The sequence below is a fragment of the Hypomesus transpacificus genome, chromosome 10, assembly GCF_021917145.1.
Source record: "Hypomesus transpacificus isolate Combined female chromosome 10, fHypTra1, whole genome shotgun sequence".
NCBI lineage: Eukaryota > Metazoa > Chordata > Actinopteri > Osmeriformes > Osmeridae > Hypomesus > Hypomesus transpacificus.
In genome coordinates, this window is record NC_061069.1 from 12,244,751 (window position 1) to 12,316,839 (window position 72,089).

Genomic DNA, 72,089 nt, shown 5'->3' on the forward strand with positions numbered 1-72,089 from the left:
TATCACTCTTGAAAAAGGTGTTTGAGAAGTTGAAGCATAGTGGGAGGAAGTAACTTTGTGTAAAACAGTCAAACACCCCTATATTGCTTTCAGTATATTAAATAAACCGTTATTTTCGTACTTGTGGTTTTATTGTTCTGCTTTTTGTTTGTTTTGTAGTACTTGAGCTGAAAAAATGATTGAAATCTACAGTTTCTGTCCTCTCGTCAGTGTTCTAAATATGACTTGACATCAGAATGACAACGAGTTTGATGTGTGGATGGGCAAGTGAGCTTTCAGTCCCAAGACTGCTTGCATAAAGAACACTTGAGAACGGGGTAATCAATGAATCAGGAATCATACAGAACTTTCTCTACATCTTTTGACAACTTAACTTTTTCAATCTCTCAAGTTCAACAACTTGCTTTCTCTCTGTAGGATTTTCTGCATTTCCACATTTGGTCAAAACTGATAGTATATTTCATATCAAGTATGCTACTATAGCTCGAAGGTTAAGTCATGTCTGTCAAAACTTTAACAGTCTCCAAAATTACGCAATTCAGCATTTCCCGAAGAAGGCCTTCTCATTTTCCGAACATCAAGCTGACAGCTTCATTGGGTCCTGCACGACAGCTCATCAATTCCTCAGCTTGATAATTTGAGGTTTCAATGAGGAGATGACAGCAAATGTGGAGCTCACTTCCCATCTGAAAGCCAAGGTGCTTGTGAGGAAAACGTGGCAGTATAGAACGTGTCTTCTTTCGGGCCCTCAATGTAACTGAGGGGTCAGGACCGCAGTCCTCTGATTGGCTCTGCCCCGCAGCTATCTCTGGACAGAAATAGCAGTTACCTTGCATAATGGAGAATGACATGGACAGTCCCTGGTCTGTCCGTCCATAACCTTCTTGTTCTTTGTGATATACTGTGGATGTTGCCCGAAGGTTCAACAGTGGAACATAAAATAAAGAAACTTTCTTTTTTATATACAATTTTTTTCTAATATTACTAACCAAATGGGGAATTTGAATTTAAGCTGTGTGTCTTTGTATTAAATCAAATGTTAGCATATGTAGAGGTTTTTATAAATGTAAAATTGTGCCATGCAATAATCATAATCCCCATCTCAGAGGCACGCGAGGATGGTATTTCTGTCATGGACATCGTCATAATTTTCTTCTACAAAGCGGGCTAAAAACCTTTCTCATTTAGCCCAATATGGCGCACGTTACACGTTTCTTTGTGTACAAGTGATACGTGTCAAATAGGTTGCCTTTATTTGCCATAACGCTCATTACAGTTAGATCATCTAACGGTCTTGTTTGCTATTGACAAAAGAATGGGAAGAGTAGAACATTAAAGAAATTCGTTTATTAACGCATACTACCCATAGGCTTAATGGCTGTAGGTTTTACTTTATAAGCCTATAACCTATTCAAACGCACCGAGGACATGTAACACAAACTGTCTGTCTTCACATGACAGGGGCTCATTAAATTATATGCCCAGTTGTTATTGTTCATGCGTTGTCTACAGAATCTTTATTGGAAAATTAATAGATCTTAATAGAGGGTAATTGCTGAGAATTATGAGTGACAGCAAGGGCCGCTGTAGGGTACCCTGTTTGACATTTTATGATTCCTTGTTGTCATCACACTGGGGCAAATCAATGCCAACGGGAAAAACCAGAGTGGATTATAATTCCTGCTCGTGCAAACCACTGATGTTTTTGGTTTTTTTCCCCTCTGTTTTGCTACTTCCAGAATTCTTTCCGCTTCACTCCGCTCGCCTCGCCTCTCTTTGCCTTACGAGGTCTGCTGCCTCCAGAAGAGAGACAAAAGGAACACGCCAGTGAAAGACAGAACAGGAGGGAGAGAGAGAACAGGAGGGAGAGAAAGAGAGAGAGGTCTGACGTCACTTAGACCCATCTGACTTGCTCGCCCTACCTCCACTGACCAGCACTGCGTTCTGCAAATCTATTCCATACTCAGCGCGAGCAGGCTCAATACTAAATCAAGAACGGGAGGAAGATAGACGAGACGACAAAACGGGACTTTAGACTTTACAGTGGCTAAAGCCCAATTTGGAAAACGCAACGGCTACCATAGCCAATAGTCAGTGTTCGTTGTGAGATTAATTAATAACTGTTGATTTTAAATTGGACACACCAAAGAACTACACAGGTGGACCGAAGGTGACCGTTACCGCTGTATGGGTCCATGTCCTGTTTGGGTGTATTGTCTCTAGTTCTCCCGCCAACCGACGCCTCCAGGTGTTGCATCAATCCACCAACCCGAGGATGAGGAGGGGGCGCGGGCGCGTTGTGCTGATGGCTTCCAGCTCTCGACATTGATCCATTCTCCTCACAGCCGTTCAATGGGATGTCAAAACGCAACGAACGGAAGTCATCCGGTCAAGTTGAAAATTCTTCCTCTCAACCAGGGGGAAGACTCAACGAGAAAGACTAATCTATTGGAGTCGAAATTCACATTTGACGGGTAACGAAGGAACACTACTTATAGGCTACGATATGAAAGCGACCAACCTTTGAAATGTTTGTTTTTCTCGATCGATGGAACGTCGTTATATGAATGGCAAGACAAGGAGGACCTGCTGCGTTAGCGACGCATGACACAATCATAGCTGAAATTCACCATCATTCACATTCACTGTCTTCTTGAATGCGAAGATGAATACTTGGATGTGTTAAAATTAATATATCTTTGAACCTGTGTGTCTTACAGGAACACATTTCCAGTATGCACTGACAACGGCACCGTTGTAGGCGGACGGTGGGCACATGGTGGCAGTGGCTGTAGTTTTTTAAGACATCAAGCGTCATGATTTACGGGGATGCAATTGAACTGTCACGGCAGTGGGAGTGAACATCACAAATCTGCAATGATCTTTAGACGATTGGTATTCGTGAATTTATGCGCGTTTGTGTGCGTTATAATGACCAACAGCCGCACTTTTTCAACTCAGCTCGACACACCCCAAGAGAGCCATGGCAGCTCGATTCGATGTGCACATAACGTATTCACAGAATCGCTGAGCACGTTTGGCTAACTATTAAAAACAGGTAAATCACCAACAAAGCTACAAACAAACAAACAATGGAATTGTCGGAAGTTCGATGCTCCAGTGCAAGCGAAGAATTGTACACCATAAACAAAACCCCAACCAGTAACAGCAGCACGAGACCCAAACGGTTGCTGTGGCAGAACGCGGTTCGACACATCACCGAGCAGCGGTTTATCCACGAGCAAAGCGAAGCAAAAGGCATCACCCAAGACGAACCCTATGACCAGAGCATTAGGAAGCAATCAGCGGGTAAGACATCGGTTGGAGACAGACACAACAACGGGGGAACCAAAGTCTTCCCCGAGCGCGCGAGCAGCGACCTGGGTTTTCTCCAAATCGATTGCGCCCCGAGCAACTCGGACTTTTTCCTTAACTGGGGTTACACATACAGAGGCGTTATTTTTCCCACTCTTCGGAATTCGTTCAAATCTAGAGATCTTGAGCGTTTATACCAACGTTACTTTTTGGGGCAAAGGCGCAAGTCTGTGGTTGTGATGAACATTTTGGACGTGGTGACCAAACTGACTTTGCTGGTTTTACATTTGACTTTAGCCTCTTCACCAATGGACCCCATCAAAGGGATGCTTTTGGGCTTTTTCACCGGCATCGAAGTGGTCATTTGTGCCTTAGTAGTGGTTCGGAAAGACACGACTTCCCACAGCTATCTGCAATATAGCGGCGTGGTGACGTGGGTGGCTATGGCCACGCAGATTTTGGCAGCTGGATTGGGCTATGGACTTCTGGGCGACGGAGTCGGATATGTGCTTTTCACACTCTTCGCCACTTACAGTATGCTTCCCTTGCCTCTAACTTGGGCTATTCTGGCTGGGTTGGCCACCTCGGCTCTCCATATTGTAGTGCAACTAGTCATCTCCCCAAACGCACAGATTTCCACAAATCAGGTATGTATTATGCCCCTGCCGTCTACACCCTCACACCTCGCTTCCTTCAATTTCCCTAACAATGGCAGAACAACAGCTTCTTCTTTGTGTTCTATGGTCATTTGATTAATGTGATGCTTAGCCGTCCACACTGTACATTGTCAACAACATAAACTGTCCTGGGCAAAGTTGGCCAAATGCATTGATAAGGATATTATTCGATTTTCTTTAATGATTGTTAATGGATCATCGTAATTTTCACATACATCCCGCACCGGTTTGTTCAATAGGCCACGTTAGTTTATTTTATGTCCGATTATTTTGTAGCCTGATTTTGCAACTGCCAAAGGCTGTCTCTGGTTTCAGCACCAGTCGCTATCCACACCTTAGGTGCTGAAATTGTTTCAGGCTTATTTAGAGGTGGTTTACTGTAATAGTAAGACTGTGCTCCCCCTACTGGTATATTGGGTAAAAATACACCCATAACACAATCTCCCTAGGCTGATTGCGTCAATATCAGCGCTTTAGAGGTCAATAAAGGTCATGTTTATTCAACAGTTTCAAGACTATGCGACCGCGATGGTAACCAGTTATAAAGAGCTTGCAGTTGTTTTATGTTACCTAACACTAGATTTTCTGGCACTTATTTTAATATAAACGTGATGATTAAACTTGCCGTTGTTTGGCGGTTGGCTGTTTGTGAGAATTGTTTCTGCCGATTTCAAATAGGCTAAGTAATTTTAAGGCTTTTCGAGAACAACAAAGCCATAATCTATTCCCCTCAGAAAATAATGTTCTAGCAATCGGGCGTTTCACTCAGAACGTCAAGAGTGGCTATCAGCTCTTTAGATTTTAACTCAAAGCACATTATATGATCTCATCATGTTAAATGGGGCCTGTCAGGACAGTGTAAACAATCAGAGACAGAGGGAAAGATGGAAGAGGAGGAGGAGGGAAGGCGGTCAGGATCCATTAATAGTCTACAGGAGCCGTTTTGTATGAATTGGTTGAACAAACTGGTAAAAAAAAGAAGCAAATTGCATTAAAGATTTGCATTTAAATTGCATATTACATTGAATAAATGCACCTCTCCCAGTACAGCTACTGTAAAGCCTTTGGTGTGTGAGTTATACACAGCAGCTCTGCTGCACCAAGATCCAAACGCAAACACTGGGCAGATCCAAGGACTGCTCTGTTGGAAGTAATGCTATAATGTGTCTGCCGTACAATGTGAGTGGTGCACTGGAAATCTGCTGTTGGGTTAGTCTGATGTGACTGCATCACATGACAGCGTGTTTTCTGGGCATTCGCTTTAGGTTTTTCAGGGAGATCTTATTTATTCTGTAAACTATGCAGAAATAATTGCTTTTGAGAAATGTACAATACATCATTTTCTCTTTTTTTTTAAGGTAAGACTGTGCTGGATTATCCTTGCCTCAGTAGTCCTGTTTTATCATTGACTGTTGGTAAATTCTCTTTGAAGGTTTTCCAGGTTAAGGCTTAAATCTACATAAACTGGGTGATGGAATATCGTAAAATGATCTAATTCATTTCTGTTGCCATGTAATTCCCACATATCCTCTCCCTGTCCTGAAAAACTCTGCATCATAATCATGAGACCCAGCACTGTACAAATGAGACTTTTAAGGCACATGCTGAATATGTAAGAGGGAGATTTTTCTCTTCTTCTGTGGTTACAGATTCGTTTTTTTCTCTAATGCGTTGGCTATAAGGTTGTTCTGGGCCTTGTAAGAAAAGCTTGTGAAGTATGGAGCAAAGCCCAGCTGCAAATGTCGCAGCACATCCAATCAGGCCATGAGATACTCTGAAGACTCAGCTGATGTTGGTCAACCCAGTGCACCCTGCCCTGAAATACTTGCTAGTTGTGTTACACAATACAGTGCCTTTTTTGTTGTCAGCTGGACTCATGCTCGTGGGAGTGTCGGGTTCTGTTGGTTGTGGGCCAAAAGCCCCCAAGTCATGGCCTAGTGTTGCTAAGTTCGACAGATGCACTCTGCTGTGTTCCTCTAGCTGTGTGATCTTATGGTTTGTCTGGTCCTTTGTTGCTGCGTTGGTCGAGCCTGGGGCTTGCAACGTGGAGAAAGTCACGACTTTACACATGATACTGCATGTCTTCTCCCAGGGACACGTTACGGCGAAGGAACAGTTGGGTAAACATTGTGGGAAATCTGCTTTGAGAGAGAAGATGAATCCACTGTTTTTGTGTTTATCGTCGTGTGGTTTGAGCCTGCGTCGACCTCTCTTGAGCAGTCGGAGAGTGCAGGTTTGGCTCTTTTTTCTTGCTGCTGTTTGCTCATTAGTGTGTCTCAGCCATTTCATCTGCAAGGCAATTTAAAGATACGTATCTTCACACCTCTGTTGTGCACATATCCTGTGCAACTCTTCAGTGCTCTTCTGTCTCTATCAGACTCGCAGCTGTTCATTGATTTGTTAACCGTGCATTAACCCACCCTCATCCTTTCACACCTGTGTGCCAAGGTCTATATTGTATCTCCCTCGCCTTTTGACCACTAAGAACGCCCTTTATTGACACAGTCTTACCCCCAGGTCTGCTCCACCCCTTGAGAGCCTTGAGACCAGGCTCTAATTTACAAACCTCCATCGTATTGACTACATCCTTTTGTTTAGACTGTATTAGACTCACTTATTTGCTGTTAAGTAAATGGTTAATTACTAAAGTGAATTACAGTGATTACACACTGAATTTATTATCACCAAAAGCCAGAAGACAGTTTCACTGGTACCAGATTATATTCAAATGTATCTACTCTGACTATCCTCTTTACCTGAAGGAATATTTAATTCCATATAGACCTATCTACAGATTGAGACACACCGAATACCCCTTCTTTACTGTACCAAACATCTCAAAAGAGAGTGGCAGGCGTGCCTTTAAATTTAAAGCCCCCTCAGACTGGAATAGCCTACCAGGGTCTCTAAGATCTATCACTTCTTTGCACTCCTTCAAAATATCCCTTTATAATCACTTACAAGCAAATTATCGCTGTAAATGTTTTGCTCATGTTTGACTGGACTTTTCTTTCTTTTTTTATTTTTTATTTTTTATTTTTATGTATAAATATTGTACGTGTGTACGGGTGAAGGTTTGTGTATATGTGTGCATATATATGTATGTATATGTGTATGTATGTATATGTGTATATATACCTCTCAATATTACAATATGTATTCAATAAAGAGTCGGTGGGGTGGGTGAGGTCTGGAAGTGGGGGAACTTGAGCGAGTTTGAATGTGCATGTATTTGTCTTTGTCTTGTGTCTTGAGGACCCCCTCGAAAACGAGATGCTGCATCTCAAGGGGTTATCCTCCAAACAATAAATTTCAAATAAAGTAGGTTTTCTGTGTGGGATGGATAAGGGGGCGGGGGGGGGGGCAGGCAGGCTGCAGGCTTTTACAGCATTAGAGATAGGCAATAATGTTGCATCCTTAACTCCCTCACCTCCGCTCCACCCCGCCCCATCATCTCCCACCCTCCCTGCCTTTCTGTAAAACACATCAATACTGTGCTCAACGCCGTGGTTTCAAGCTCAGCTGGATCGCCTCACGCCTTTAACCTGCAATTAACTTATTATTTCTTCTCAGTGTGTTTTCCCCCCCGTATAAAAGGTCAGCAGAGCTTACCTGGAGTAGAGACTAAAACACCTTACGTTGGTGGTTTGTTTATTTAATTCAAATTTCAATACAAATATTTGTTAAAATGTAATATTTGAAATATTCCAAGAATTCCGGGCAATCAAACTTAAGTGAGAACAGGAAGGGAGAGAAGGTAGAGGTGGTATTCCAACCCAGTCAAACAGTGAGGTTGACGGTACAATTTCACAGCACCACTTCATAATCTGGCCTGACATGCTGTCACCCAAGGAGCAGGAACCTTCCGGTACATCACAAAGGCTTCAAAGAGGCACGGTAGAACACAACAAAGGGTTAAAGACAATGGTTGCTGGATGGAATCGGGAAATCAGAATATCAAAACCACTGACCCGTCTCACGCTTTGCGACTCGGCAATGTTGGAACGTCCCGTCGGGTAACTCAGCTGTCTCGAGTCATCATAACCTTTAGTGCTCAGTGCCCATTGAGACAGTGGCTTGGGGGGAATAGGGTTACATCAGCTAGTCGTGATGCTTGTCGTCAACTCAGCCAATCAAATCGAATGATGCTGCAAGATAACAGGATAATTAGGCCTGGGTATTTCCAGAGTGCGTGTCCATAGTACACCCACTGTATCTTTTCCCCACCCTCCTCGCTTTTTTTCTCTCTTTCTTTTTCCTTTGTCTCCCTTGCACCTCTCTCTCTCTTTGTCAATGCATAACTATGTAGAGTGGATGCAGCCAAGCTGAGCTAGCAAGTTGCGCGTGCCCAAAACATCAGAACCACTCAGTTCTGCGACCAGCAAGCCCATGGCGTGGGAGGTCTTGCGAACGCGAGGCGAGATGGGGACGGGGGGGGGGTGGATGTACGAGCCAAAAGAATGTCTTCTGAGTCACTCCTCTGAGGGCACTCTCTTCTTTCACCCTCTATGTCGTTGATCTGTCTTCTTCTTCTTTTCATTTATTCTATCTTTCCTTCTGTCCTCTCAGCTTACCTCCCTTCCTCCTCCTCCTCCTCTTTGTCTGCTGTTCTCCCTTTCCCTGCCTGCAGACCATGGGCGTGAACACTGGAATGGTTTTTCCTCTGTAGTGTTGTGACCAGACCTTGCTCTTAGTGTCGCTAAATATTTGATACAGAGAGGCTTGAGCCTGTCCACGGTCGACACAGGTTTTTCCGGGAGCGTTTTGGTGCCAAAAAATCGGAATGCCCGCGACCCTGGAAGAAGGATTCCCCGTTCCCTTTAGATGGAGAACTTCCTCCAGTCGTTTTGACTGTAATCCCACCATTTCAACACCATTTCAAAGGGTAAAAAGGAAATTCTGCATAGCCCCAATTTAAAAGGCTAAGTTTGTGTTTTGACTGAAACTTTACATGCTTGTCTCGTGGTCCTCCTTCAGTGTTTTTCACAGGGTTTTATAGGAAATCTAAAAGGGACATTCAGTTAATGGATTTAATGGTGACATAACTCAATTAAAATGGAGTTTTCTGGGCTTTGGGGTTCCATCTATGGGGGTGGTTGCCAGAGCAGAGAACTCAAGGTTGAGTTTTCCGCTGGCTGTAGTTTGTCAGAAGGTTTATATTGCTACCTTTGGCGCCATCATTCTAATAAAACGACTTGTCAGATAGTATTAGAAAAGATCTAGGATGGACTTGGTCAATAAAGAACACAGACTTACAGTCATTTCCTTACTGTTCTTGGCAGTATTAACGGTTTTACGGGCACAAAATCGATGCCAGAAAGATATCACACCTTGCTAATATTGACAGTGTGTGTGTGTGTGTGTGTGTGTTTACTGACCTTCAAAGTTGCCTGGGAGTCATGTTGTTCTTATGCTGACTCAGCAGCACCTGTTACTGTTTGATTGTGGCTAAACCGTGCAGTGGTCTTATCTATAGATGTCCTCTCTGCTCGGCTGAGCCAAGCCACATTTGGGAGTGTTCTCTGAATGTGATGAAACGATTCAGTTGGATTGACGAAAGGTGATTTTTAGACCACATACATTAAATGTAGCATGTTAAGTAGTCGGAGAGAGTAAGGTGAGGTCAAATATTGAATATATTGAATGTTTGATGCATTTCTTTAATGGGGTGATTCGGTGGCACCTTGTAGGCAGTTCTAGCGTAACGACAGCTTCGGACAACGTCAGATGTTTTCTTTAACCTTCATCGATTCCTTCACCACAACAAGGACATGGCATGCCGTGGCATGGACAGTCTGTATGGATTATGACCACGTTCTGTCTTGGGAAAGAACCTTTAACTAGGCTATGTGCCAAATATGGATGCCCCAGAGTGACCCGCCTCCCCACCCATACTGTCAGATGAACACAAAATCCTCCAGCATTAGACTCTCAACCAGGGGAAGGTCATATACAGTCAGGCATGGTATCGCCTTATATGAATTCAAGAGATATTTTACAGTTGTAAATACATTTTGTAATAAATATACTAGGCATATGCGTACACTTGCTCGCTGTCAGGTTTTTAGCATTTTAAATACCATTTAAAGCTTAAAGCCCGGGATTTTTTGTTTCCCCCCCCCCCCCCCACCCAACCTCTACAGTTGATTACTGTGCTGAAGACACTAATATTTTAGCCGTCTCAAACTGAGAGCAGTTTCAGGCTTATATGGGTGATTTTAGAGTTATTTTATGTTGAGGGTGATTTCCAGCAGGATTACCCGGGAGCAATCTATTCACAGCCCGGCACCCACGTAAGTCGACGTGCTCCTCGGGGTCAGCATTTAATGAGATTACTTTTGGGTTAGAGGGACCGTTCCCACGAGTCACCGACTCACATGATTAAGCCCGGAGCATCCCTCACCTCTGAGGTCAGCTGCTCTTGAGATCGAGCCTTGAGAGGGTGATGAAAACAGGCTTCCCCCAGGTCAGCTAGGCCCATCGCCTGTTGTGTTCTGGCAGAGTAGAAAAGGAAAGGCTTCATTGGATAGCTCTGCTTCTCCCCTTTCACTGTGGTCAAATAGGATCAAATGATGTTGTGTCGTGAAGGGAGGGTTTCCCTGTGAATTCCTCCCTCGAGAATGAGACGGTGAAAAAACGGGGTCCTACGGAGACATAACAGAATGATCTAGAGTTTCACTGTCAAGTCAACGAGACACACAGCTTGTGAGGGTGTGTGTGTGTGTGTGGGGGGGGAATACGACACAAGTGAGTTGGAAAAAAACACCCCTCCCCTGATATTATCCACCCTACGATTTGATCAGAAACACTGCATAGCAAAACACTGCATAGCAGAAACACTGCATAGCAGAAACACTGCATAACCTCTTAGACAGCCTCTTCACCAGGAGATCCATGAGTTATTTAAGGTGGGATGTAAAGGATGTATCATACAGCAGGTGATCGTGATCGATTTTTTGGAAAAATAATTGTTGTGTTAGGGTAGGGGGGTGAAGGCTTCTCTCTCTGGTTATATTTCTTTATGTTTAGGGTGGAGTGTGGTTGTGTGAGAGGGACATTGAGTTCATGACATCTCATCCAATCCAACGCAATCAATAAAACACATCGAACGGGCCACAAGATGCACAAATGAGATGCACTTGAACAACAAATATGCTGTATTTACACCAAAAGCAGAGCGAATTAAGCAAATTATTTTACATTTGGGGGGGGCTGTGTGTGTGTGTGGGGGGGGCTGTGTGTGTGTGGGGGGGTCTGTGTGTTGTTGGGGGGGGCTGTGTGTGTGTGGGGGGGGGGGGGGGCTGTGGGGCTGTGTGTGTGTGTGGGGGGGGGGGCTGTGGGGCTGTGTGTGTGTGTGGGGCGGGGGCTGTGGGGCTGTGTGTGTGTGTGGGGGGGGGGGGGGGCTGTGGGGCTGTGTGTGTGGGGGGGGGGCTGTGTGTGTGTGTGGGGGGGGGGGGGCTGTGTGTGTGTGTGGGGGGGGGGCTGTGTGTGTGTGTGTGGGGGGGGCTGTGGGGCTGTGTGTGTGGGGGGGGGGGGGGGGCTGTAAACTTTGCCTGGGGCGCCAAATGTGCTGGGTTTGCCACTAGATTTCAGAAATATAATTTTTTCCACAGAAGGGATGCGAATGACTATCACTAGATAACCATTCTGTTTAGACACAGCTTTCTCTCTCTCAACATTAAAATTCCATACAGTGTATGTCAATTTCTCATATACCATATTATGTTTCACAAACCATTTGTCGTGTTTTGTTTGAATGATGGTTCTGTCTATAGACGAAATGATAGGTTCATTAATAGTTTCAGGCTGTTTGGCATTGCTCATTTTGTACATATTTTTGGGGGCTCTTGGTGATTAAACACCATTTCGCGTGCTCCATTAGAAGTCTATTTTAACTGTATGCTAGCAGGTGTGTAGCCTGGCTGCCAGCCCAACTTCTCCCCGCCCAAAAAGAAATTTGGTCGGGAAGTTGGGTCTGGAGGGTCTCGTATTGGGGACCAACTACAGAAAACCAGAATCTGGGCGAACCAATGAAATTGCCAGGGCGGGCTTTATACGATGATGGACAAATGATCAACAGTAACGTAATCACCCACGACACAAAAGAGCGCTTAAGTTGAATTTGTTTTGAACAAACATGGCTACCGCTGGATATCTGGGATGTTATGATTCTGCCATCGAGTCTGTTTTAGAAGACATCGACAGCGCATTAATTTTGAAAGAGGAACAGAGAGACGCAATCAAGGCATTTGTCGATGGAAAATATGTTTTTGCCGTCCTTCCTACGGGATTCGCTAAAAGTTTAATTTATCAGCTGGCCCCGATGGTTGCGAAGAAGATGGGACACAATGAAAACCCAGTGGCCATTGTGGTTTCTCCTTTTCTTTTGTGGAGTTGTAATCCTAAACGGAGAACTTATATGTATATATAAGTTAAATATATATACGAATATGCATTGCCCTTTATTGTTTCGCTCAAAAAGGTTGACCGTGTGAACAAGTACTCCCCCTACCCTTAAATGAATTTTACAACACAGGCAAAAATCGTTTGTATTCATTCTTCAAGCATACTTCAAGTCTGCTTGCAGTTTAGTCAGTAAAGATTTAGCTGCCTCTCAGTTTAGTTCTGTTGACAACAACTATGCGGCGCTTAACATACGTCACATACTCTGTTGCTCTGATTGGTTGTAAATCTATCCTATTGAGCGAAGAGGCATTTGTTTTCCAGGCTCGTTTGAAACACGCCTCGTAGTCAAAGCCCAACGGAGAGTTCTCAGTCTCATATTCTGACTAGAATTATATAGAATTATATTAACGTCAGGCTAGCAGGTGTGTGGCCTTGCATACAAAATGTTTTACATTTACATTTAGTAGGCGCTCTTATCAGAGCGACTTACAGTAAGGGACAAGGGACATTCCCCGAGGCAAGTAGGGTGAAGTGCCTTGCCCAAGGACACAATGTTATTTGGCACGGCGGGAATCGACCCGGCAACCTTCTGATTACAAGCCCGACTCCCTCACCGCTCAGCCACCTGACTCCTCCATGTTTTGCCTGCGTTGCCTTTCGACTGTCATTTCTGAGTTTCTCACCATGACTACACCAAAATCACTCTACATATTCCAGGCATATTTCCCCTAGAATCAACCAGTCACAGCACACACACCAAAACATATCCACTATAACTGCCTAGCATGAGTCTGTGTAGTAACTGTAGCTTTCTCCCTCTCGGGAGAGCAAAGCAATGATGTCTGCCAAGTCAAAGTGCATTTCTATACAGCCAGTCCCTGGTGGCACCCCATTAGAGACACTAGCTTCCCCCTAGGAAGATAGTACCCCTCTGGGCAAAGAATGAAAGGAACCTCATCTCGCAACAGTAAATGTTACTGCCCCAGCAGGTCCTGGGGGGGAACGCAGGATCACTGGCACACAGGAAACCTATCTGCCACAGGGAAACAAACAGTTCATTTCCCCCCTCTGCTTAAAATCACCACTCGTATTTACCAGCTTGGGAAAATGTGCATCTGAGATCTACGCGTAGTTAGAATTGCCCTCAGGGAGGAAGGTCAAGCATCTGGTATGGACCATGCATCAGATATACAGTACTGTTATGAAATGTCATATACAACAGGCATCTCTCACTGGATGGGATTGTAAGTGCAGTGCTCAAGGTGTGGAGTGGCCTCCGACCCAGTATGATGGATTACAATAGGAAAAAAAGGACCAGAAAGCAGAATTCAGTTCTTTCTGACTGCCACGTAGGCTGGCCGCACAGCCTCCCCCAAATAAATCTCTAGATTTGTCCCAATGCCTTGTCAAACTGCGTGTGATGGTAATGCTGAGCATATTGTGGTGGCGTCGCAGTTTTCGTAGCTGCTCATATGAAATTAAGTGGCATTTGCATCCTTCTGGATTCTTTTGCGTGTCATTTTAGCTGTTAATCCAATTTTCAGGCAGGCAGAGAGCAGCTCAAGTGTGATACAGGAAGTGGCAGGAAGCAGTTTGGCAGCGAGCTCCAACGCTGATTTTAACAGAATGGCCTGTGTCATTTTGGCTCCGGTACAAGACGGTTATCTACATAGCCTACATTAGCCCACATTGTGTAAACAGCATATCCATAGCTCTTGCGTTGAAGCTCCAATCGGTTGTGTGTTGCCTGCACAATGTGCTACGAGGGATGTTGCAATGACACATTGCATGTTTATATTCGGGTAGTTAATAGCTCTAGCTTGTATTCGTTATAATTATACACGAAGACAACTCTAGGCTAGGCTCTGTAGGCTAGGTGAATCCAATGCAAACCTACCTGTGCGAAGAGGACTATTCATGTATGTAGAATTTTGTCCAATCAATTCAATGGCATGAACACAACCGTGTCAGTATATCATACTAGCTGCAATGTTCATTGACACCACTTAAATATTGATGGAGAGTGTCTAGATTTCCTGTTCTAACTGGCAGTTTGCCAGTCCAGAATCATTTTGTTATCTCAATTTGCCAATTAGCCCGACTGCTTGGCACACCAACAATCTAAATCCTGCGAGTTCCACACCGCTTCTCTATACCGTAGGTGACATGAAAACTACCCGACATGTCTAGACAATAGTTACATACCACAAAAATAATGCCAACCTCGGATTTCTATATCATCCTGTTGTTAGCGGCACTTTGATTATGCGCGTTGTTCCAGCACGCATTGCCCACAGTCTGTTCTAATGTATACTGTTATGCTCTCTAGTTGGCAAGCTAACAAGGCCTCGTTAAAAACCTACAGATCACTGGCATTCTCGTTAATGAGCATTGAGGAGGTCTCAGTGCTGTTGCCCTTTGCAGAGAGCCACGTTGCTCTTTCCAAAACAACATGGCTGGCGATGTAATTACCGTGACTTGGATGTTTTAATTTTCTCCTCTCTGGGGGACAGCTATCACGAGGGGATTTAGGACCAAATTAAATGTATGATGATGCCGTCCTCCGAGAGAGGAAGGTGGGCGTACTAAATGCATCTGTCTCTATTGAGTATAGTATGATGAACTTATGTGGAGCCTTCAGCTCCAAAGAAAGGGATTCTGTGTGTTAATGGGGCGGTTTGTCGACAGGGATTACTGTGAAGGCCTGTAGAGAATGCTTCTTAGACAAGGTCAGAGGATCCCTGGGAAATACCAGGGACAATCCAACTCAACTCTGTCACACTTTCCACATGCTCAATGGTCTTCAGCAGTAATTGATTAATGACCTTGAATCCAATTTTTTTTTAAGTGAAGCGTTTGCTTCAGTTTGCTAATGGATTAACTAATAAAGGATGTCTCCCAGCACTTTTGAAGTATATCCTCTTGAGGGGCCGCTCCTTGGTTACTCTGCTCAGGTTTGCTGACCTTCTCAACTGTCCATGGAGACGGTTACAGGAGCTTGTTTACACACAGGGAGAAGTATGCCAGGCTTTTTCTGTGTTGTTTTTAAACATTCGAAATCAGATAGGGCAAGATTGCTGCTTGGTTTTCCGATTAAAGATTGTAGTGAGTGTACGCTCACGTCTCTATTACCTTTGAACTTAACCTTTGATACCGGTTGCTGTAAGATGACTCACTGCACAACCCGCAGAATACATAGGCCTATAAACACACTATGCACACACAAGTGAGCTTACACACACTTTCAAATGTTCTTGACAATCCGTCTCTGACCACACACTCAAACTGAAACACAAACATACTTTGCACAACATGTTGTGAGCTTTCTTTAGACGCTGCTCTCGGGGAAATGTTGTTCTGAATCTCTCCTGGACCAGAGAGAGGAGCAGTGGTAGCAGGTGTTGGGCCCAGGGCCAGGGCCCGGGGCCTGGGGGAGACTTGTTCGGGCATGTCCCTCTCTGCCCCTGAGGACATCAACCCAGCTCCGCTTGGGAGTTCCTCCGTTTGTAAGATATAAAACCAGCCATTGTAACAATATGCCAGCGATTACAGGCGCTTTCATCAGCTTTGCCCCAGGCGTTGATATAAGGTGCTCAGGCATCAGTTGTTTATTGCCAACTAACTCTCATATATCCCCACATATTGTACTTGTGTGAATGAAATGTACATATCATCTATCTTGCTAACACTTAAAGCTAAATCAACAGCAGATGTTGTGGAACAATAAAATATCACTGGGTTAAATCAATGTGAAAAGCAGGAATGTATTTAACTCTGCGTTGATCTTAGTCTCCAGCAATACAGCTCACACACCGTTCCCCCCCCCCCCCCAACCCCCAACTGTAACTAAAGCACCACCATAATAATTCTCTCACCAATTGATTTTTGTTGGTCATTGACTTAGGGAAAGAATGGCCTGCCAGTGACATCAAAGTAACCTTGCTGATTAATTTTTTACCTTCCTTTCACACGCAAGCAGACTGTCAAGTCAATACTCTCTGCCTGAGATGCCACCTAACACCACCTGTGTTCACGTACTGTGAAGGCTTGAGTCATATCTTGTAGGATTAGGTCCCCTGTTGTCTCCTCTTCACGATACTTACGATGGCTGCCATAGATGATTGTGTTGTTGTCGTTTTGTTACTTAGATGTGTTTTTAATGTTTGTCTATTTGTTTGTTCTGTGCTTTCACAACAAATTGCCTCTCGGAAAACACTGATGTTTTCCAAGTCTAAGTCGTCTTGTCTCTAGTGGTAAGTCGGCTAATCTTTCCAATCAAATGATGTAACTACAACAACAAAAAAGACTATCCGTCAGTAAACGACAGAGATCACATTGGTTTGGATGCCCGACCTAATAAAGGATGCTGAGAATGCAGTGTCACCGTGGCTCTGTGTCTGAGAGATGACTCGGGGACTGTGTAGCCGTTAGACTGCTTATGTCACTTCGCATGTCGGGATGTGATCCTGGAATACGTTCTGTGGAGCGTGTGGAGTTTTTAGGTGTAAAACGTTGAGGGGTAATGGTAGTAGTTAGTTTTTTTCTTTTTCAGCCAAGCATGACATCACAAGCTGTGCTAATAAGTCTCCTTTTATAGCCCCTCTTCACCCTACAGGTTGGCCTTTGATGTGCTCATGAATAGTTACATTCGTCAGCTGGTTTGTCGGCCGGTCGGTGAACCCCCTAACGTTGAAAACTGTTTCAAACCATCCTCTGCCTTTTCACCCTGCAGGTGGTGGCGCAGGCGGTGTTGTTTCTGTGTATGAACACCGCCGGAATATTCATAAGCTACCTGTCTGACCGTGCCCAGCGCCAGGCCTTCCTGGAGACCAGGAGGTGCATAGAAGCCAGACTCCGGCTGGAGACGGAGAACCAGAGACAGGTGAGACCAGCAGGGGAAGGGAGGTGGGGGATGGGACAGGTGAGACCAGCAGGGGACAGGGAGGTGGGGGATGGGACAGGTGAGACCAGCAGGGGAGGGGACAGGGACAGGTGAGACCAGCAGGGGAGGGGACAGGGACAGGTGAGACAAGCAGGGGGGGGACAGGGACAGGTGAGACAAGCAGGGGAGGGGACAGGGACAGGTGAGACAAGCAGGGGAGGGGACAGGGACAGGTGAGACAAGCAGGGGAGGGGACAGGGACAGGTGAGACAAGCAGGGGAGGGGACAGGTGAGACAAGCAGGGGAGGGGACAGGGACAGGTGAGACAAGCAGGGGAGGGGACAGGGACAGGTGAGACAAGCAGGGGAGGGGACATGGACAGGTGAGACCAGCAGGGGAGGGGACAGGGACAGGTGAGACCAGCAGGAGAGGGGACAGGGACAGGTGAGACAAGCAGGGGAGGGGACAGGGACAGGTAAGACAAGCAGTGGAGGGGACAGGTGAGACCAGCAGGGGAGGGGACAGGGACAGGTGAGACCAGCAGGGGAGGGGACAGGGACAGGTGAGACAAGCAGGGGAGGGGACAGGTGAGACCAGCAGGGGAAGGGACAGGTGAGACCAGCAGGGGAGGGGACAGGGACAGGTGAGACCAGCAGGGGAGGGGACAGGGACAGGTGAGACAAGCAGGGGAGGGGACAGGGACAGGTGAGACAAGCAGGGGGGGGACAGGGACAGGTGAGACCAGCAGGGGAGGGGATAGGGACAGGTGAGACCAGCAGGGGAGGGGACAGGGACAGGTGAGACAAGCAGGGGAGGGGACAGGGACAGGTGAGACAAGCAGGGGAGGGGACAGGTGAGACCAGCAGGGGAGGGGACAGGGACAGGTGAGACAAGCAGGGGAGGGGACAGGGACAGGTGAGACAAGCAGGGGAGGGGACAGGTGAGACCAGCAGGGGAGGGGACAGGGACAGGTGAGACAAGCAGGGGAGGGGACAGGGACAGGTGAGACAAGCAGGGGAGGGGACAGGTGAGACCAGCAGGGGAGGGGACAGGGACAGGTGAGACAAGCAGGGGAGGGGAGGTGGGGGATGGGGGTCTGGAGCATGCACAACTGCGTTCAAGATGCTTTATTGCAGAGAAATCACAGAGATCCCCTCAGCAGACCGAGGCTAAGACATGCAGCTGGATAAGAGAACTAGGCTAAAAACTTAAAACAAAACTGTATTGTGTTCGCAAAACCGCAAAAAAACTCACCACACGGGCCAGGGTTCAAATATGACCCACAGCATTTTCTGCTTGTCCTCCCCTACATTTCCGGTCATTCTTCACCGTCCATCACAAGACATGCCCTAAAAACCATCTTGAATGAAAAAGGCTATGCTAGACACCAAACCATGACCATGCAACCAGGGACAGATAAGACATGAAGGGGAATAGATGAGAGGCCTAATGAGTGTGTTGAACAGTCATACTGGGAGAGACAGAGCAGAAAACAAGTAAAGGAGGACTACTAAGAGGCTCTCTATCGATCTGTATGAGTCAAACACACTTTGTAAGAAGATATTGAACCAATACACCCACACCCCACCCCCACACAAACACACACCCACATACCGGCACATGCACACACACACACACACACACCCACACCCTGGCACATGCACACACACCCATACATACACACACACTTCAGCCCCCACCCCCCATCCACACACACATAATCATAAGCACACGCACATATATTCAGCTCATTGTTTACCCTGCGCAGAGTGGATCCATCATTGTGTGGTCAGAGAGAGGCCCAGAAAGCTTTTAAGGCATAGTATTTCCTGGAACTGCACTCCCCAAGATAAACCTTAGGATCTTTTTTAATGGAGATGGGTTCTGTTCCCCCCCCGGAAGCAACCAAAGCTAATGTGAACAAATGACCTCTGTGTTACCTAATGTCCAGCCACAAAAATAACACAATCCCCCCCCCCCCCCCCCCCCCCCCCCCCCCCCCAAGTACGAAACCCTTGGGAACAACAGGTCTCTTTTTCAGAGAAGAAGAAGACATAAGCAGTCAGTCACCTGGTTCCATATCACATTCGGACTCAGACAAAAGATGAAATAAGTGAATTTGCAGATGTTATTTTAATCCTAATCTTGTGGTCATTCCCAGCATTATTTATGTCGGGGGCATTGACAGGGGCAGTAAAAGGCAGGAATAATGTCCTACAAACAAAGTCATACTGTATGTCATCAACTACTGGATGCCATCGGTGTCATCTATTAACTTATAGTATCACCAACACTCACCAAACCAAACTTAAATGAAATTTGGTCAGACTTCTAAAAACGACTATCAAGTCAATCTCAACATTAGGATCGCTGTCATACACCCCAGGCTGAAACTGTAATCAAAGCTGCTGGCACATCATTGCATTACACTAACGACTGTAAAAGTGAAATTGACATTTAGTTCTTTTGCATTCAGCTGTGAAATGAGATACAGTGTCCGCTGAAGCACACGCTAAACTGACCACCCCTGCCCTCCTCCCACATGCACCGAAAAAGTGCCCAGAGTAACAGTTGCAACCAAGTGGACCAGGCATTAGCATGGTACGATGCAAAAATATTTTCCTGTCTAGACATATTCAGGGATTCGACTGCGGAACTGCTCCACTTTCTAGGAGTGAGATCATACCAGCCCACAATCTGAGGGACCCATTTTCCTAGCGGTGATTATTTTGTATTCCGTTGCATGGTTTAGGCTTAATGTGTTTTACAAATGAAGTTAATGTACAGTCAGAAATGTAATAGAACATATATGTAAAGCAAAACATAGGCCTAATTTACGTTTTTGTGGTGAAAAGTGAAGCTAACGGCAGTCACAAATGTCACTGTCATGACAAACAGCGCACATTTACCTAGAAGAACATCAGTTTAGTAGTTTGTTAGCTTCTGGCAGATAGCTAGCTAGCTAAAACTGTTAAAGGTCCCATGACATGAAATGTTCACTTTAGGAGGTTATTTAACATTACTGATAGATTATTAAAGCAATTCATCACAAGGCATCAAATGATGATCATAAATCCTGTAGAGCAACGGATGCCATCAAAAATAGGATTTGGATTGGATTGTGTTGGCTAACACTAGAAGACTGACCTTAAGGGTTTAGGTTGGTTGAGGGGCAGTTCTATGGGCGTATATGAAGCCCTCTGTGACATGCTTGCGTGTAAAAAGGGCTATACTAATACATTTTGATTTGATTGCGTTGTCCCCAGTCAAAAGTATAAACACACAGGGACATCATAAACATTCAATGGTCTAATTAGATATCCTGGTAAAACATGGAAAGTTCTTAATTTATTGTTATCACACGGTCCACGTTAGCCTGGTCCTAACCAGACCCTCGTACATTTCATTTGTACAGAGGGTCTGGGATCTCTCCATTGACAAACGTTAACTTCCTTGAAGGCGGGTCCTCTGTTGAAGTTTAAAACTATTGGATCCGCCCAGAGCCACTCTGATTTGCCATAACCAATCGCAAGCGTTCGCCTTAGCCAACTCCTTCACCACTACTGTAACGGAGCTAGCTGCCGTAGCTGGAAAATCAAACTTTTCCCGAACCCCGTGGGGAGGAGGGCCACAACATCATGACCGAAACTCAGCAAGGAATGTTCTTGCTCCGTCTTTAACCTATATTCGGCAGCGTTGCCACAACCGCAGAATAGTTTTGCTCGCATCTTTCTCCGCCGCCATAACTGAACTACTCAAACAATTGCACAACATTAACGTCATCGTTCTCAGCCACTCCCTCTGTTCGCTGATTGGACCTACAATTTTTTTTTTCTGGAAACCGACTTCAGAGCCGAGCTCCCAGACCTAGTACAGAAGCAAAATCCTTGTAAAAATGAGAGCCAAGTGTAATTATTTTGGAAATGTCGACCTAGGCTATACTGTATAATATAGTGAATCAATGGATTTGGTCGTAACATTTCCTTCAATGTCTACCATCCTTAAAAAAATATTGTCAATGGTTTGATATTAGTTTAACCCTTTAATTAGTAGCGTCACATATATGTGATCGTTCGAAAGCGGGCCCCACATAGTACCGTCACACACACATGTGATTCTGAACATTCCAACTGAGTATTTTCCGATAAACAAAAACTATATGACAAACGCTATAGTATGGCTTCAAAATGTACAGTTAGGAGGCTTACAAGTAACACTAGCAGGTAGTAGCATTGCTACGAGTATTATGCTAGGTTGCTAGGTAACGGATCTAAAGCTAGCTAGCTTTCGTTTTGAAAAAATAACTCACTCTGGTGGCAGCGTCGGTAATATTTAGAACTCACTCCTAAACAAAAGGTTTCGATGTGATCATGAAATCAAATAAAAACGGACCCAGCTGCAATGGACAAATTGGAAGAATTTTGTGAGTCTGTGCTGTCACATTGAGTGCTCCTTACTCCCCTCCTCTGTTATGGATTTTCCTCTGCAGGTTCCATCTCCTTACTCCTGTTTATTCCTGTACTTCTTTGTCACCCTCTCACCCAATGCAAATCAATGCGTGCTGCCTCTCTCTGATTCCTCTTACAGTATCCTTGTCGTCCACTCCTTTCAGCTCACAACATTCGTGCTCTCTCTCCGTTTCTCGCTTTCTCTCTCTAGGTTTCTTTCACTGCCTCTTGTTTTCTCTTCAAATTTTGTATTTTTCTGTCACATTTTCTCTATTTTCCCCCTCTCTCCTCTCGTGTAGGGACTGGCAATTGTTGTATCGAGAGGCTCTTAGGAAACACTCAGACTGCTATGCAGACCACAATTTATAAACAATTAAAGTGCATCACGCGAATCTATTTTTGCTCAAAAATTGTAGCCTTATAATTATTTGGCATTGCCTATTAAGAGCTCGAACTGTGCCCTGGAATAATGTGAATTTGCTTTTTTCACAACACTTGAGTTTAAACTGTTTGGTGAGCACATCGTTTGCCACCTTCAACATTGGAGTCTTCCATTGAAATATTTCTCACAACCATTTGGCCTTTTATAATATAATAATAAAATACTAATTTAATCCAAAACAAGCCCAGAGGGGGATTTGAACCTGAGATCTCTTACAGTAAAACCTATGCCCTTTACCTTTTATTTTACAACACAGAATACAGCAGCATAATGAAACCAGGATGTACTATTTTTCCCCTGACAGGAAAGACTGGTCTTATCTGTTCTACCCCGGTTTGTGGTACTGGAGATGATCAATGACATGACCAATGTGGAGGACGAACACCTCCAGCATCAGTTTCACAGAATCTATATCCACCGATATGAGAATGTCAGGTAAGGTGGCCATTTTGGCTCTAGTAGTTGCTTACAAATAGTGTTTTTCATGGGAACTAAAATCACAACTGTATGACCAGGTTTAGGACAGCTAATAGTGCTTGTGACCATAGTTCATCTGTGCAATATTGGACTGTTAAAAACATTAATTCATATTCTAAATCATAAATACATATTTCATATTTTCCGGGCAGATACAAAATATTAATATTAGAGTGTAAGGTCACAATGTTACGAGTATTTCATCTACAAATTGTAACAACTAACCACCATAATAAGCAAGTTGTCATGTTACAATATGGCAAATAATGCACAATGCAAAGCAAAAAACTTAACTGATAATGTCGCCCACTTTTCTTGCATGAACATGTCTGGAACCTTGTACTTTGTTTGATGTGGTGATGTCTGTTTTCAGAAATGACCTGTAGCTGTTGAAGTGTGATGAGGCATTAATGTGACATCTCCATATTTTATTCAGCATTCTTTTCGCAGACGTTAAAGGCTTCACAAACCTCTCTACCACGTTGTCGGCACAGGAACTGGTGCGGATGTTGAACGAGCTCTTTGCACGTTTCGACCGCCTGGCTCATGTAAGTTTCCTGCTCGCGAGCAGAGAGAAACAGCATCGCCTTCCGTTTACATTACTTTCAGAAGGTTAAACTGTGGCCTTGAATGGGTTTACGTTTGGTCAAGCTTGAATGAATTGTGCAGGTATAACGTGGGAATGCGACTGAGAAAAGCCATGCAGAAGGACACGTTCTTGCGTTCCTAGGTTGTCTGTGTTTGTGAGGTCACAGTGGAATGCACAAAGGCCTCTCTTCTGCGTTGTGTCAGTGACAACCTTGCATCTTGTTCCAGACAAATGCTGTTTAAATATGCTATAGACTCAACTACAGTCCATTTTCATGCCTCAAGGAAATATTTCCGAGGACAAAATATACAGCTTATTGTGTGGTGTGTGTGAGAGAGAGAGGGAGGAAGGGACACCGATCAGGCTTGTTCCAGTCTCATGACCCGTGTCTCTTCCGTAGGAGAACCACTGTCTCAGGATAAAGATCTTGGGGGACTGCTACTACTGCGTCTCGGGTCTTCCTGAGCCCAGACAGGACCACGCTCACTGCTGTGTGGAGATGGGCCTCAGCATGATCAAGACCATCAGGTAAAACGCCTCGCACCAGGCCTCCCTCTCCGCCTTCCACAGGCCCCGTCTGTCTGAACCTGCTGAACCTGCTGAAAGGCAGGCCAAAACCCCCAGAGGCTCTTACGTAACCGTAGCGATGGGTCATTCCCTTCCCCCCCTCCCCCTAACTTCACGAGTGTCCCCCAGTTTGGATAACGTTCTGCAATCGGCGAGGCATCCGTTCGCACTGCGTGTTTGCCTACTGCCTGTGTGCTGCAAGACTGAAGGGGGTAAAGATAACATAAAACGGTGATAGAGTGGTTGAGAGAGAGAAAGACAGAGACGCATAAAGAGAGAGAGAGAGAGAGAGAGAGAGAGAGAGAGAGAGAGAGAGAGAGAGAGAGAGAGAGAGAGAGAGAGAGAGAGAGAGAGGCACAGAAAGACAAAGACAGACAGAGAGAGAGAGAGATGGAGAGAGAGACACATAAAGACAGAGAGAGAGAGATGGGGAGAGAGCTAGCTTGCAGGACCATTAGAATGAATCAGCCAGCCGTCCTTTAGGGCAATAAGAGGCCAGTGGTTTGCTAAGAGCCTCATGGTTGATGGCCGCTTCACACTGCTTCAGTGCCATTGCGGTGACAGTCTGAAGAGGGAAAGTGCCCCTACTGTTAGCCAAAGCCTCTTGTCACATACTGCAATCCTTCCCCATCCAGTCAGCTCCCGGCTGCGTGATCACGGGCGATATCTATGGCAGGTGACTTGCGAAAGCCCTTTTAGATCAAAGCTGCTTCTGCCGTATCTCCTTGAACGCCTGTCGACTCACATTCGTCATTGTTGTTGGGAGGCATGAAATGACACTGGCAGACGGGAATCGGCATGATAACGCTGCAGTTGACCTCTATCACGCTAGCTTTATGGACGTATGATTCAAATCGCTGCACTGTGATGTTCACGTATAATGTATGAAATAAGGAATGGTTTTGTTTAGGTGTGACAATGCTGTTTAGAAATTTAAATTGATTGTTTTTATTTGACAGGTCAACATGTGCAATCAGACTTCTCTTGGATTTAAGGATAACTAATCATCTGGTGTATAATGTTGATACACTACAAGTTAATTGCTAAATTATATCTCATATCGCAGGGTTGATCAAATGATTGTCTTCATGACAGACAGATCCACCAGAACAAATCAAACATTAATAAATTGAAACGAAAACAATTGCTTGTTTTTCCTCCTCCCTAGATACGTGAGGTCTCGTACGAAGCATGACATCGACATGCGTATCGGGATCCACTCAGGCTCTGTGCTGTGTGGGGTGCTGGGGCTGAGGAAGTGGCAGTTCGACGTGTGGTCCTGGGACGTGGACATCGCCAACAAGTTGGAGTCAGGAGGCATCCCTGGGTGAGGTTCTAGGTTCTAAAAGGTTCCAAGTTCCAGCAGGTTGTAAGTTCCAGCAGGTTGTAAGTTCCAGCAGGTTCTACGTTCCAGCAGGTCCTAAGTTCTAGCAGGTTCTACGTTCTGGCAGAGAACACTAAACCTCTTTGTTATGAAGGTGAAGGTGGCCTGGGCTAACTCTTAGAACGTTGAATCAACAACGTTAGTGTTTTTATTTTGGCGTGTGTTATTTCAAATATAGATATATTGTGGATGTATGATTGCAGTTGCCCTTGCTACAGGGCCCAGCTTGAAACTACTGCTTTCAAAGACCTGCCACTGAGTCAAATTTGCAGTAACTCCCTACAGAATACCCATTTAGATTTACAAAATAGATATCACAGCAGTGACTAAACAATACAATACCGCAAGAAACCCCAGTGGACAATTTGTGAGTAATGTTGTTTGAGTCCATGCTGGCAACCTGGGAATAGCCCACTGTGTCTGATTATCCCAACCTCGAAAATCCATCACTAAATGAGCCCTTCTGAGAATAGAATGGGTAAATCATCCCTTAAAAAAAACACTTTTAGCCAGATTGGTTCTCAAATAAAGCGACAATGGTTGTCCCTTTGTGACCGAAGATGAGAGCAAATTGACTTTTAAAGGGGGGTGTATTTAATCATATATGATTATTATTTTATTTTTTTATCCTTTGCTTTTTTTACAAAGCATGTGGGAATTATTTGGGTTTCACTTAAATGTTGACTCAAGTCCTTGAAGCAATGTCTGCCGCAGAGTTGACTAAGTGGAACAGTTATTTCCCTGTCCATTTCCCTTAATTGAATTGTGCAGGTCATAACAGGAGATTTCCTTCTAACAATTTTAATTAAAACACTATATTAGTTTGAACAGTAATGTTCATTACAAAAACAAGGCGCCCAGCTCCCGAAAATGGCAACAGTCTCTCTTCCTGATAGTCAATACATAATTACAATCCTGACAGACCGAAAACTTTGCAATAAACTTGAAAAAACACTTGAAAATCTGCCGTGCTGAGGTGAGTCGGCCTCCTCTCCTGACCCCTGTGTCTGTTCCCCAGGCGTATCCACATCTCCAAGGCCTCCTTGGACTGTCTGAACGGAGCCTACGAAGTGGAGGAGGGTCATGGGAAGGACCGCAACGACTTCCTACGCCGGCACAACATCGAGACGTACCTGATCAAACAGCCGGAGGAGTCTCTTCTCACGCTGCCCGAGGACATCATGAAAGAGTCGGTCAGCTCGGCCGATCGCCATGCCAGCAGCACCACCTTCAACGAGGGCTCCTGGAGTCCCGAGCTCCCCTTCGACAATATTGTGGGCAAGCAGAACGTAAGTGCGCCCCCCGCAAGTCGGAACGTTGTCTCGCGTCCCGGGGATGTGCTCGTGGTTCACTGTCGGCGCGTGAGTGGATTTGTGTTCGATAGCCCGGGATTGTGGCCGCTGGGTTTCGCGCTGTTAAGACTCCTCTCTGGTGTTGTCTGTCCTGTCCTGTTGGAGAGAATGAGCTACACTACCCCGGCAGAGAGCCCTGGACCTTGTGGCATTGTTGGCGACATCTTTGGCGGTTGTCGTTTGTCTGTGTGCCTCATCAGAGTGTGTGAGAGCACAAGTTGGCCGTGTGGCTTTGTGTCGTCATGGAGACTTAAAGATAACAACATTTACCGTGTGTCTTTATCGTTACTAAGCAGGGTGAGTTAGGGAATCAGTGAGTTGACAAGTCTTTGAAGCCATAATTTCACGGGTGTGCTAATGACACAATGTTTTTTCTTCTGTCGTTAAGTTCACACACGCTGTCTTTAAAAAGAAATGTTCTATTCGATGGAAAGACATTATGTTCTTCCCATTTCACTATTAGAAGATCCAAACAAAGGCTTCTTTCACACGGGGTCAAAGGTTAATTTAGTAAGTTCTGTTGTATGACTTAGTGTGGAGCGTAGGATCCTTAAGGGAATGTTTAGCCGGCCATGTGATGATATAGGTGTGGTCTCTTTAGGATTTTATTTAGAGCTTGCTGTTAGGCCTTCATTCTTGAGGCAGATGTACACCATCCACACTCGCACACATAAGACACTCTTCTTCACATAAATGTTGTTTTTGATGTTTATTTTACATGCAGACATCTACTTTCTTATTATGTTTGCATCCGAATATTTACATTAGAAATTATCGTGTGGCAGCATTCCATAGGGTCGGATGAGAGTTCCCTTCTTGTTTTTCTCAAACTGAGAAAAACAAGTTTTCGGTAGCCGCATCAAAACTGTACACACATTCCTGCCATCTCAAACGCTCGGAAGCGTGTGCGCACACACACACACACCCTCACAGAAAGATGACGTGTTGCCATGCAAAATACGACGGGCCATTAACATTCAGACAACGTCGGCATCCATGGATTAGATTGAGGCGACGTGCTTTGAAGTTGTGTGCTGCTGGCTGTCCAGTTCTGGAACACAGATTGATATGGCTGGTTTCTCTGTTCCTATGCCAGATCTCTACTGACTCTGGTCTACAGAGGAGATAGCCCGCTTTACACTTTTAATAACATCACACGCTTTAAGTTTTGGGATTTCATTCTCAGATTTAGCATGTAGTATTTCTGTAGAATTTATTTCTGCAATATACAGTATATTTCTACATTAATCAGTATATTTCTTAAGTATACAGTAAATTTCTGCTGTATACGGTATTTCAAAATTACAAAGTATACTTTTAAATTATACTGTATATTTTTATACAACGTACAGTACCTATATTCCAGCAGTTTTCCTCCATCTCCATCCTGTCGTCAAAGATGTCAGACCCACACAATGAAGGACTCTTTGGTGACACAACAGGAAAGGGAAAGGCACGTCTTTAAAATATATCTATGTATCAACAAAAAAAGTCTGAACTTAAGGTCGCCTAGCATAGAGGCTGTAGACCCACAGCTCTAATGCCACTGCTCCTTGAAGGCGTAGTCAAGACGTAGTCAAGGCGTAGTCAAGGCGTAGTCGAGGCGTAGTCAAGGCACAGCGTGTGATGTAACCGTGGATGCATTCGAATTCAGTGGAATGTTCCAGATAAGTGCGGTTGCCTTTGTTTTTGGCACAATGAACGCCTGTCATGTGACTATCGTATGAAAAGGCTCAGTTTTTTGCATTTCAAAAGACGCTCCGCAACATTTTGACGTGTCTTTTTTGTTGTCACTTCTGCTGCTTCACCCCGCTATCCTGTCTGTTTTTCTGATTCACTGTTCAGCAGCATGATGGAGTGAGTCAGAGCTGGTTATCTTGGAGGGGAGTGTATGTGGGTGTGAGTGTGAGAAAATGAGTGTGTGTTTGTGAGAAAGTGAGTGTGTGTGTGTGTGTGTGTGTGAGAGAGGGACTGTGTGTGTGTGTGAGAAAGTAAGTGTGTTTGTGAGAGAAAGTGAGTGCGTGTGTGTGTGTTAGTGTGAGAAAGTGAGTGCGTGTGTGTGTGTGAGAAAGTAAGTGTGTTTGTGAGAGAAAGTGAGTGCGTGTGTGTGTGTGAGGGTCCGGGACTGTGAAGTTACTTCTCTTTCGTTTCTTTAAGAGAACAGTCTTTCACATCCTATCGAGGGATTCCCAAAACAGAAAAGCTTGTTTGTATCTAACTTGGGTCATCATCACACCACGAGAGAGGGCATAAACAGTTATCTTTAAACCGGCCATGTTCCTAAACCGAAATGTCACCAAAAGACCACTGCTTCCAGGATGTCCTGGAGTCGTGAAAGTCGATTCCTCTTCCTGGTCTCCTGATGTCCTCCGTCTGCCTCCGTCTCCACCCCCGACTCTCACGCATCACTTCCTCCCCGTCGGCATGACGTGACGCATGCCACTGTCAAAACGCTTTCACCTCAAAGTCTGTCTCCCTGTGACGCCACGTGTTCCACGCCCTCAAACAGAGGCGCACCCCTTGTTTTTCCACTGTTTCTGGAAACAGCCTGCATTTACGAAACAAAAACAAAAAGTTCCCCCGAAAAAGATCTGAAGATCTTTGTGTTGTCTGGTTCCTGGTCTCTGAGGATGCCAAAGCTTTAAACCAGCAGCCATTGTTACTCTGGTGGCAAAGCTGCCCCTGAGTCCAGTTCTTTTTACTCCGAATTGACATGTAGACGTGCAGCATGTCGCCGTCGCCTGTCTAGTCAGGGTTAACGCTTCTGTTCTAGGGGACAGAGCCGTCATGGCCGCCGGGAACACAGCCAGGGGGTGAAAGAGAGTTTAGAGGAGCCCTATCCAGAAGAAAATCAGGATCCTCTCATGCTGATTGGTCAGGATTATCAAGTTGTAATCATCTCCTGGGCTGCTGTCATGATGTTGTCTGGCTTCTGGGATTGGACAGCATGAAACCAACAGTTTTTATTTAAAAACGGGCGGAGGCGTTTCGCTTGATACAACCAACTCAACCATCTGGATTTGTTTTTATATATATCCCAAGTCATTTGAATATCTGTTTGAGTAGTTTCACTGAAATGTGTATATTACATAACTAATGCATTTGTAAATGTAGTGTATTCCAAGATATATAAATATTATGCACATACAGTGTAATAAATAGGATTTTCGTTCTTGCTAAACAGCATACACAAAACCATGTTGACAATGGATCAAAATATCCAGTGCATTTCGTCCAGGAAATGTTAATCTTGTCATATTCTTGCAGTTGGATCTATGCCGTTTAGACTTTGCTGGGAATACATTTCTGGGACCCGTTTCCTACTTGTGTCAAACCTGTGACCTCGCAATAGAGCTGCTATCCAGGGCTCTGTGTCAAGGGCTCCACTGAGACAAAGGGTTAGGGTTGGAGCCACTTGTCCTCGTGAATGTAGTACACCATGTAATTATTGCCCTGGTTAGTAACAGGTGACATGTTGAATAGGCACAAGGACAGGAAGCCCATTTTGAGGTTGCGTGTGCGGTGCTGCCGGTGACGCCGGTCACAGAAACACATCTGGTGGGGTACAGAGGCTGAGAGAGATCTGTGCACCTGGGGTTTGATGAGCAGGTATGAAGCAGCACAGGAAGCAGAAGCTACTGAAGACCCTCTTGAAAAAACAAGCAGAGTTATTAGTAGGGAAACACATTCAGTAGGAGGAGAGGGAGGGGGCTCAATCAATATAGAAACCACATAGAATGACAGCCTACACTGCGATTTGTTATATACATAAATATATATACATATATTTATTTTTATTATTGTTATTTATTTAACTTTTTACAGGAAGAGCCTAGTATTTCATGTTTTCTTTGTCTTTTAAACGGGGAGAGATAGATCTTGATCAAATATTTAATGGTCATAAAAATCACCACTCAAAATCACCCTTTGGCAAGCACTTCCACGACCATATAACGTGATGTTTTACGTCCGAAAACAGTAGTGCCAGTCAGACAGTGTCAGATGATTGTGTTGCCTCTGGTAGTAACTGCCTCAGATAACATTTGCATTATGTTCTGAGTGACGCGTTGCTCTACACGAGAAACAGTTGGGAGAATGATACTACCCTGTGTAACTTTCACTCCTCTTTGCTCTCGCACAACCCAGAGGGACACTGCGGGATGATGTTCAAATGCAGAGGTCTTCAACCCTGGTCCTCAGAAACCCCCTCTCCTGCATGTTTTAAATGTTTCCCTGCTCCAACAAACCTGATTCAAATGAATGGGTTGTTATCTAGTTATGCAGAAGCCTGTTAACGACCATTCATTTGAATCATGTGTGTTGAAGCAGGGAAACATCTAATACATGTGGGACAGGGGGTCCCTGAGGACCAGGGTTGAAGCCCTCTGTTCTAATGCAAACATCGGCTTCTTACGAGGTTTCAGAGACGAGCCTCAGAAGAAAGCGATCTCTCACATGCTCGGCTCTGAGAACGAATGACTCAACGTCTTCTTCCCCGCACTATCTTTTCCATCTTCCATCTAATTACTTGTTTCCTTTTTTCCCAGCACAGAACAAAACGCTTATCCTTTTAGTCAGACAACTGTTCAATGCAGTCAGAGGACAGGGAATGTTTCCTTATTGTAATACGGCTGCTGCAGTGGTCCAGTGGTGAGACTACAGCATTGCTGTAGATCAGGGGTGGCCAATCCTGGTCCTTGAGGGCCACTGTCCTGCATGTTTTAGATGTTTCCCTGCTCCAGCACACCTGTTTCAAATGAATAGGTCGTTATCTAGCTCTGTGGAAGCCTGGTAACGACCATTAATTTAAATCAGGTGTGCTGGAGCAGGGAAACATCTAAAACATGCAGGACAGGTGGTCCCTGAGGACAGGTTTGGGAATCATCATCATTTGGGAATCATCATTGGGAAGGATAAAGGGCTGCTAGGAAATGCTATGTAAGTCATTGACCACGTTTTACACACACAACAGAAACCTGTCTTATTTCTCATCGGTGAACCATCCAGGGCAGAACATGTCACATTTTTCTTCTAAACCTGGCAAAGTGAAAAGAAGGATTGCGTCAAAAGAAAGAGACATTAGTTTAACTAGAATTTTGGCCTTTCGGATTTACGACTTTGAATGAATCATTACGTTTGAAAGCATTTAATGAAGGTTTTGACCTTTGGAAACTATGTCTGAAAGTTTCCAGAAGTCTAATGATAGCTCCTGGGATAAAGTTGTAATGCACTTCTTCAATTCATCGCATCTGGGAGCAACTTAAGCGCACGGAAATGCAATCTGAGCTGTTTAAATCGTAAGCGACCACAAATGAGTTTTAAATCTTTTTGTAATGATCGCCACTGATTGGATAGAGATTGCCAGGTAAAAGACTGTAAGTAACCTGAAACAAGTGTGGTCCTTTACATAGCTTAAAGACTACAACTCTGAGGATGAACTTTTAAAGTAACAGGCTCGCAAGAACTATGGTGATTGGCAGTAAGGGAAACATTTCTACATGGATACACACACTGTCGCACACACACTTAGAGATGACTGAACATGTCAAAATTACGGCTTCGCACACTGCGGGTATTGTCATTTCTTCATTTTTCAGGTTTATAAGAAAGCTAACATCTAATCACGAATGGCTAACGTAAACCGCTTGGTGAAATGAAACTATTATGTCTCAGTGACCTTTTCACTTGATGTGTCTTACTTCCTGAATCAATTTAGCAGTAGAGAGAGACACGTCATGTGCTAGAGCAGGGGTGTCAAACTCCGGTCCTCAAGGGCCGCTGTCCTGCATGTTTTAGATGTTTCCCTGCTCCAACACACCTGATTCAATTAAAAGGGTTGTTATAACGACCAACCAACATGCAGGACAGCGGCCCTCGAGGACCGGAGCTCGACACCCCTGTGCTAGAGGCACTAAGTCCCAACATGCATGCTGCAAGCTGTCATGGACAGAAGTCATTATGCACACCCCCTACATAACATCACAGCAACATGGTCATTATGCACACCCCCTACATAACATCACAGCAACATGGTCATTATGCACACCCCCTACATAACATCACAGCAACATGGTCATTATGCACACCCCCTACATAACATCACAGCAACATGGTCATTATGCACACCCCCTACATAACATCACAGCAACATGGTCATTATGCACACCCCCTACATAACATCACAGCAACATGGTCATTATGCACACCCCCTACATAACATCACAGCAACATGGTCATTATGCACACCCCCTACATAACATCACAGCAACATGGTCATTATGCACACCCCCTACATAACATCACAGCAACATGGTCATTATGCACACCCCCTACATAACATCACAGCAACATGGTCATTATGCACACCCCCTACATAACATCACAGCAACATGGTCATTATGCACACCCCCTACATAACATCACAGCAACATGGTCATTATGCACACCCCCTACATAACATCACAGCAACATGGTCATTATGCACACCCCCTACATAACATCACAGCAACATGGTCATTATGCACACCCCCTACATAACATCACAGCAACATGGTCATTATGCACACCCCCTACATAACATCACAGCAACATGGTCATTATGCACACCCCCTACATAACATCACAGCAACATGGTCATTATGCACACCCCCTACATAACATCACAGCAACATGGCTAATGAATAGGCTTAGATGATGTACCACATTGTCCTGTGACTAGATTAAAACAACTCGTATACTGTTCCACCACTTTCCACGGTGTCAAGTAGCATTGGAAATTCCCCCATGGTTTATGTTATCAACAGATCATCACGGGTGTTTTGATTGTGGCTTTTGCTGCCGACTGATTGCCTCTTTTGTCTCATTCAGTTTTTCTGTTTTGTGTTTGTTCGTTTTGTCATTGCCAATGTTTCGGTTGTATCTAGTGTTTTCTATTCGCTTCTGTATGTAAATGGTTATCATGTCTCTCGAGACTCATTACATGTTTGTTTTTGTTTTTTTTAGATGTGCGCAAGTAGTCTTGAACACCCTTAATGTCTGCACTGAGAGTGTTGGGAGAGGGAGGAGGAAACGCATGGAGGGCTCAGCTGTCTGTTGGGTCGAAAATTGCATTAATTTTTTTTTAATTTACTGTCTTTTAATTTGTGTGTTTACTGTATGTAATAGTTTTAGTATCTGAATGAAGAGGGGACAAGCAGGTTTATACTCTGCATGTGCTTTCCCTTAGACTCTGGCTGTCCTAACGAGAAATTCAATAAATCTGCTTCCAAACCATCTCGCACAAGCTTTGCATGTCTACTCTGGTCCTGAGGAAATTAACAAGCGAATAGAGAGTGACATCGACTTACGGAGTGGCGATAAATTGAGAAGAGAGCATATCAAGCCTTTCTCTCTGATGTTTAAAGACTCCAGCCTGGACGAAAAGGTAGCTGGGGATTAGACAGATTCTTTTGTTTCCCGTATCTTCTCTCAAAGATATCAACTTCCGAAGAATTCATTAAAATCTTTTTTTTTATTTTTATCATGAGTAAGCTGAAGGTACTTCATAACCCAACTCCCATACTAAAATAGAAGCATGTTATCCTCCCTCCCCCCCCCAATTGAATGATATTCTCAACCCCTGCACGAGTCTCATCACTGTAATGTTTGAGTAAACGTTTTAAAAAGACCAATAATCAGATTTATTTTGCAGAATAAAGATGGACCTTTATAAGTATCTCCTTAAGTATAAACACTGAATAATTATTCTGTAAGAAAATACAATTTACAGTTTGTAAGAGCACCGTTAGTTTCAGGGACTGTAGGCCATGTGAATGTGTCAACAGCATTCGAGATTGATAACTAAATAACATTCACTGACTCATGTCCAATGTAGTCCATTCAAAGTATAACCTCTGATGTAACTGTATGAGTAGTGTTTCTAGGCTAGTTAGTTGATAAGTTGGTCTTTGGCAATGCTGATTGGCTTTGCCAAGAATGCAGAAGCCCCTTCAGTTTACTCATGACCACATGTCCATGTTATGGACGTTATCCTTTAAAGTCTTGTGGAAAAAGTTGACATGTTCAGCTTTTTTGCAGTTTTTGTTTTTTCCCACTCCGTTTTTTCCTTTTGTTCCATAAGTGAAGCCACTTTTCTATACCTTTTGAGTTGACCTTTTGAGTTGACATTTTGAGTTGACCTTTGCCCTCCCCTCTTTCCTTTGTTTTCCTTTGATTGTGTGCCCATCTCAAACAAGACCCGTTTCAGTTCACTTTTGAAGCCCAATGTCCAGTGCAGTTGCTGTTGACCTCTCTTATTTTTGTTGGCATAGTCATGACAAACATGAAGCATCCTCTTGCTAATTTCCCAGCACCCTTTGAGAAAGAGACAGAGCGAAAGGGCAGCAGGGGTCGCACGGTGAAAGGTCAAAGAGCTTTATTGATTCGTTGACGACTTAAGATTAGTCAAATGTTTGTTGACACTAGTAACTCATCAACTAGAGTCACAGGGCTAGAGCAGTGCTAAGCTAATGCTAACTTTGTAAATGCTAACTAAATCACTAATTGTGCTAACCACACATGTATTCGTTTCTTTGTCATTTTCAAGCAGATTGAGATTGAGATGGCTAACAACCAATGACGTTAAAAATGCTTTTCTATCACAACCACAACTTTGGTTGACTAGCTGTCACTTTGTGTGGAAGTTTGCATCTATTCTTTCGCCCGGCTAACTCTAGCTTCTGCTCTTCAGCTTTTCTCATCCCCCAAACCCCTAGCTCGCTCACTGGCTCTCCTCTCTCTCTCTAATGCTTGTGGTGGAACTGTAGCATGTGACTGTGGTGGCTGTGACTCTGTGTGATGAGGACTGCTGCACCTGTCCCGTATCGCCTCGCGTGTGTCTTTAAACCGCTCTCTCTCTTCTCCTCTCCCTCCTCCTCATCCTCCCTTCCCCCTAACCTTGCAGTACTCGCAGATGAGGGACGAGGTGTTCAAGTCAAACCTGGTGTGCGCCTTCATCGTCCTTATCTTCATCACGATTATACAGGGGCTTCTTCCCTCCGCCAGGTAACGAAAAACCACCTGGTGTAAAGAGTGCCTCGTTTACTAACATTGCGACCGCAGCTTAATCAGCGCCTTTGCCCAACCGCAAATGGCGGACGGTGTATTTCCGCATTTTGCGTGGTATTTATCAAACCAGATCTTCGTCGGACAATCAGCGCCCATTAGTGTTAATTAGCGCGTCGTTAAAAGACGGGAAAAATCGCTTGCATGTTACTGCCACCATGGGTGATTCGAGGAAAAGAAGAAAAAAAAGTTCCGCGAACATCAGCTAGAAATATAGGCTACACACTCTTTTTCCCTTATACCCTCCCAGCAGCGGCAATCATCGTTTTTAATCAATTGCCCCTCGGGGCCTCATTTACTAACTGGATTGCGCCCATTTTAATGCGTAAAATAGCGGGTAAAGACGTAAAACCGTATTTACAAAGGCAACGCACTTGAGTAAAAACGCAGATTTCCGCTGCTGGGGAGGGTATACGGAAAGTGGGTGTGTGCCCCAAAGAGATGGGAGGAGAGGTGTATTTCTTCCTTGTAACATGTTAATGTTAGCTGTAACTTCGTGATCCAATATTTCTGAATATTGGTTCTGAACCTTCTTTTTCTTTTCCTCGAATCACCCATGATGGCAGTAACATGCAGGCGATTTCTCCCGTTTTTTAACGGCGCGCTAATTAACAATAATGGGCGGAGTAAGGCGCTGATTGCCCGACGAGGATCTGGTTTGATAAATGCCACGCAAAATGCGGAAATACACCGTGCGGTATTTGCGGTTGGGCAAAGGCGCAGATTAAGCTGCGGTCACAATGTTAGTAAATGAGGCCCTGATTATTATGGAGGATTATAGGGGCCAAACCTAAATAAATAAATACTTGGATAAATAAATAATTATATAACACAAAGCTTAAATAAATGACACAAAATATATAAATGTTACATGTATTTGTGTGTATATATATATATATGTTTACGTTTTCATGTGTTTACATTTATTCATTTATACTTACATTTATTCATTTATACTTACATTTATTTATTTATACTTACATTTATGTATTTATACTTACATTTATCCACGGTGAAACTTCCTGCAGCAAAATAAATCTGTCGTCCCCCCTGTCACCAAGTCAGGGGGCGGGTCAAAGCCTCTGATTGGTGAATGAACAGTATTACACACCACGCAGGCTCAACCAGTCGATCAAGCTCTCTTCAAGCTAGAAGGATCCTCTATCGCCTCACTCTACAGCTGTTAGGGGTGTGCGACACTGCACGATGTGGTATAGATCCGATACCAAGGAGTAAATACAGGGCCAGTATTGCCAATACCGATACTTTGGGCTTAGAAAAACAGTGGAGGGGCAAAGTGAGTTTGAGCGAAGTTAGACGGTGTTTGCACAACCACTATGATGTAAAGGGAGTTGTGTACTCAGTGTGGAATGAAACTTAAGTATCGATCTTATCACGCTATCAATCAGGCTATTGATACCAACGTTGGTATCAATAGTTGCCGGGTTTCCCAACCCGGCCACTGTCGGTCTTAAGATCGATATGCCCACCCCTATGCTGTATCATCTCGCTGAGGATCGTGAACACATTTTCATTGATGTCTGTGTCAGTTAGGGCCAATATCATTCCTATAATTTCAGCGAAGCTCTCAATATGATGTAAAAAAAAAAGTGAACTGGCAGGTGCCTCCATCTCTTCAGCTTCCGCCAACATTTCGACCACTGTAGCATTCAATATTTCATTCATTGAATCCGCACAAGGTGCTGCCACCTTGGAATAGTCAAAAGCAGTCGATTCAAGTTGAACCACCAATCAGAGGCTTTGACCCGCCCCCTGACTTGGTGACGGGGGACGACAGATTTATTTTGCTGCAGGAAGTTTCACCGTGGATAAATGTAAGTATAAATAAATAAATGTAAGTATAAATGTAAGTATAAATGAATAAATGTAAACACATGAAAACGTAAACATATACATGTAACACAAATACATGTAACATTTATATATTTTGTGTAATTTATTTAAGCTTTGTGTTATATAATTATTTATTTATCCAAGTATTTATTTATTTAGTTTTGGCCCCTATAATCCTCCATAGATTATCTACAAAGGGTTCAAATGCACCATGACTAAACGTTTTGTTTAAAAAGGTAATCGCCCTAATGACATTAAATCAGACCATCACAAAGTAAAAACAGATGAAACATTTTGAAAAAGTATAAATGTATTTTTTTTTATTAAACAATTCAGACAATTCTGTACATCTACTTTATCTGTCGTCCATTGGTCTGGTCTGTAGGATGGTGACTATGGTGATCCAGTTCTCTGTGCTCATCGTGCTGCACAGCTGCCTTGTCCTGGTCACTACAGCTGAGGACTACAAGTGTCTGCCTTTAGTCCTGCGTAAGGCCTGCTGCTGGATCAACGAGACCTACATGGCACGCAACGCCATCATCTTCGTATCCATCCTTATCAACTTCTTGGCAGCCATGATTAACATTGTGAGTGTGCAGCTTGGAGGGGTTTGGGATGAAATGCTCCTCTTACTTTAGGACTAGTCTTAGTCCATGTGTGGGGAAACTGGGCCTCGGGGATTGGTAGCAGTCTCTCTCCCTGACGCGTGAAGGTCAGAGGATGGAATATATAATGAACGGGGAAAACATGGAAACCAAACAGCTAACAGATGTTTGTTACACACTCTGGTGGAAACCACATCCTAGACCCATGACAGTCATCAAAACAATATAGGCTAACAGTACATGCATATATATATATATATATATATATATATGAATGAATAATAAGACAAAATACATGAACATGTTATAAGGCAACAGCAGATTTACTGATTGTGATAAACAGAAGCACATAAGAAACTCCTGATTTCACCCAATTTGCTTTTCCGAACCAGTGCCCTTTTTATCTGAGTACACTGCTTGTACAGCGAGTTATTATTTCCATCAAAGCACAGGAAAAATGGTCATTACACGCTTGTTGTCTTGCAAAGATAATTGATCGCATTGAGCCCTTTATAACCGAGAGATGCTTTTACAATGAGAAAATTATCTGTATATGAAATGTGCTCATTTACTTAGACATAAGAACATGAAGGTGGTAGTAGAAAGATTGAGGTCATCATAACGAATGACCTCACTAATGAAATAACTAGTACATTAGTACCGTGCTGCGCATTTAGTTTGTTTTGCTTTGGGAGCAAGAGTGCAATTTGAGTTAGCAAAGTGAGACTTTTTGATTTAATGTCAGATATGGTTTATCTGATAAGATTAGTTTTTTACGGCCTGTGAATTAAATGAAGAAATGTGGATCTCTTTACGCATTCAGTACTTAGCCCTTACATTTTGGTTTCTGACCTCAACCATCTTGTGAAAAATGTATTTGACATCCCATGAAATATAGATAGTACATGGTTATTCATGTCTTGATCCTAGGATTCTATTTGATAATAAAATAAATGAGAATCTCCTTGTTTCTTCTCCCCAGCTTTGGTGCGATTTTGACAAACCCAGTACCCTGAGGAACCAGACGTTCAACGCCTCCACCTCCATCCCTGACATCTGTTTTTACCCAGAGGTATCGGAGACACTTCCTGGATTGATAAGAACTTTTAATAAAACAGTTTTACCCCAGAGTTGGACATACTTTATAGCTGGCCTTAAATGTTTTATTTTCAATACTCTCTCTCTTTTCTCTCTCTCTCTCTCCCGCTCTCTTTCTCTTTCTTTCTCTCTCCTTTTCTCTATCTCTTTCTCTCTTTCTCTTTTACCCTGTCACCATTACTGCTGTATGTGTTTGGCATGTAATATAATGTGGACCTGACATCTTTCAAAATGAGTATTACAGGCTCTAGACCCATACTTGTCAGTCACCTTTCAAATTGGAGACCTTCTTTCCTAATCTGAAATCGAATGAAATTGTATTAATGTTAAATTTACACTGTTCATGGGGCTTTACCATACATGGAGTGAAATACAAACTGAAGATACGGTCGCAAAAAAACCCACTTTTAAAACAGGATATAATTAAGTAAAGTTCCAAATTGAATTGAGATTGAAATGAAAGTAACATTTTCAAAAGAAAAGAGAGAGAAAGAGATGCCGTAGGTAAAAGCCAAGCCAACAAGGTGTATTTCTATGCTTTCTTTAATAGTATCAACACATTCTGCTGCTCTCTGATCCTCAAGTCATATCACACACCTGGAAACACGAGTCAGGTGGATTACCCATACCCGTTTATGACATTAGTTTCTAATAGGTCAAGAGTCAAATTTCTCCCTCCCCACAACAGCACACTCCAGTTACATCTCTCCTATTTCTCCACTGTCTTCAATGGATTGTAATCAGGCCACTGTGCATTCAGTTCATCCTTACAATCCAGTGGAGATCTGAGTGACATTGCTCACGCACGACTGTGAGCAGGACTACGGAGAAGGAATGGGCTGGTTTCCTTGTCAGGCACAGCTTCTTTGATAGAGCAACAACTTCAGCATCAAATGAAAATGTCGTACAGTGCCTGTTTGAAAGTGCCGTTGCGGCGTAGTGGTTGAGATTTACCAGAGTCATTTCAACGCAACCAGAGAGATAACTGGTAGGGTGGAGAGACATCAACTGAAGAATATTTGATGAAGTCTCTACGTAATGTGGTTTGTCAATGTGACATCCTCTTATGCCCTCTCAGCAGTTATGTGCTTCAGTTTTTCAGATGAACCACTAACCAACTGAGGATGTGGGGTTAACTCCATTTAAGCTACACAAATTGGTTCGCAAAATAGCAAACGAAAAATTTCCGGGTTGTCAAAATGTATCTCAGTTGGTTACCTGAGCGAGGCATGTAGGTCTCCACACTGCCTCTTCTGTGGCCTCTGACCAGCTCTGCCTCTTTCTGTCTGACCAGCCCTGCCTCTTCCTGTCTGACCAGCCCTGCCTTTTCCTGTCTGACCATCCCTGTCTCTTTCCTGTCTGACCAGCCCTGCCTCTTCCTGTATGACCAGCTCAGCCTCTTCCTGTCTGACCAGCCCTGCCTCTTCCTGTCTTGCAGTATTTCGTCTTCACGGGAGTGCTGGCCATGGTGACATGTGCCGTGTTCCTGCGGCTCAACTCTGTTTTGAAGCTGGCCGTGTTGTTGGTCATGATCGCCATCTACTCCCTGCTCACGGAGGCCTTCTACACCTCGCTGTTTGTCCGCTACGACACCTTCCGTCACAACACAGAGTGAGTGGGACACAGCAGTGACCCTTGCACACACACACACACACACATACACACACACGTACACATATACAGTACCAACACACATGCTCACACATAGACTCACATGTGGATACTGTATGGATACACATAAAACGACAGCACACACACGTCTGTATATATACAGTATATATATGTCTACTGTGTGTGTTTGTGTATATATATATATATACACACACACACACAGTAGACACACCCATATATGCATACTGTTGGCTTAGTCTCTGTTTATTCTGTGGCAAGGTCAGAGTAACAGCCTAGTGTTTTCAGTCTTCACAAGCTTGTTGCTCTCATCTTAAGGGGCTTGAGAAAATGTCCGGAAGCCAAGATGACCTTTTCTATTTGTTCTAGAAATGTTGGAGACTCAATTTTCTTGCAATGGAGGTCATGAGAGTGATGGTGGGGAACGCTTTGACCTTTAGCCTTTTAGTGTATGGAGGAACCTACAGAAAATCCAAGGGCCTTATAAATAAGTACATGTACTATACCTTTTGAGCAATCATGTGCCAGAGAGTTATATCTAATGCATGTGTAATACACACAGTATACCCACACAAGAGTTAAAGGTCATATGGAAAAAACAGGCAGCTATACGGAAGAAAAACCTCCTCTGGCCTGACCTACTATTTACCTCTGAATAACAGTTGAATATTACACAACGTGGAGAACAGATGAAGTCATGTGTGCTGCGTATTTGGTTCCATAAATATAGATGATTAGCAGTAGTATGTCTAACTGAATTTGTATTTTATTTTTACAGAAACTTCCTGGGGACCAAAGAGACGTCGTTGCTGCTGATGGCTATGTTTCTTCTGGCTGTGTTCTACCATGGACAGCAGGTGAAAACTGCTTTTGGTGCTTTTTTTCATCCCACAGACATAAAACCTTGCTTTGCCTACCAGGGTTACATGATGTAACCATGTAACCTTCACCCGTAGGTGATGTAACTTACATTCCTACCTACGGGTGAAGACATTCACTCGCCCCATGGACCCTTCCCACCCCTGTCTCGCCCCTTCTTCCTCCGCTAACGACCACTTCCTGGAATGACCTACTGCTATCAGAGTGCCAGCCTCAAACATCTGGCTTGTTGGTTTAGAGCAGTGGTTCCCAAACCTGGTCCTCAGGGCACCCTGTCCTGCATGTTTTAGATGTTTCCCTGCTCCAACACACCTGATTCAAATGAATGGGTCGTTATCCAGCTCTGCAGAAGCCTGCTTACCATTCATTTGAATCAAGCAGGGAAACATCTAAAACATGCAGGACAGGCGTGCCCTGAGGACCAGGGTTGTGAACCACTGGTTTAGAGGCAGAAGGGCCGACAGTCTGTTAGTTGCTCTCTCCGTCCCTGCTTCTCCCTCCTCATCTGTCCGCTTCACACCATCCTACATCCTAGGAGTGCGTATCTACTGAGCGGTTAAAACACTCGCTATAAATATCAATCTTTCTCGATCCTGATCCTCGGGACCCCCTGCATGTTTTAGATGTGGACGATGGATGAATGGGTTATTGTCAAGCTCAGAAGAGCTTTTGAGAGAGGCTGATATATATAGTAGCTACCGTGGTTTTCTTGCGGGTAGCCATTTAATAATTTAAGATGAAAACTGTAGGTGTAAGTACAACCTGAGGTAAAAGGGGTAGTCCCTTGTGACTCAGAGGCTGGTCTCTTCCGGAGGATCTAGAGTGGTTGGCTGTGATCAAGGACAAGCTGGGATTTCAAGCTGTTTCTCTCCTGAATGGCTACCTTTGATCATGCGGTTCACAAGGTCCGCCCCTGGTCGGAGATAGAGGGGAGAAAGGTGTAATTGAACGTCCTTTGTAGCCGATATAAAAATATCTAATTTGAAGTCATCCAATTGCATCCGAGACTGAATGGTTGTGTAGTAGAGGTTTCTTAGTGGGGGGGTTTTGTAGTTTTTTTTGTCTTTATGTCAAAGCTTCAGGGACTATTGCCGTTGAAAGGATGTGGAGACTTGTGTTTTGGTGTCTTTGTTCTCTGTACAGGGAAACCATTGTGAAAAGGAGAGAAAAAAATCTTTAAGGGACAACTTATACTGTGTGGTTGCAGTTACCTTTCAAAGTCTGTATTGAAAGGTTTCTACAGATTTCATCTCTGTGACTAAGAATCACTTTATTTTCGGTTTTCAGAGCAGTACAGTTTTATCACATGACACATGCTAATTAAATATCTTTCAATACCGAAAAGGGTTTCACAGTTGAATAGGAAATGCCACAAAATCATTGGTGAATGTGAGAAAAGTGTTTTTAAATGGACTGGCCTCGTTAAGCCACTGTAATTAGCTAGCTTGATATCGCATGCACAAAGACCTCAGACCAAAGCATAATAAGCATGTCCACAATGCCACAGCTGATTAACTATTTCACATCTGTGTGTTTCATCAATGCTCCATTTTTCCACGCAAACCATCCACTCTCCTTTGTATCCCAATCACGCCTTTACAAAAATGACTTTTGAAATTTAGTATTTTTAATTTAGGCGTTCTTTTTTTATCAAATTGTCTATAAGGAATAACATTTTGGCGGTTCAGCAAAGGCAAGACACTCTTTATAATGTTTCTGTTCTGGAGTCTGGTTTTGATTCATTAAACATCTAGTCTGTAGATAAAACAATTATTGTGTTTTCGTCGTAAATCTCTCACGCAAAAAGAATCCATGTGCCCATAATAGCCGTACTGTAGTGTACTGTACTGTGGTGTACTGTGGTGTAGTGTACTGTAGTGTACTATACTGTAGAGTACTATACTGTAGTGTGGTGTACTGTGGTGTAGTGTACTGTAGTGTACTATACTGTAGAGTACTATACCGTAGTGTACTGTAGTGTACTATACTGTAGTGTACTACACTGTAGTGTACTGTAGTGTACTGTGGTGTACTGTAGTGTACTATACTGTAGTGTACTATACTGTAGTGTACTGAAGTGTACTGTAGTGTACTGTAGTGTACTGTGGTGTAGGGTACTGTAGTGTACTATACTGTAGTGTACTATACTGTAGTGTACTGTAGTGTACTGTGGTGTAGTGTACTGTAGTGTACTATACTGTAGTGTACTATACTGTAGTGTACTGTAGTGTACTGTAGTGTACTGTGGTGTAGTGTACTGTAGTGTACTATACTGTAGTGTACTATACTGTAGTGTACTGTAGTGTACTGTAGTGTACTGTGGTGTACTGTAGTGTACTATACTGTAGTGTACTGTACTGTAGTGTACTGTAGTGTACTGTGGTGTACTGTAGTGTACTGTAGTGTAGTGTGGTGTACTGTAGTGTACTGTAGTGTACTGTGGTGTACTGTAGTGTACTATACTGTAGTGTACTGTAGTGTACTGTGGTGTACTGTAGTGTACTATACTGTAGTGTACTGTACTGTAGTGTACTGTAGTGTACTGTGGTGTACTGTAGTGTACTGTAGTGTAGTGTGGTGTACTGTAGTGTACTATACTGTAGTGTACTGTGGTGTACTGTAGTGTACTGTAGTGTGGTGTACTGTAGTGTACTATACTTTAGTGTACTGTAGTGTACTGTAGTGTACTGTAGTGTACTGTGGTGTACTGTAGTGTACTATACTGTAGTGTACTGTAGTGTACTGTAGTGTACTGTGGTGTACTGTAGTGTACTATACTGTAGTGTACTGTAGTGTAGTGAATGAGATTCTGCGCACGATTTCTCTTGATTTGCCGCCTTTCAGAGCCACGGGTTTTCTTTTTCTCATCACCATAGCAACAGGGCCTCTTATTTATGACAATAATGCATTTGATGTGTATGATCGTGACTGACCATGCTCAGAAGTGTTCTTGCTTTGAGTGCGTCAACCCACAACCTTGACATTTTGCCTGCTCTCAGGTTGTGTGTGTGCGTGTGCGCGCCATGGAAGGGAGTAAATCTTGTGTGTGTGTGTGTGGTTGTATGTGCGGGTGTTTGTGTATTTTTGTGTGTTGTCTTGCAACTTAAACTTGTATTTTGGAGCAAGAGAACACATTATTAATTGGCTGTACTGTTTCTGTAAGATTAATTGGCATTCATGCCAGAATCCCCTTATGCTTGACAATCTTTGTGTTGTTAATGTGCCAGTTACGGGTAAGTCCATTCCATCGACGTTGAATGCCAAATTAGAGTGCTGTTGATACTAGCACTAGTTTGAAGTACAGCTTTTCTGGATTTGGCTGGTTCAACTGTTTGTCTAAGACACTCTATTGATTCTTAGTAACATGGGTGCACAATGAACTGAGATAATTCAGGTTTATCTGCTTTAGATAGCATTTAGATGCTATGCATGCAAAAGTTGGACACTGAAGGCCTCATTTACTAACAGGATTGCGCCCATTTCAGGCGTAAAATAGTGATTTCTCCTGTCTTTTAATGGCGCGCTAAAGGGCGGAGTAAGGCACTGATTGCCCGACGAGGATCTGGTTTGATAAATACCACGCAAAATGTGGAAATACACCCTGCGCTATTTGCGGTTGGGCAAAGGGGCAGATTAAGCTGCGGTCGCAATGTTAGTAAATGAGGCCGTGAGAGAGAAATCTTTCCATTTGGATTCACGCATGTTTTCCAAAAAACTACTTGTTTCTAGGGGGGTCAGATGGCTGAGCGGTTAGGGAGTCGGACAATCAATCAGAAGGTTGTTGGTTCGATTCCCGGCTGTGCCAAATGATAATGTGTCCTTGGGCAAGGCACTTCACCCTACTTGCCTCGGGGGATGTCCCTGTACTTACTGTAAGTTGCTCTGGATAAAAGCGTCTGCTAAATGACTAAATGTAAATGTATGTAAAAATGTTCTTAGCGGCTATAGAAAGTAATTGAACAAAGACGTAAAGTTGCACTGCAGTGATGTAGGTGTAAAAATATTTGATATGTAATAATTGTCTCTGCCGCAATTTCCAACTCAAAGGATTAAAAGTAGTTACAAAATAAAAAAAAGAAAGAAATTAGCAGCCATTAGTGAAAGCCTCCTGAGATGATTGTTTATCCCTAATGGGGGTTTACACATTACTATGGGGCTTTGTATTCCAGTGGCCAGCTTCTCATCATCTTAATGCCAATTTAACATCTGGGATTTGCATTCTTAATTAGGAAACTAGCAAATTAGATTGAATTGCCATATTCACTAACATTATTTGGGCCTAATTGATACCAAGATTAATGGTGAAACTGTTGCTCAGTTGTTATGGCCTCTGATGGTTTTGAAGCCGAATTGAGTGCTTGGAAATTAATTGTCAATACCCGGGTTTTGAATAATAAAAAGTTTTTCCATCCAACTTAATAGCTTAGATTTATGTGTGTCACAAATGTATGCAAATTACACTGTGTTAATCATTCATCCAGAAAAGCAATTAGTGTTCCTTGTCAGAACTCTTTTTTTTCATAGACCGATGTTTATTCCCCCTCAACAAATCAAATGATTCTCAAAGTTTTTTTAATTCATTCGACCTGTTAGCACCTGTTTAACAATGGAATTTCCTGGTTGACCTGACGCCATTTCAATAGGGGCGGAGACAAAAATAATAACGTTTTATTTGTAAATGCGCCTTTCTAGCACTCAAAGCGTCAAGCTGTAATGTTTAAGATAAGCCGTATTAACTGCTGTAACTCTTTGAGGTGCGTCCCTCAGCCAATCACAGCGTGTGTGCTGTCTCTGTGCTTCCCTCAGCCAATCACAGCGTGCTGTCTCCGAGTTTCTCTCAGCCAATCACAGTGTGCTGTCTCTGAGCTTCCCTCAGCCAATCACAGTGTGCTGTCTCCCTGCTTCCCTCAGCCAATCACAGTGTGCTGTCTCTGTGCTTCCCTCAGCCAATCACAGTGTGCTGTCTCCTTGTCCCCCCAGCTGGAGTACACAGCTCGACTGGACTTCCTGTGGCGCGTCCAGGCCAAGGAGGAGATCAACGAGATGAAGGAGCTGAGGGAACACAACGAGAACATGCTCCGGAACATTCTGCCTAGTCACGTTGCCCGACACTTCCTGGAAAAGGATCGGGATAACGAGGTTTGGGATGCCTTTTTTTTTCCTTTGGCAGAGTCTGAAAATGTTTCCTTCTACACGTGTTGTACTTTCCATGGCCCCTGAGAGCTGCTCTGTTTTGAAATGTAAACAGTGACCGTATAAGTTAAGCGCTCAAGCCATGTGGTCGTCGTGGAGTATACACAAACTTGCCGTCTGTGCTCATAAGGAGGCCGTGACCTCGACAGTGACCTCTTAAAAGACGTGTGTATCTGTTGATTTCTTGAAGTCCCTCAGATAAAGCTGTAGTATTTATTTACCTATTGACATCGGACGGTTGTTGGGGGGGGGGGGGGGGACGAACGGATTCAACTGACTATTTTGCTGGATTCGTTGTTTGTTTTGTCAAAGACACACTGTTTTTCATACACGTGCTTCAGCCACTCAAAATGATGTGTTAGATGTCCTTTTGACTGGAAAAGAACCACAATTACCCCCCTGTTCATTTCACTGTTTCATAAAGGTCCATGTTCCAGCCACAAAGGGATCTGTAATTAGTTTTCCGACAATTTCAAAGAGAAACCGGGAAGAGAGGGTAGAAAATAACCATCTGCATTCATGGTGTGCAGAGAGAGGAAAACCAGTCGGATGGAAAACTTTGTAAAACAGGAGGCGTTTTTGTAATCTTTTTGTATTTACTTTGCAAGCATGCGGTTTAATTTGATGATAATAACATGTTGTCAGACAGAAAACCGAACACGTCAGTCGACTTTCTGTCACTGTCTATGAGTCACTTTAAATGTTGTGAATGAAATGAAACTTTGATAGGAACTTAATTCTTTTTTTTTCTTCATCCCTCGCAATCCTTTCCCAAGTACTTGCTTTCATACAACCCAATGTTGAACCCAATGATGGATCCATTGGACTCACATTTCACCCATCCATTTCATCCACCCTTTATTCATCCATCCATTCATTTCCCGATGCTTCTGTGCTGTTGAAGGTGTTAATGACAAACTCTTGACTTCCCTAGCCTCTGGGCATGTTTGGCATCTAAAGTGAGGGAAAATAAACCCACTGATTAATAATGGAGACAGTGATTAGGGCTTAGGCAATCCGAATGGCTACATTTTTAATCGTGCCATTTTAATTAGGAAAAGGCATGGGAGCAGACTGATATCTATGCCGTGCTCATAGCATCCATAATTCATAGGTTAGTCACCATTGTTCGAGGGTCGCTGGAAGACTCAAGGAGTCGATAATGAGGAGTCGCACAAGGACAGTTGTGGACAAAAGGCTTGTCATTGACCCTCGACAGTGACTGTCCCCTGCCAGCTCAGGCAGTGACTCATTCACTGGGTCCCAGGAAGACGTAGATTCGGAGCGAACCAACGGGGTTCAGAGACGGAGGGGTTGGTGAAAGGTGCCTGAGATAAGGCCAGTCCGTAATTGACTCTGGTACGGACTCGAGAGATCGTTCAAAAGGGCTCTTTTACTGTAGCTTTGTGTTTTTACTGTACTTGGCTGATGATTAAGTACCTACAGCATGATAATATGTCTGTCATTTAGCGTAATAAGTTAATTTGTTTATTGATTGAGTAGTGATGAAGAGCTCAATAGGAAGATTGCTACAGAGAAGCTGCAAAGAAAGTGGTTGACCGGTTTGCATGTAGATCAATTAATCACAAGTTTGGAAAATCTGTTCACAAGAGCAAAGCGCAGCAACTGAATGATTAATTCATGTCAGTATCTCGAAAAACAATTGTTGCCAGGCTGCCAACAAGCCTTTTCCCAGATATACATCGGTTACTTCTGTTAAATTATTAAACAAGTTTGGAAGTTTGAACCATCGCCTAACACATGAATAACCAATGAAGGTAGGGTTACTTAAGCCACTGTGAGCTCAGAGCTGCTGTTTTAATCAGCTCTCTCCAGACTTAAGAGAACCTTCTGCCCACGAGCACAAGACAACACTGCCCCCTAGTGGTAAAGACGTTTCTAATGAAACTGCAGCACTCTCTCTCTGCTAGTCGCTGTTCGGCCATGGGGACAGTTGGGATGGGGAGGTGTGAAGCTGTGATCAACAAGCCCTTAGCACCCTCAACTGGATGTCCCCCCCTCAACAGACACTAATTTAACACCACTCACGTCAGTGGAATGCACCCTACACATACTGCATAAACTCCTACGCAACATAAATCAACCAAAACGGCGCTAGTATACATCGTCTGCTTAATGCTGCACAACAACACCCTCCCCCCCCCATTCTGATTTCGTTCAGATGTTAGAATGTGTATCTCTGAGCTCAGCGCCCGTGTTCCGTGTTCTTTCAGGAGCTGTACTCTCAGTCGTACGACGCCGTGGGCGTGATGTTTGCCTCCATCCCGGGGTTCGCTGACTTCTACTCTCAAACGGAGATGAACAACCAGGGAGTGGAGTGTCTCAGGCTCCTGAACGAGATCATCGCAGACTTTGACGAGGTGAGAAGCGCCGTATTCTACTGCCGATCACTGTTACCGGTGGGATGGGAGTAGCTCGGCGGTGAGCGTTTTCATGCATTTCATCTAGAGGTGTTAGGTTCCAATTCCCTTCCCCCCATCTTTGTGTTGCTTCCAATTAAAGTTCCTGCTCAATGATTACATGACGACGATGACATTAGTACCAATGGGGACCAATGGCTTCCCGCTTTTGCAAATTCTGACACACCTAAAACACTTCTTTGACACACATTCTGCATATTTTCCAACTGTGCAGCAAATACAATGTGTGGATGTTGTAAAGTGTCGTGAGATGTCAAATGTAGAAAAGTGTCTGAAGGGACATTGTTTTCAACCACAAAACAAATTCTGGTCATTTAGATGCTGTTATTATTAAAATATTAATATTAGTGCTTATGTAGCTGTTTGTCGTAGCTCAGTGAATGCTTTATGAATTCATGTGAACCATGACAGATGAGCAGTGCCACATCTTCTCCAACAAATACTTTATCTTGCACTGGAATGGATGTCAAATCATCTGTGATTGATGACGGTGCTTAGCAGGACACAGTCTGATATCCCTCTTGTATTACGTGTTCACACTCCTATATAACATGGCCATGAATCTGTTTTTGCCAATTTATCTCTTCTTTAACATAAAAAAAAAAGAAAGAAAAATGACAACACGAGAGTGATAAATATTTGATTAAAATATTCAAATTTGAATTTGACCTTCTTACAAAGAACCAGACGGCAAACCATTTTGTTCTCAAGATAGTATCTACATTACCTTTGTGTGGGTAGAGAGAGCAATCCGTGGTCTACGTTCCTGGAATTGTGTTATTGAGAGACATTGTCAATGTCACCAAAGCAGGCCAGACCCAGAGACACTCCAGATGGCGTCTCAGATAGTGGCTGTGGGCGGAACGGCTCGCTTTCCTCAAACGCTTCTTCTGGATAGGAATAGACGTGCCTTTTGCTGTCCTGGAAAGGGGCTTGACAACACGTATGGCTATATTTGTGGTCGTCTAGACTGATACTGTAGCAAAGCACCCCATGACCTTGTGCTTTATGTGAAGGGCTATGCTTTGATAGGACGGTAAATGGTGTTGAGACTGGATTGTCTGTTCACCAAAAAATGTGCCTGTTTCAATATTTACTTCTATTACTTTGTTACAACTACTGTTGATTAGCACGGGCTATATAAAATATGTTTATGACATGAAAAAAAAACACTATTTAATATTCATTCATACAAATATATAATATAAACAAAGTATTTCCTGTTGGGGTAACAAAGCTGTGTTCTGTGTCTCCTTCTCCCTCCGAAGCTGCTTGGAGAGGAACGCTTCCAGGACATTGAGAAGATCAAGACTATCGGCAGCACCTACATGGCAGTGTCTGGCCTGTCACCAGAGAAACAGGTAGGCAGGCAGGGAGCACTCCACCCCGGTAGCTCACCGGATAACCGCTCATACTGCCTAGGCTGAGACCTTACCTCTGCTGCCTGGGTTTAAATCCTGCCTGGGCTGAGATCTTACCTCTGCTGCCTGGGTTCAAATCCAGCCTAGGCCATGTCTTCTCCTCTCTCTCCCCTGCCTTTCCTGTCACGCTTAATTATCACTGTCCAGTGAAGCACCAAATGTTAGAAAGTATATCTTTAAAAAGTTGGCTGTATTTTTTTATATTAGTCAATATATTAATAATTGATTTGGTTAAACATTTTACATTTGTTAAAGAAAAAGCCACATATGACCATAAAACATAATACAACCCCTAACAGATTTCCGACAGCTGAATACATTGATATTGAAAAGTCCTGCATGCAGTCTGGCAAGCAATCACTGTTTGACTGCAGACGTATGATTTCGCAGGCGTGAGGGTCCATCATCTCCCGTACCCTCAGACGGTGTAGTAGCTAGGGGTTTCCGTGACAACGGGCCTTCGCATCCTGTTGTCGTTCTGGGGACCTGATATCATGTTGCTCGTTGACGTCAACCTGGTTTGGTCCTCTGTCGTGGTGGCACCTAACTGTCATCCTCTCGTCCTCTCGTCTCACAGCAGTGTGAGGACAAATGGGGACACCTGTGTGCCCTGGCTGACTTTGCCATCGCCCTCAACGAGAGCATCCAGGAGATCAACAAGCACTCCTTCAACAACTTTGAGCTACGGATCGGTAAGACCTCTACCACCCTTAGGCCTCATTGAGAAACCAATCCTTCAAAGCCATTGTTAATTCCAGCTGCTTTTAAACTTTGGAAGTTGCGTGCTGGATCATGAGAGAAGGGATGCAGGCGGCAGATTCGTGATTTAGACGTGACGTCTCGTGTGTGGATGCAGTTGGCCGCCGGGTTGTAGTGATGACGGTTCACCACTAGGTGGAGCCACAGAAATCCCTCCGTGCCTGTCATACCCTTTCCCTCCATGAAACGCTTCTCTTTTACATTTGATTCATTTAGCGCCTTCATCCAAAGCATCATGCACGTAGATAGTACAGAAAGAACATCAAGGATCAGAAGGGCACAGTTTTAAGATTTTTAAGAGTTTTTCCATGGTTAGAGCCAAGTAGCAGTCTGCACCAGACAGCGTAACAAAAACATCACAACTACTTCTTGTCTGAAGTCTGATAACAGAACAGAAATTTACATTTACTGTACATTTAGTTGTTTAGCAGACACTCTTATCCAGAGCGACTTACAGTAAGTACAGGGACATTCTCCCCGAGGCAAGTAGGGTGAAGTACCTAGCCCAAGGACACAACGTCATTTTGATTCAACCAGGGGTTGATTTCCTTCTGATTAATAGCCCGATTCCCTACCCGCTCAGCCATCTGACTCACGTCATCACAACTCACCCTTTGACCCCCCCCCTCTCCCGCCACCCTGTCCACAGGCATGGCCCACGGCTCGGTGGTTGCCGGGGTGATCGGTGCCAAGAAGCCTCAGTACGACATCTGGGGGAAGACGGTGAACCTGTCGAGCCGCATGGACAGCACGGGGGTGAGCGGCAAGATCCAGGTGCCCGAGGACACCTACCTGATCCTGAAGGAGCGCGGCTTCGCCTTCGAGTACCGCGGAGAGATCTACGTCAAAGGCATCAGCGAGCAGGAGGGCAAGATCCGCACCCACTACCTGCTGGGACGCGTGCAGCCCAATCCGCTCATCATGCAGCCTCGCAAGCTCACGGGCCAGTACTCGCTGGCCGCCGTGGTGCTGGGCCTGGTTCAGTCGCTCAACCGGCAGAAGCAGAAGCAGATCCTGAACGACAACAACAATTCGGGCATCATGAAAGGGCACCACCACTACAACAGGAGGACGTTGTTGGCCCCCGGGGGATCCGAGGTGGCGGGGGGCCACCACGCCGAAGTGGCGGATAAGACTGAGCTGCCCTGAAGTAGCCTCCCTCCCTTCTCCCTCCACCCTCCCTCCCTCTTCTCCTCCCTCCCTCTCTCCCTCCAACAGGGCACGGAGGGAGCAGTCGGGATAGGACTATGCGTTCTGTTTTCCTCCACCCTCATCCATCACGACGTCCGTTGGTTCGTCAGATCCATTCGTCCGGCTCTCCACCGTCCTGCCTGTCTTGTCTGGCCCCCGTCCTGCCTCCCGTCGTCCCCCCTCCCCCGTACATTCGCCTGGTGTCAATGTTTCTTTTTTGTATTTCTTTTGTATAAGAGAACACAATAAAGGGGTTTAATTTTTTATAGATGGTTGTGTGTACAGTTGCTTTTGTTTTTTATGTTGTTATATGATTCGTTTGTTAAGACTGACTGATTGAGGGAGATTAAATCAAGCAGTATTTCAAATCTGTATCACAGTCTGGTTGACTTAATCAGTAAATTATTCATACACAATTACTTAACCATACAGAATATAATTATACATTATTATAATTAAACAAAATGTAATATTTATTCTGGTCCTACAGCCTGGTTTGTGTCATACACCTGCCTGCAGAGTTCACTGTGAGGCCTTGATTCAAACTTGTTCAGTTAATACTAGATTTTATCTTAAATTATCAAAAAAGATCTCAAACTATGAAGGCACAGGTATTCTTTGGTGCATGGTTTTCTGAGAATGGTCACTAGACCAAAACATGAGTGAACCTACAAGTTATGGCATGGGCAAAACATCTTAATTCCTTTGACTATTTTGCCAGATCAATCTGCCCTAATTCAGATTAGAAGAAAGACATTCAATGTCCAAAAAAGACTGTTCAATGTCCAAAGAACTCGGAAAAATGATGAAATGGCAGGAATTCATGCAATTCTGAGAACAAATTGTGCACTCAGAAGAAACGAGAATATTTGTCTGCTAGAGCTAATGACTAATACGTTAAAAAAATATTGTGCGGATGAGCATTTGTTTTCTTCAGAAGCCTGGCCTGTTACCACCCACTAGATGGCAGTAAAGGATCGTCAGATTCCCGAACAAGGCTCAAACCAAACGATCTCTTCTGTTGCACACCCAGTCCAGCTGCACTGAGAGGGGAACTAGGCTGAATCAGGTGTGTAACTGTGATTGGCTGAGGGGCCTCAGGTGTGGTCATGGTGTGTCAGATGAAGGTTGGGTGGTATTCTCCTGAACCTTCGACAGGATAAGTCTACCTCCATTTGATTCAGTTTTATCTCATGAGTCCATAACAAACATTTGATTCAAGCCCATACACCCATGTCAAGGCTCGGATACAGGAAAGTGTTTCAAGGTAAGAAAAGAAGGGTCTTTTTGCTTATAAAAAATGCGAGGGCTTCTCATCACAAATGGGACAGGGAAAAAAAACGCAGCGAACTCCTGTTTGAGTGTCTGGGTTCCAGCTCTGCTTGGCGGTCTGTAATGAGCTGTCGAAAGTGGCAATTAACTTCCCAGAGACCAGCATTTTGAACTCAGAGCCATTCACCACCATTAAACACTCCATTCCTAGAGTAAAAACTTGTTTTTCCACTTTTGACAGTTTACTACATAACTGGCAGCCAAACTGATATATGGGACCTAAAAATAACATTAAATATATTACAGTGATTCCCCACTTGTTCTATTTGGTGCAGTATTTAGTCATTCGCACACTCAAACACAGAGGCTCACATGCTACATCAACAGAAACAATAGGCCCCAGAGATAATGATTATGACGTCCATAGGCTTCTAATGGTTGTCTGTTGTTGTTTAAGACAACGAGCGAATGAAACTCAGCCTCTAGATCAGTGGTTCCCAACCCTGGTCCTCGGGACCCCCTGTCCTGCATGTTTTAGATGTTTCCCTGCTCCAACACACCTGATTCAAATGAATGGGTCGTTATCCAGATCTGCAGAAGCCTGTTAACGACCATTCATTTGAATCAGGTGTGTTGGAGCAGGGAAACATGCAGGACAGGGGGTCCCAAGGACCAGGGTTGGGAACCACTGCTCTAGATCAAGAGTGTCCAAATCCGGTCCTCGAGGGCCGCTGTCCTGCATGTTTTAGATGTTTCCCTGATCCAGCTCACCTGATTCGAATGAATGGTCGTTATAACAACCCATTTAATTGAATCAGGTGTGTTGGAGCAGGGAAACATCTAAAACATGCAGGACAGCGGCCCTCGAGGACCGGATTTGGACACCCCTGCTCTAGATGTATGAATTATAATCCCATTTGACCACAGAGCTGTCAATTTGAAATAATCCTGTTGCTTATTCTGTTCATGTAAACACAACAGGGGGATTATGTTAGTGTTCAACGAGAGTATTCTCCTACAGACTATTCTTTAATGCTGTTGGCTTTGACTGCTACGTTAGATTTAGTCATTTAGCAGATACTTTTATCTACAGTGACTTAAAGAAAGTGCACTGTAGGCTATGTATTCCAGCAGATAAGCACAGGAAATGCCCATTTATCAGCTAGGTATCAAGGAGTGATTGGTCTTCCAACATTTACAAGGAAGTGAATCACAATGAAACAACTGTACCAGACAGATTTGGAAAACTTTCAAATCACAATTCAAAAAATGACAATGACCCACACTACAAAAACACTTCACTTAAAAACTCCAGTCTCTTGAGTCGTAACAGTTTAGTGAATCACCATCGGCTAAGGACAACCTCAGTGTGTTCTTCAAACCATGAAAGACGGAACTCTTATTTTAAACCTAACTGTCATTTGCTCGCTACACCCCAGCAAACAAACAATGTACTTTATCTCGTCTAGACATCCTTGTTGGAAATAAAAAATACGGTCCGTATCCTGACCATCCGCACCAAGTGCGGCTAGGCGTGGATGTCGTTAAATGCTCCCGGCTGAATTCAAGTCGTAAAGCGGCGTTGTTGGAAGCGTTGGGTTGGTGATTGCTGGGGGTCAGAGAGCAAACAGGGAGTGGGCTGGAGGCAGGTGAGGGAGCTGGCTTCATCCACGCCCTCTGACCCCTACGCCCTCTGACCCCTACGCCTCGACAAACACTATGAAACCTCAAGGAAGCCGTAAAACACAAACCCGTTAAATACTGATGTGTTTGTCCGATTCCTATTCATGTCGTCGTTGTGACAAAGACAAACTGACAGGTATTGGAATTGTCAACACAGTGGCTGTTGTTTTGTGGTTTCAATCAGTGTGGAATTAATATGTTGAATTAAAGATGTTTGATAGGCCTACAGAATAAACATCGGTGACATGACAGCTGTCATGATAGGACAGTCATACTGACAGCACTAAAGATGCTGTTGGCCATTCGTTTCTGAGTGTATCCAGGTTTTCAGACTGTCTCGTCACACTGACGCTGAGTTCGACCCTAAGAAGGCTCTTAAAAGGTCAGAAACTAATGGTGTGTTATAGAGCGACTCTCTCTCTATCTCTCTCTCTCTGACTCTCTCTCTCTCTCTCGCTCTCTCTCTCTCTTTTCCTCGTTCCCTCTCTCACAGAAAAAGCTCTCCCTTCATCCCTCCCTTAGCCCATTTCCCCCTTTCTTTTTTTTCATGAGCATGCAAGTGGTTTCCAAGGCAACTCTGTTCACCGCGTTCTGTCTTCCCATCGCTCTTTCGTCCTCCATCTCTCTCGCCCTCTCTCTTTCGCTCTCCCTCTTTCAACTATTTTTCTCTCTCTCCATCACTATCTATTTTCTTCTCTTCTTTTCTCTCTCTGTCTCCCTCCATCCCTCTATCTCTCCTTCTCCCCCTCCCATCATCCTTACCCCCTGCAGAAATCTAGCGGCAGCAGACCCTTTCATATTTAACAAAAAATCCATACCAGCGAGGGAAACAAAACACAATCAATATTTGGTAAATGTAGCATTTGTGTGTGTCACTGCTGGCTGGTCAGACTTGCAATGACTCAACGTCAATGTTCCCGCACATCAGAAAGGAGCACACAAAAAGCCAGAGAGTCAACCAGGATTTCTAGGTGTGGCTTCCTTGAATGATGGATGGTTGTTTGTACTTATTCTAAATTTACAGTCAGTTAGTGCCCTCGAAAGGAACAGTCTTTTTCATTTTGTTAGCAGTAGGACTGGTTTGGAAAAACCATTGTAAGGGTGAGTCAGATGGCTGAGCGGTGAGGGAGTCGGGCTAGTAATCAGAAGGTTGCCGGATCGATTCCCCACCGTGCCAAATGACGTTGTGTCCTTGGGCAAGGCACTTCACCATTCTTGCCTCGGGGGGAATGTCCCTGTACTTACTGTAAGTCGCTCTGAATAAGAGCGTCTGCTAAATGTAAGATTATGGGATTTTGATTTGCAGCTTTACTTTGAAGAAGCCTCCAATTCCAACAACGGTCATTTGGGGTTCAACTGTTACAGCAAGTTCTCTAACAGTGACGTGAGTCTCCCCTAAAAGTGACACAAAGCTCCTCTAAAAGTGACACAAATCTCCTCTAAATGTGACACGAATCACCTCTAAATGTGACGTGAATCTCCCCTAAAAGTGAAACGAATCTCCCATCCACAAGCGACCCTAAGGGACAATCATACCACGCTGGATACATCAATTACTGTAGGCCTACATCTAAACCCAGCATGTCCAGATCATCAGTCATGAGACTACAGGATGTCGTCCCCTTCCAGTGATGCTGAATGAGGCACAGTTCACTTAACCTATATTTATAGTGAAATGTTTATCCGCAGTGTTGCTATATACAATTCTTTGTTTTTTATCATGTCACATCGTAACGACTTAACCTCGGCTCAAAACCGGAGGGAAAAACACACACTACACATATATACGTACACACTCACACAGATGGTGACCCATAGAACCCAACATGTTCATTAGCCCACACTGATTTTCTCTTGAAATCCTTCCTTCTCATTTTTGTCGACAGAATACTTCCCTTTTTTCTCTCTCTTTCTCTGCTTTTTTCTTTTTCTCTCTCTCTCTCTCTCTCTCTCTCTCTCTCTCTCTCTCTCTCTCTCTCTCTCTCTCTCTCTCTCTCTCTCTCTCTCTCTGTCTGTCTGTCTGTCTGTCTGTGTGAGTGTGTGCCTGGAGCGACACAGCTGAGTGCATATTATTGCCAGAGTGTTGTAGAGACCCTTCTGCCTTGACTGTGAGAGCAGAGCGCTCTAGTTAAATCACGGTGTGTGGCTACATGACGACAATCATACACAGGTCGTAAAAACCTTCATTCACCAGCTACACTTCGATTCCCTTCATTATGGATCTCCTCCTAACCCCCCCGCCCCCACCTTCCACACACCCCTCCCTCCCCTCCCCCTGCCAGCCGCCCCTTCCTCCAACCCCCCCTATTATGCTATTTCTGCACCACCAGCCTTCTCTTGCAACAATTCCTCGTGGAAGCATTGGTCACGTCTCCATGGCAACAGCCTCCTTCTCCAAGACTGGTTTCTTCATCTGACCACAAAGAACTGTCTGCCATCTGTTGTCCATGACAGTGGTCCGAGGGTTCAGAGAGAGGGGGGGGGGGGGAGCACACACACATGTATGTATAGTACACACTCTCGTACGTACACACACACACAATTATACACATGTATTTACATGGATGCTAACACAAACATGCATGGCAGTCACACAAATGTATACACAAACAACCATGTACACAGTATACAAACACACACACGCACACATAAACTCACACCTCTGAATAAATACCGCCCACCCGACATATACTGACGAGCAACATGATGACACCGATGACGGGCACAAACGCACGCTCACACACCCACGTGCTCACGTGCTCACACACATCTCAATACGTTTGAATGTGTGTGTGTGTGTGTGTGTTTGCATGCTCCTTTAACCAGCTAACAAGTGAAGAAGACCTACTGACTCACAATCGGATGTGTCACATGATATACATCAGGGTTGATCTAATTCAAGTCCAGAATCAGACTCAAGGCTGCAAAGATGCTTTTGACGTTTTCTTAGTTGCCTGTCTGTGTTGTACGGAAAACGGGCTACTGTAACAAACCTAACAAAGTGTCAAGTCTAACCTGGGCGTTCAGTATTCTGGGCCTATTGTACAAAACAATATGGTGAAAATATCATTCTATTTTATTCCTGCCATTCCATGAATTACAGTTGCAACAACCTGCTGCTCACAGCGACACTAGATGGCAACACAATCTACAAGACAGACACTGATGTTTCAATTCTGCCACCTCAACTCTCTCAGACGAGGACGACGAAAAATCACAGGAGTCCGTTTATTTCTAACCTCCATATTTACCGACCACCCATTACGTGGAGAGGGGGTGGGGGTCATCGTGGCTTCTGGCACAGCAGCACGTCCTCCAGCATCCGTACCACCTCCCCACGAGACTGGCGTCCTACATTCTACCGCTACGAGCCGTCGTTACATAAACCAACCACGCACGCCGGCTTGTCGGCCTGTTGCTAGGAAACAAGGCCCGGAGCATCGGCAAGTCCCATTGGACAACGGTTGTACCTGAAGACGCCCGAAAGAGATTGACGTTGTCAGTAAGAGACGCTACACTAACATCACGGAGAATATGGCTGTGTCGCCCACGGATGATGATATGTTCTGTCGCGAATGTGTTTTTAGGTGCTTCGCTGACAACTGTCGGGAGGACGTGGCAGTTATGACAGAGTTAGCATCGTGAGATAACCAACCTGTTGTCTAACTGGAGTTCTGTACTGAAGACCATCACTTCCTTCATTCATTCAGAAGAAAGTAATATATCTTATCAAATTGAAGTTCTGAAATCAAAGATTTTAAACGTTACCAGTCATAAATGATAGGCTTAAATGCCCATATGCCATTGATGAAGCCTACTGATCAGTAATAAGTGTGTTTGCTGCAGCAAAATCTTTGCATAATTATTTACTATTTTATTTTAGTATTCAAGTCACACACACACACACACACACACACACACACACACTCACATGGGCTACCCTCAAAGACATGCAGGCCCCATCTTTCATTTTCATTCTCACATTCTCTCTCTCTGTCTCACACAGACACACACACATGTCGATCTACTCTCGTTCTCCCCCCCGCTCTCTCCTTCACACACACACAGCAGTGAGACAGGATCAGTTTTCAATGAGCCCCTCTCTCTCTTCTCCCTGTAATAAAGCTGAGCGAACAAGAGGGGTCTCCAGTCTGGCTGCTGACTCCAGCTCACCACCAAGTCCCTCCTCTGACCCTGAATTATTAATGAGGCTGCTCATGAATGTTTGATTGACATTTTACGACTCACTATCCATACTCTGTACTGTGTACATGATACACTTTTTTCCTTGAAATGTACACAATGTGAACTCCCAAATCTGCTTAATCAGGGATTATGTTCTTAACAGAAAACCAAAGCAGTCACCAGTCCTTCTTCAGGGAGAAAACAAAGTCTGTAGGCAAAATGTTCAGTTTACACATGTTATTATTCATAATTATAATGTGTGTGTATAATGTGAGAATGCTGCTCTGTTTAGTTAGAGTTCCAGTGCTACAGTATTGCAACTAGAAGGATTAAAACTCTGTAAAAGTGGACTTCTGTTAATATCTGATGCGCAGTAGTTAAAACAATTGTTGTCATAAATTGTTCCAAATACATCGTGTGAGTATTGTTCAATTATGGACGTCTCCATTCTCAACCACCAGATGGCTGTGCAATTGAACCATTTGACTGGGGTGGCTATGGAGGGTTTAATCTGACACCGATTTTGTTTGTGTGTGTGTGTGTGCATGTGTGAGAGAGGAGAGGTAGCAAGAAGATCAATTCATACTGGCCCCGAACACTGATCCACCCATACAATAGGGTCAAATACCTTTACCTCTCCTGTCTATCACTCAACACTCTCACTCCCTTTCTGTCTGTCTGTCTGTCTGTCTCTCTCTTTCCTCCATCTCTTTCTCTCTGCCCTGTCTCTCATTTTTACACTTCAAATAAGAAACAATGATCCTGATTTCAGGCTGCAGTTCAAGCTTGGTTTTAGATGTTATTAAAATAGCAGCACAGCCTGAGCCACACCCCACTAGCTTCTCACCAGAGAAGAGCCTCAAATAGATTTACTCTCTGTGCCTCTATTGCCTTTTTTTCTCCACAGATGTGTCATTTCTTACAAGCTCTAAATACCCTGAACTGTGCCAATTAGATGTCTTACAGTTTAGTGGAGTAACACCATGCTTGCAGAAGACTTGGGGGAAATGGTATGGATGTTCCAGTCGTCCAGCTGACTCAAGCAGACAATTGTAAAGCCACTGATTGCAATCAATAGGATTTAATAATCTTTTATCTATGAGGCTAAATACCACAGTTGTTGTTTGTTACTTTCACAAACAAGATTTGTTTATTGTCTCCCATTGAATGTTAATTCCATAGACATAGAACTAATGCTGGAGAATGTATGAATTCCAAATTTTAAAACTGTGTTTTAATCCTAACCCTATATTTTCCTCGAAATCGAAAATAATCCAAAACTGGATACCGAACAAATGACATGTGATGGTATATGTCCTGAGGTTTTCATCACATTATTTTATTTAGTTTTCGCATCAAATGTCATTCATTTCAAAAGGAGGTGGACATCACAGGATATCTTCAAAGGAGTTCTAAAGCGTGCAAAGGCAAACGTGGAACAATTAAGTGCATCTAAGTAAAAACACAATTTTGATTCCATGCAAGCAAGAAATGAGCCAAGAGGCTTTCTAAGGATGCACTTTTTCATAATCTCGGTGTTGCGGCAGGCAATAAATCTGGAATTTTTTCTTCAAGCTGTTCTCCTCAGTGTAGCTGAAAGAAACATGCTTATGTTGCATCGATGGAGCTCCCTATGGTCACAATCAAATTGGCAACGATCAGAGGCCACTGGCTACTGGCCAGCATCGTAAGTTGAGCATCAGCTCATCTCAAATCTTCCCAGGCATCTTGTTCTCTCTCAGACACACCTTATACCTTATACACCTTCAGACGTTATTTTAACCAGGTATTGATTTTCCCCGTAAAAAAATATACAGCAGTAATTACTGATTGGACGATCACTTCCAGTTTTTCAGTCCTGGTACACCAGCAGGGGCTCCTCTAAGCAAGCACAGACTGGTTAGAGGTTTTTATGACACATTACAACCATCAGGCGTCACATTGAGTCCTTAATGTCATTTGGATGTAATTAATGAGTCAGCAATGGCGTAGTAGCACTATTCTGGTGGTCCAATTCGTCTATAAAATAGTTTAAATGATGTTGTTGTTGTTTTTTGCTTGCTTGCTTTCTGTCTGGTCCTCTGTCTGTGTGGCTATTTGTGTGTCTGGATGACTGCCTGCCTGCCCGCCTGCCTGCTTGTCTGCCTGCCCACCTGCCTGCTTGTCTGTCTGTCTGTCTGGCTGGCTGCCTGCCCGCCTGCTTGTCTGTCTGGCTGGTTGGCTGCCTGACTGGCTCACTTCTGATGGAGGGCCGTACATGAAACACAAACACTTCAGATGCACACAAACATTACACACACACACACACACGTACACACACACACACACACGTACGCACAAACAAACACACACACACTCACAAACACAAACACACACACAAACACACACACACACACACACTTTGACAGACAGCAGCAACAGCCCATGGGGAAGGACAGACCTGTGGGCGGTCTGTCGGCAGAGGGGAGCACAAGCCTAGCAGGAGACCTAATCCCCAGATCAGTCTCAACCGTCAGCCCCCCTTCTCACTCACCCCTGACAGGAAGTGACACGTGTGTTGCCTCTGCCTCGCATGCCCCTCATTCAGCTTAGCTTCATCAGACCACACAGCTTCAAGGGAAAGCACTATGATGAGATCTATTTTAATTAATTGAGTGGATATAGATGGATTGTAACATGCTGTGGCTTTTAGTCTGACATCCCATGACTAAGTGGGTGAGGGCTACTGGGTTTGCTACAGTTGGTTTGAAATCTCCCTGGCCAGGTTTACTGGCCAAAAGTTTTTTTAATGAAAAAACCTTGGAGACCTGGTCAAATAGCTCCCTTCTGGGTGTCTGAAAGCAGTAGCCTCTTTGAAACTACAAAAAGCCTGTCTTCAGTAGAGCATCCATTGGCAAGGACTGATTTGTAGCTTTGTGTGTGAATACTTGCAATCATGATCTCTCTATTTACTGTAATAGATAGTCAATAGTTGCATGAAAGAAAAAAATAATAAAAAATCGATAGTAATCCTAACCTAAATCACGGTGAGCAAAGCTTGAGGAGGTTGAGAAAGCTTGAGAAGGTCTGGGCTGCAGATTGGCTTCATGAGCTGACAAACACGTTTTAGCACAACTCCATTTTCCTAGACTCTCTCCTCTGGGTCATTTCTGGCCAGCCATGACAGAGTCTACCGATTGGCTCTTAGCGGGAGACAAACTGGAGCTTGTTGAGCCGAACAAACTAGCCCAAATGTATGCGCTCTCTTTAAAAAGAGGTTTTGATGGTTGTGCTTTCCAGCGAGTCTGTGGAGATTGCAAAAGGAAGAGTTGATGTGTAGAAGGACTGTAGAGAGAGAGAGAGAGAGAGAGAGGAAGACAGAGAGAGACAGAGAGAGAGAGACAGTGAGAAACAGAGAGAGACAGAGAGAAACAGAGAGAGACAGAGAGAAACAGAGAGAGAGAAACAGAGAGAGAGAGAGTGGAAGAAAGAGAAGTGAAGAAATGTGTCGCTACCTCATTCAAAAAAGAAGATTTGCAAACTCAGACAAATTGAGAGTATTCAAAGCATTCAGAGCTCAGGTTTCTCTATCTGCCCAGGTCTGAAGCCTGGGTTGAATGAAAATACACTGACAGAATGAGACAGGAAAGAGACAGGAACTACTTTAAATGGCGGTGTGAATGCTGTATGGAAATCAGGAGCATTTGGAAGCTTATATTGTGGACTTAAACCCCAGTCTTACAAAATGATATATTTCCATATCTGAAGAGTGATGGGAGGTTAAGGTGGATGGAGGATAGATCTCTACAGAGCAAGATAAACATGGAGAGAAAGAGATGGAGAGAAAAATGTAGACAGAAAGAGAGATTGAGACAGAGAGAGAATCAGAGAGCATATGAGAGAGTTAGAAAGAGCAAGCGTCCTCATCGGTCTAAATAAAGACAGCGTCGCTGCTTTGAAGTGTCTGCTTCACACGTGGGAGATGCGATCAATGAAACTCACAGACCTCCCCGAGCTCCGTTCACTTTATGTCTGTCACACATCGGGAGGCCGGCGGCTATTCACTTCCCACCATTTGACTCACAGATTCCATAAAGCTGTCAAAAAAACACATTTGTCTCCCTTCCCGGTATAGATATAGGTGCAGCGCATATATCGGAAATTCGGAGATTCTCCCCCCTTCATCTCAGTGTCTCTGTGTGTGGATGGATCAGCGCGTCTCCACGGAGCGGTGAAGGTGGAGCACAATGGCAGTTAGCAGGAATGTGGTTGTCATGGTGATCCCGCGAGCCAATGAAACGCAGCAGCTCCCCCAAGAGACGAGCTAAAGAGGTTCTGTGCCGGCCGAAGCAGGTGGCTGCGCTACTTTTGGGAAGAGACAGCTCTGAAATGTAAATTATAACAATCCAGGCTGCAATTCTGCTACCTCCCCCCCAACCTTTCTCTCTCTCTCTTTCTGTCTCTCTCTCTCTCTCTCTCTCTCTCTCTCTCTCTCTCTCTCTCTCTCTCTCTGTGTCTGTCTCTCTGTCTCTCTCTCTCCTTTCTCTGGCTCTGGCTCTCTATCTCTATCTATCTCTCTCTCTCTCGCTCTCTCGCTCCCTTTTTCTCTCCCCACAATTTCTCTAGGTTAATCCTACTACTTGAACACAGGCCCCCCCACTGTAGAGGAAGTAACAATTGGACACAAAAGAAGAGGAAAAACAAAAACAAAAAACGTACATGCCACTTAATGGAGGAGTGAGTACCACATTCTGAACAACTGATGTCAGGCCTCCTCCTGCAGTCTGCCATCTTGATTACAATGAACTGCGATGCACTGCTGTTATAAGACGAAGACCCTCCCTATTAATTCATACCCAACGATGATGACGCCCAGCATCAGAGATGGGAAGTACTTAGGTAGATCATGTGTCTGGAGATGGGAAGTACTTGAGTAGAAGTGTCTGGTATCAATACTTTACTTCACAATTTTTTTGACCACTTTTTACTTTCACTCCTTAAATTTTTTACACAGATATTTGTACTTTCTACATAAAATTAAAGGATTTTTTTTATTAAAACAATAAAACAGGTAGTAGTAATGACTACTTTTTACTTAAGTATATGTCAGTGCCCATACTTCTTAACTTTAACTTGAGTGAAAAAGTGTAGTCAGAACTTAAACCTTTACCAGAGTCTTTTTAAACATGAGTGTCTGTACTTCTACTTGAGAGAAGGATCTGTATACTTTTGTCATCTCTGTTCAACATTGACAGAAAGCATCAGCTAACTACTAACTTAGTGTAAACTGCAGTCAATTTTTCTTGTTTGCAAAATGCAGAATGTCCATGTGGCAGAGTTGACGAATGAGTTTTCATAATGGCTTTGGTGTTAATGTCAGTGTTATCTACACAAGGACAAGCACTACTGGAATGAAATTACACGGGTGTGGAAGACTGAGAAGGGTCTGGTAAATACAGTTTTGACAGACTCACCATTAAAAAACTCAAAGAACGTTATAATATCACAAAAACCAAAGTTATATCAAGACATGAGCACAGTCCTATATCTCCACATAACAGCAGATACACGCTATCTATATGTTTATTGTATGCACCTTCCCGCCAAAGTTAATTCCTTGTCTGTGCAAACTTTCATGGCAAATAAATCCCATTCTGATTCTGATCAACGTGTGACAGTCCACCAATGGAAGATACATGTCATGAACGTGTGACGGTCCACTTTCAGTTTGACGTAGCGAAAGAGAAGGAGACCAAGTCCTGTACTGGAGAGGTCCATCAGGGTTATGAAAAGGATGGATTGATGTAGCTCAATGGTCAGAGCATCTGACTAAAGATCAAAAGAGGGAGGGAGTCAGGTGGCTGAGCGGGTAGAGCATTGGGCTAGCAATCTGAAGGTTGCTAGTTCGATTCCCGGCCAGTACACATGACGTTCTGTCCTTGGGCAAGACACTTCACCCTACTTGCCCCGGGGAGAATGTCCCTGTACTTACTGTAAGTCGCTCTGGATAGGAGTGTCTGCTAAATGACTAAATCTAAATGTACTGGAGAGGTCCATCAGGGTTATGAAAAGGATGGATTGATGTAGCTCAATGGTCAGAGCATCTGACCAAAGATCAAGAGATCGCAGATTCAACTTCCTCTGTGTATTGTTCGGCACTTTTAAAAAGATTAAAAGCGTCTCCTGAATAAATACTTTATTGTCATAAAGGAACAATGCTGTGTGTCAATCAAAACACAGTCAGTAAACATAATTATCAGTGAGGGAGTGGTTTAATAAACCTGACTCGTTATCATGCTGGTGATTTCTTATGCTCCCCTCGTTTGCATTTCCGATGCATTGTACTGGTCTAAATGTCGTCTAGGCAGTCAACAACCTTTCAATCCACAGAGTAAACACTGAATATTAAGAGAATCAGCTGGTAAGATACCTGCAGGGCTAAATTGTTATGAAAGTTATAAATATGTTAAGTGCTTAGAGTATGTACAGATGCAATGCGATCAGTTTGGCAAACTTTTACCCTGTCTGCACAAACAAGGCGGCTAATATTGTATTTAGTTTGTCTGTCATGATCTCTGTAACCTAAATTGGTTGGTTCGAGATATGCATATTTTTAAGTGAAAGGACTTTAGGTTTGCCAGATTTCCAGAACAACACAGCTTGAATAATTACAACAAATATGTTTTTATCTTCACACAATGTTGTTTCGTTTGCTGATGGAATGATTAGCATTTTTCTTCCTCCCATGTTGAAACTCATTGATAATTAGAAGAAAACCACAGGAGACAATTGATTTATTTTCCTTCTTCTTCATAGCGCTACATTGACTTCACCCCTGACCTACCTCTCTCCCAGCACTGTTCCTCCTCCATCAATACTGGATCATTTCCACCCTGGATTCTACCACCCACACCAGCAGGAGCGGTAGATAATAGGCTAAACGCCTAAAGCGTAACAGTTGATCACAAAGACGGTTTGGAACAATTCACGAGAAGTCCTGCCTGCCAATGAAAACCCCAGAACCGGACCCTGATTTTCGGAGTTCTTCTCAGTTCTGGTGGTGGTATGGTACTAGACTACCCTGTGGAAAAAACATCTGAGAAATCAGGTGGTCATAATCATCCACATGGCTACTTCTCCTGTCATTTCAGGCCCACGACACTGTCAGCCACAATGACAAGTGTTCAGAACACTTTTCTATTGGAGCTCTCCAGCATTCTAATAAGCTGTTTTGTTATGACTCTACCTCACTGGATATTCTGTGTGTTCTACTTTACTGTAATACCTTAACAGAAGAACACAGTTGTTCAGATCAGCGTTCAAATATTCAGCGTTCACCTAAGGAGGCATTCCAAGTGGACAGACCAAGTAGGGTCTAAAGCATGTTGACATAAAACACGTCAGTGTTTTGACCCTCTCTATTTGTGTTCCGTTTCCCATCACCTCAATTTCACCAGACAGGTTTGTAAAGACGGACGTTTATTCACAGTGACTCCTCCTCAAGCCTGGCCTGACTGGCAGTGGAAAGGTTGTTTGCAAGGTAGACATTTACATTACCTTACATTAAGTCATTTAGCAGACGCTCTTATCCAGAGCGACTTACAGTAAGTCAGGGACATTCCCCCCAAGGGAAGTAGGGTGAAGTGCCTTGCCCAAGGACACAACGTGATTATGCACGGCTTGGAATCGAACCAGCGACCTTCGGATTACTAGCCCAATTCCCTACCCGCTCAGCCACCTGACTCCAGTTGAGTGGGCTCGCGGGTGTAACAGAGCAGTTGTCGTCCTGTCACCTAACAGTCAACCTTGCGTCATGTCAGTAACATATTGTTTCAGGCCCTCCACAAGATTTTCATTTCAACATATATTTCTCTGGACACACTTTGTGCCTGAACAATACAATCGCTCTGGACAACACTAATGCATCTCTGAATTCCGTCAATGTTGCACCCTTTATAGTGGCGACTGACCACAAATCAATGATGTGTACACATCGACTGAATCTGAGTTGATAGTCTATGTGCTGATTCCCCAGGCCATTAGATCTGGTCTAAAGCACACGCTTGTCTACACGTCAGTCTGTCTGTTGACTAGCATGTAAGACGCGTGTGCTGAAACATGTGAAAAGAGCTGGCGTGTACCATGTGTTTATGACAGGAAGGGCATGTTCTTCATATGTGGTGTGTGTGTGTGTATGAGTGTGTGGGATGTGTCTATATATGTACCCCCCTCCCCCCCACACACCCCTCCACTCCCTAACCCCCCCCCCCCCCCCTCCACACACACCCCTTCCCCCAACCCCCCCCTCCCTTCTCTCTCTCTCTCCGTCTTGTCTCCACATGCTTGCACTCCCTTTCCGCCTGATCTCTCAGCTGCACCCCCAGTCAGTGGGTGGAGCTTTGCAGTGGCTGCACTGGTGCCTGTTGCTAGGCGAGAATCTGCACGGTGGCTACCTATACAGCCAATCGCGGCGTTCCAGGAAGCTCTCGGACCAATGAGGTGTGGATATGAGACTGTGGGCCGTTGCTCAGGTTTTCATGTAATTTCATCTGATTTCTCAATGGGGATGTTATGTGTTTGACATCAAAGCAGGTATCCAAGTTATTTTCAGTCACTGCTACTGTTTCTGGAGTGACTTGGCATTTCGGATTGAAACTGAATGCCACTGAGGGGAATCAACGAAAGAACCACATATTCATAGAACGGCAATGCCAACCATAATTAAGCGATTTTTCAAAAACACATTTAATTTGCGTCCAGGTCCACCTTGTCTATGGTTTTATTGCCCTTTTTTACCCCATCTCTGTAGTGCACCACTCAACGCTTCGCAGGTTGATACTAAAAATTGTTTTAATATCGCTTTAATGTCAGTTACTAGATCCCCAGAGCAAAAAATGTCTCATTGTATATAGATGTGGATATTGTGTACATGTTTACATGGCTACTAGCTATTGAACAAACCTACTTGCACTAAAATGGCTATAGGGAAAAAAAACACCAGTTTAGATTTCACACTATGACCGTTGTTTTTAAACATTTATATGACCACTACACACCCATCAACACTGTGCTGTCCTGGTGTTTGTATAAAGTCTCTCTCCAGTCGCGCCGATCCTTCAGGAATCTCAATGCCAGTGTGGATGTTTAGAGAGAATTTCTCCTCCTCTGAGCTCTGCCTCACAGTGACAGCCTATCAAGACAACTCATCATCACCACATCGCTATAGCAACACCCTCTCACAACCGGCCCGGAGGAGTATGTGTGAGGATTTGTGTTCAGATGGATCCGACGTCACGGGGCGAACTCGCTCACCCCAATTGAAGTGTTGAGTGTATGTCTGAGAGTGGTGTGAGGTCTCTGCAGGTCAGCTCCAGCCAGCCTCCAGAGGGGGCAGGGGTACCCCCCTGAAGCTGGGGGGGGGGGGGGGGGGGGGGGGGTACCCTGTGTGATCCTCCATGCGTCAGGATCCTTCACAGATCTTTCACAGAGCATCGCCTCTGTCTGGCTCTCTCCTCTGATCCTTCCGCCTGCGCTGAGCTTTGAAGCACAGAGAGAGAGGAGCGTAAGAAAGGGCCCGCTCACAGTCAGGCAGCTAAATGACACGACTGCTTTGAAACTACGTTCACAGCCCTGCCTTCAAAGCTCAGGGAGAAAAGGAACAAACTCAACGAAGAACGAGAGAGAGACAGAGAGACAGACAGAGAGAGAGAGAGAGACAGAGACAGAGACAGAGAGAGAGAGAGACTGACAGGGTCCTCAGGAAGAGAAAGGAGAGTGGGAGAGAAAATAGCCTGTTTCTCCAGATGGTTTTGAGATCTGTGTTTGACGTCCGTTGAGGTCTTTGATGGCATTCACATGCTGGAAGAGCTACTGCCGTGAGGCTTGTTCTGTGTGCAAAGGTCAAAACCTGCTGTCTGCTAAGATTTCAAACAGGGGCAGTGGCGGTTCTAGACACATTTTTCTGGGGGGGGGGCCAAAGGGGAGGCCAGTGTTTAATCAGAGGGGCACATAAAAAACGGAAACAAATGATATTTAAACATTAAACACTTTAGTTTTGCTTTACATTGAAACCATACAAATGGCTCTGGCTCTCCCTCTTCCAGCTCCTCAGCTCTCTCAATACCTTGATATGTTTCTATCACTTTTTTATTTACTGGGGCAAAAAAGGCTGCAATGTCCCTCCCTCGGTTTATGATGACTACTGGAAGAAGTTTTTTTATTTATTCAGTCAGCTCAGGGGGTCCACAGGGGGGGCCAGGGACATTTTTTAAGGGGCACTGGCCCCATGTAGGCCCCCGTGTAGAACCGCCCCTGGACAGGGGTGTTTTTGCAGTGACGATAAACCTGGTCATTTTGATCAATGGAACAAATCTTTTTGCACACGTTACGAGTGATCGGCAAATGTAATATGTAAATGTGTCTTAAGAATGTCAATCAAACAGCTGAGATTTAAGCAGGTGGAGAAAGAATTAAGCCGACGTGTTGACATCTTACCTTCTGAGTCTGGTGTGTCACTTACACACACTGAATATAAGGTGCAAAATATGTGTGTGTGTGTGCAACCAGTTTAGGATTAGCGTGAGACCTACAGTACATTCCTGTACAGTCAAACTCACCGTACAGCTCAACCAGCACTGTTAAAAACATGTTTGATGTTCAAATCCTCTTAGAAGGTCAACTAACGTTCATGGGGACATACCGTCCAAACACGTTTTACATGTTTACGTAAACCCCATTTTCATGAATGCAGACAATATATAGTCTGCTTCTTTTAAAGAAACATTCAACTGAAATGATCCAGAATTACATCACAGAACTTACATCGTTTTTTCTCTTTTAATCGCCTTAATGAGTTTTCTTTTGAATCTGGACTTGGTGTGTAAAGGCCTGAACAAGATATGTTTTGAAACAATGTAAATCACTGGCATGCGATGAAGTCCTTGATATACTAGCCACCTTCCCATATAGTAAGAGGCAGACACAGAAATAGGTCAGTATTTCCTGACGCAAGCTCAATCCTTTTACTCTCACTTATTTTTCTCAGTTTTAGCTTCTACTTTCCTTGATTTATTTAACGCCAGAGGAACTGCAACTTGAATATCTCCAGCCAATCAGGGGTTTGGGGTACTTGGGCATTGATAAGATGGATGTGTAGATCTCTCCTGAAGGATGGAAGGCAAGTGTTTAGATGTCTCCTGAAGGATGGCAGGCAAGGGTGAAGATAGTGGTAGTCACATGTCACTTGTCTTCAGAGACAGAAACCTGTTAATCTGAGGACAAGCCTTACTCCACCCTCATGTTTCTAGATGTCGATTACGATGCCCAGTGATACTGTCAACTCCTACAGTACATCCATGTAGTCAATGGTTGCGAGTGATCGATTTGATTCAACTGTTGCGTTTCAGATGCTGCAGAGCATCCATCTCTGTAGTGAGAAGACGTGACAAAGTCTAGACCTAAGTAAGAACGCCTCTGGTCAAATGTAAATACAGTCGATTTTCTCATCTGAAGCCCTCACAGGACTGACACTTTTCTCATCCAGGCTTCCCAGCCTTGTATAGAAAGGGTTCAGATGGCTGAGCGGTTAGGGAATTGGGCTATAAATCAGAAGGTTGCTGGTTCGATTCCCAGCAGTGCAAAATTAAGTTGTGTCCTTGGGCAAGGCACTTCACCCTACTTGCCTCTGGGAGAATGTCCCTGTACTTACTGTAAGTCGCTCTGGATCAGAGCGGTTGCTAAGTGACTAAAAATGTAAAATGTTGTAGACCCCCCCCCAAAAAAAAAACACAACATAAATGCCTTCATTTAGCACTCTCTTATACAGAGTGACTTACAGTAAGTACAGGGACATTCTCCCCATAGCCCGATTCCCTAACCGCTCAACCATCTGACCCAACTACAAGGGCCATTCTGCATTGGTGTTCCAATCGTGTTGTTTTATATGAAGAAAAAAAATAATTATTGGCTGCGTTCTGGTGCCCTGAAGCCTGAATCATAATCTACGAGCTCTCAAATTCCCCTGGCCGAGACAGCAACTGAATTCATAACAAGGGTTCATTAAACTGATGCTGGAATTCAAGTGATGCTTTGTTTTGCTTTGACATTGTTTGTTGTGGAGCGTTTCTAAGAGGGTGACCCCGAACACTGTTAAGTAGAGGGAATTATCTGCCTTGCTCAGGTCTTGGTGGTTCTGTAAGTGATTGAATCCTTAAATAGAGCTGTTTGATGAAAGACAAGACGTCTCTGTCAATGTCTGATT

At 44.1% G+C, this 72,089-nt stretch overlaps 1 protein-coding gene across 1 annotated transcript; it reads left to right on the top strand.

The window, feature by feature from the left end:
* The first annotated feature begins 1,826 nt into the window (after nt 1-1,826).
* adcy8 (adenylate cyclase 8 (brain)) lies at nt 1,827-52,985 on the top strand. The gene is made up of 18 exons (XM_047026757.1): nt 1,827-3,962; nt 17,131-17,280; nt 22,475-22,605; nt 23,084-23,195; nt 23,637-23,764; nt 24,972-25,130; nt 26,206-26,476; nt 33,765-33,962; nt 35,481-35,581; nt 37,881-38,082; nt 39,083-39,172; nt 40,637-40,809; nt 41,606-41,684; nt 46,687-46,845; nt 49,134-49,280; nt 50,609-50,701; nt 51,339-51,453; nt 52,170-52,985. The coding sequence occupies exons 1-18, from the start codon at nt 3,093-3,095 to the stop codon at nt 52,667-52,669; spliced, it is 3,678 nt and encodes a 1,225-aa protein (XP_046882713.1). The 5' UTR covers nt 1,827-3,092; the 3' UTR covers nt 52,670-52,985.
* The last annotated feature ends 19,104 nt before the right edge of the window (nt 52,986-72,089 follow it).

What these genes read in the sequence shown, in the direction of transcription:
- adcy8 (XM_047026757.1), top strand. Translation starts at nt 3,093, where the DNA reads ATGGAATTGTCGGAAGTTCGATGCTCCAGTGCAAGCGAAGAATTGTAC. An exon ending in AGACGGAGAACCAGAGACAG is followed by an intron (nt 17,281 to 22,474) that starts GTGAGACCAGCA and finishes TTCCCCTGACAG; the next exon opens with GAAAGACTGGTCTTATCTGT. An exon ending in TCATCGCAGACTTTGACGAG is followed by an intron (nt 49,281 to 50,608) that starts GTGAGAAGCGCC and finishes CTCCCTCCGAAG; the next exon opens with CTGCTTGGAGAGGAACGCTT.